Source organism: Pinus tabuliformis, chromosome J (assembly GCF_031772625.1).
Source record: "Pinus tabuliformis cultivar Carrire ecotype Pingquan chromosome J, CPIR1, whole genome shotgun sequence".
In the NCBI taxonomy this organism is placed as follows: domain Eukaryota; kingdom Viridiplantae; phylum Streptophyta; class Pinopsida; order Pinales; family Pinaceae; genus Pinus; species Pinus tabuliformis.
In genome coordinates, this window is record NC_142295.1 from 1415161747 (window position 1) to 1415233835 (window position 72089).

Consider the following 72089-nt stretch of genomic DNA (forward strand, 5'->3'; position numbering starts at 1 on the left):
TTTGTCATTTGAATCATCAAGGAATCATTCATTTGTGTAATGTAAAGGAGGTTGCTCCCTCAAAGAGGCTAAATTCTAAGGCATTGATCTATCTTTTCTATCTTTTTGTGAGCTGGTTTCATAACATGGTGAAAGTCTTGCGTGAAATGGTTGATCACAGGTGACGGAATTGAGCTCCAAAGTTTGCATAGGTACGTAGTTGAAAAGTTACCAAAGGTTAAAAATCAAAACACAATGTAAAAAATGATTTACCATGGGTCTTATATAGATATTTTTTGCAATTTTAGGGTTTTTTATACTATAGGACTTTGGTTTTGTAATGGCTTTTGATTTCTCCCTATGGTTTTAGGGTTTTGACCTAGTTTTTCAATATTATGATGTATATTTTTGTCGAATGGATCTTATGTTCGGCTTTCTGTGTAGGAAAAAAGGCGACAGATACATTTTCCGATCGATACGTGCTTGGTCCATACCGTGAAATTTTCCACAAGTCTTCTTTAAGCTCTTTCTAACTAATAAAAGATGAAAAGATTGCTGAGTTTTTCCTTTTTGACTCGTTAAATGGAATAAAATGGCGATCCTCTTTCAGCTCTTTTCCGACCATTTAAACACGAAAAGATGGTCGAGCTCTTATCGTTTCAAGCTCATTTTTGGTTATGGAACGTCGTGCCTCTGATCGCTTTTTTACTTTTTCGGATCGGGAACACTAGTTACGAAAGGTACTCCTTCATCGAAATGGTCAAGCGGTTCTCTCGAGTATTGTTTTCTACTTTTTTGAGCTGAAGGGACACAAACTTACGAAAAAGGACCCCCTGGAGTTTTCTTTTCCGTGTCTTTTTCAAACTCTTGAAACATGAAAAAGACTCCAAATTTTACCTATGTTGAACTCATTAAACCTTGATGACATTGGACTAGTCACCATGATAAGACCCGAGTTTCTCCTCCCTAGGGCTCGTTAAAATTTCACTACGTTGAATTCATCGGAAGGTCAAACTTGTATCGCAAGCATATGATATACCCTTCAGGCTTGTCTTTCAAAAATAATTGGGGTACTCACCAGCAATGGTGGGGGGAAAATTCGGAAATCTTCATTGGTTATCTATGGCAGCTAGTCACTCTTGAACATCGACAATTTTGCTTCTCGTCGGGTTTGGGATATCCTTACATCGTCATTGGCCTTCCGGGGTTTGGGTTGTTATTTTGCCTCATTCCATTTGATCCTTGTTGTCTCTGTCAAACCTCCGATCCCTTGGTACCAAAATGCTGCCACATTCTAGAGTCGTGTTGCCGATATGTTCAAGAGTATAATCCTTCTGCAGTTTGCGCCCTTACCTCCTCCTTTGATTCTCTATTTCACCATCTTCCTCTTGTTCCTTGTCTCGTGTCATTGATGACGGAAACATTATGGCCCTCCTGTGATGGATCACTTCCTATCGACACCACTTCATTATCCAGGAAGTCGATCTAGAGGTCCCTTTCGGTACCTTGGAGCTTGCATGCCTCAATGGCAAGTTCTTCGTGCTCGATGATAGACTTACATCATTGGTCTTCGATCGGGTGATTCCACAAGTGCTCGACTCCAGCTCATTCTTCACACTTAGTGGATTGTACTGGCAGTACCTTGAGAACCATTAAAATTACTGGTGGTCTCTTTCGCGCTTGTTAACAGTTTACATCATTGACAGTAATCAAGCGATTTTCTACCATGCTCAACTTCAGCACATCTGTTCGCATGTTAGAAATTGTACTATTATCAGTTGGGTTTCAAGACCCCAGACTCAGATTACATATGTTCGGGTTGCGTGGATTGGTTTGTGATTGCATACATGACTCTTTGATTGGATGGCTACGACCATACCTGAGTCTTTATGGATGGTTGCGACCATACCACTATCTTTATATATGGTCTTTTTGACTGGGTGGCTGCGTCCATACCATAGACCAAATTTCATATGTCTTTTGGATGGCTGTGCCCATGCCTAGACTACATGTATTTCACTATCAGAGATCTCATTTGTACTTGCGCCTGCAGGTATTTTTTGATGGTGTTCTGGTTCTATTATGATTTCATAAAGCATTTCACCCCTCCCACTCTCTTGGGCTTCATGCTTTAGGGGGCATCTGTTACACAGTAATTTGTCACTGATCTCATCTCAGTCATTAAGCGACATCTCCATTGTGTCATACATCAGATAAACATGTCCATATCTTCCCACTCCTTCAAGAATATTAAACAAGTTCTCTCTAATACTAAATATTGACCCTTTTATCTATGTTTCTACATTGTCGCAAGTGAACCCTTTTGATTCTGCGACGATTCTCTGTTCTGAGCTATATCATTGCGACGTCGTCGCAAGTGTACACGTGTTTCCTACGATGATCGAATTTTAGGGCTCGGCACAAGTCCTCAACATATTTCTTGCGACGATTGGTCTGAATGCATTACTTCCTTGTGACGTCATTGCAAAGCCCTAGTGTATTACTTGTGATGATCCAGATATGGCGAATTAGTTTAAATAGTTGGCCTTCTGGGTGATTCTAGAACTAGTTTTTCGGTGAAGTTGATTTGCCTTTCCTCCTCTGGGATGGTGGTTCAACCTTTTGAGAAACCTCCCTTGAGGATAAGCTCCCTCTCCCTCATTTTATGAAGGCTCTTCCTCTAATAAAAGCACTCCCCATTGCTATGATCAGCTAGTTCTTGGTTTTTGGATTGGAGCAAATTAGCTAGCTTTGGTGTGAGTTTGATAAGTTTGCAGTGTGAATTGCTGATAGTTTAGCAATTGGTTGTGGATTGCCTTAGCCTTGTATTAGAGCTTGTGAGTGAGAGAGAGAGTTATCATCCATTTGAGAGATCCATTCTTGAGAGTGAATGCTTGAATAAACATACCAGCTGGACCCTTCGAGAAAGCTTGCGACATCAAGGCTTGGTTGTAAGATTTGCTTTTGATTTATTTTAATACAATCAATAATGATTTCCTATGTCTTGTGTACAATATACTTGATATCTTATGGTTCCTTGACTCTATAAATAAATAGATCATTGTTGTTCTCGATTACGTGTTCTGTTGTTCTCTTATGTTGTTTCAGGTACATTTCTCATTGGGAAGAAGGAAATGATTGCTAGAGCAGCATAATGAAAGCTTCATCAAACACCAGTTTGATGTAGGCTTTCAATGATGACTGTTTAAGGAAATTGATTGTTGTTTTTCTTTTTCTATGACTAGACCCACTCTAGGGCTAGAGGGGTTGTCTCTCTTTGTAGAGGGAAGATTTCCTACTTCACAGTATCATCCATAATCATTTCATCCCCTTATCTCATGTCGATGATGTGGGATACATCATGGCCCTCCTTTGACAAGGTCGCTTCTTGTCAACTTCAGCTCATTATCCGGGAAGTTGGCTGAGAGACTCCCTTCCAGTACCTTAGAGCTTGCATGCCCTAACGAAAATTTCTTCGAACTCGATAATAGGTTCTCATCATTGGCTTTCAATCAAGTGACTTCATGAGTGTTAAACTTCAGTTCCTTATTCACACTCCGTGAATTGTGCTGTTGGTACCTTGAGAGCCATTATCATTATTGGTGGTTTCTCTCGCGCTTGTTAACGGTTCATATCATTGACCAGTAATCAAGTGACTTTCTAACATGTTCAACTTCGACACATCTATTCACATGTTATAATTTGTACTTTGATTAGGTCATGTTGGAAGCACAATATCCTAGGCTCATATTACAAAAGTCCAGGTTGCGAGGCGATGTGACATGATTGTGCTTATACACATGTCTCTTTCAGATGGATGGTTGCGACCATACCATGAGTCTGTTATATGTGATCCTCCTTATTATTGGATGGTTGTGACCATACCTTGGGTTACGTATGATCCTTATTACTGGATGGTTGCGCCCATACCTTGGATCCATTTACATGATTTATTTCTAGATGGCTGCATCCATACCACAATTCATGTATCTTTTATTAGAGATTTCAGTGATGTATATGTATCTATGTTTGCTTTCAGGTTTTCTAATGATAGTTTTTGGTTCCATGCTTCTACTCATAAAGCATTTCACCCCTCACTCTTGTTTGGCCTTCACACTTTAGGGGGAATTTGTTACAAAAAATTTTGTCACTGTCCATGTACTCCCCATTCCTCAATCTTGGAGGACCTCTATAGTGAACCTCATGTGTTTTCCTATCATTAAGAACATGTCTTTACATCACTCTTCATCTACAGAACATTTCCCCCTTACATAATTTCCAGAGAATATTCCTTGAAAATCAGTTTTAAAGGCTGGTGTTATCCTTCAGTTTCTTCCTCGCACCGATCTGCAGAGTTTAAAACTGAGCCTAGTGTCGATCAGAATTAGTTTCCATCCATTACCTGTGCCAATCCTCTTTTGGAAAGTTTTTAAAAATGGAGTTGAAGCTTCTAGGTCTAGAAACTTCGTGAACGAAAATCTGGTAAATGGTTAGTCGAGATAGAGTTGATAGAGACTGTTTTGGCTCCTTTACCCTATTAAAATGGAAAAAATCAAAAGGGATAAGGCCTATCCCATCATAAGAGGATCCATGTCCCCTCTATCAAGCTATATAAACTTCTCCTTTTCCAACCTTAGCTAGCTAATGGAAGGGCTGGAATAATCTGCAAAATCTTGATAGCCAAAACAACATTTGATGGCCTTAGCTTTCTAGTTTGTGCTTGTAAAGGAAGAATACGTTTGTAGTTTGTTTGGTTTGGAGCAAAGAGGAAGAAGCGTTAAACCTATATTTTTTTATGTGAACCATGAGATGATAACAATGGTGCTGGAACCTGGACATGTTGAAGAACAAATCTACTACTACTCAGCAGAGACTGGTCCAGCAAGCCAGATGGATATTTTGCTGCAGATGGGTCCCACATGTGGCTTATGTACAAGGTAAAATGAAACCAAATCCGGGTATTGTCCGAGAGGTATATGAAGCACAATGTTACCCCCCTTAACGATGAGAATGAACCATTGGCCTTCGTAGAACTCATGTTTGGAAACTCCCTCCTAGAAACAACATTGGGGTGTTATCCTGCACGGCCAGCTCCAACGCCACCTGACACACAGTTTGGAATCCTTCCTCACCCAAATGATGGTAATGAAACTTGTACATTGCATTGTACTAATAGTAGTAGTAGCAGTAGCAACAATAGTAGCAGTAGTACTAGCATGTTAAATGGTTAGTGTACAAACAAGTTGTGGGCCATGGATTTTGACGAATCAAAGAAACATGATGGGTTAAGGACTAGGTATATCTCTATCGCCAAAAACAACAGAAAATGCATGATTTCAAGCTACTTGAAGTTCGAGTGAAAAAACAACATTGTTGAGTACAAAACACTCATGTTGGGCTTACAAAGGACCATCAGCCTCAATGTGGTCGCACTCAAATTGATACTGCACCCTGCAAACAATGTTGATGCTCTCAAGGACATAACAACTAATGAAGGTGAGCATGAACAACCCCTGAAAATTGCAGCTGACAGATAGAAAGGAAACCCCATCCCCAAGGGTGTGGTGTATCCCAAAAAGCTCTATGATTTGCATAAATTATATCAAGGGCCAAGAAACAACAGAACCCACTGATCCACCAGTACGAACAAACAAAGCAACATGGGAACCAATCATGATCCGAAGATAGTTAGTCTTGGTACAAACTACACACTACAACAACGAAAAGTCTTTGACTGCTTGATCAAACAGTATCGAGATGTGTCCATATGGGAAAATCATGACCTAAGTACACACGATGCGCAAATAATCCAACACGGGGTTCTAGGTAAAGGAGGAACCAAGCTATTGCAGCAAAAGCCGAGTAAAATACATATGTTGTTTGAACTCCTTATATAGAAAAAATTGACTAAGATTTTGAATGCTTGGATTAGTTACAAAGTTTGTCATCATACATGGGTTTCTAATTTAAGTTCTGCACGTAATAAATCTAGGGAAATCTACTTATGCATTGATTTCAGAAACTTGAACCGCTTGATCTGTTTTTGCATGATTAGTTTTGTTGTGCTAATAAAAATTACAAATTTATAAAAATGTGCTTTCTTCTTGCTTTTTGACCTGAGGTTTCCTTAGTTGTTGGTGCTTACAAAAAAGTAAATTTCCTTAAGTTAAACAAGACATTCATGAGAAAAATAGCTTCAGAAACTAAAAATGAGTAGAAAACATGTACAGTACAAAAACCATCAAAGAGACACATTAACACAGTGTTTTGATGAAGGAGTTCACACCTCTTGGGCTACATCTCCTTGGTCTAGCTTCCATGTCTTGGGCCTCTATATTAGCTCAATGTGGCCCAAGCCATGGAGTAAGTTATGGCTCAAACAGAGTTCCCTAGAAAACCTCTGCTAAATATGGATGGACTCTAGTTAAGTCCACCAAGTTTGGTGGTGATTTTGGATTTGGTGGCTCCACCATAATTTCTGCTAACTTAATCAATGGATTAATTAAGGCTAATCCTAGATTAATGGCACACTAATCACGCTTATACTTGGCACTGGCCCTTGGTCACGTGTTTGAGGTCCCATGGAGAGGGGGCTGGCCCCACGAGACCGGCTCCCTCCTCTCCATTATCAGTCAATATTGATGGCTTAAATATAGTGTTGTGTGTCCTCATTACAACTGCGTTGTCCTTGGTTTAATGGTTATGCATAAGGAATAGGAGGGGGATGTCATGGGTTCAAACCTGGCCTCCTCCCATCATATTTTTTAATACCATTTAATATGCCATCGAAACCTAGGTTTAACACACTATTTGACATTTGACATGCCATCTGAAAGGGTTAATGTAATGTGGATTGAAATAATTATTATCTAATATTTAAATATATGTAATACCTATATATATATATATATATATATATATATATATATATATATATATATATATATATATATATATATATATATATATATAGCTAATAAAAACTATATAATATAAATAATACTATATATAATATATAATAATATTTAAATAAAAATAAATTTGAATTCCACCTTACAGGCCAATTAGGCAATTTCCCTTGCACACAACCACTGGCGAATTTGGAGGTGACACTTGTCACTACCCCATTTGGAAAAAACTGAAGAAGATTCCCCTTTCTGACTGGACTGCTGACTAGACTGCCATGTCATCATTCTGTTCCATTCTACAATTTTTTTAGTTGTTTAGGTAAATGAATAGTAGGCCTTTTCTCCTTCATCCAGACTTTGTTTTCAATGAAACGAATTGCGTTGCAATCATCTTGACAAGATGGATGCAACCTTACAGTTTTTGCGCCAATCTAAGAACTTCAAATTTTGAGCTAAATACTGAGCACCTAATCATTCCTCCCCACTAGAAGCCTTTTGGACCCCAAAAGATACTATCATATGACAAGTAGATGAGGGTACAACCCCCTCACCTTTTCAAGCTTGATCTAGTTGCCTTTTGATGAATTTGTTTCCTTGAGCTCCTTTCTAAGGAAATCAACATTCACTTGCCTTGAGGACCACATTCTATACCTATACTTGTCTTTGCCCTTTTCAATCTGATCTTGCACTGTTTGTTGCACCATTTCCAGTTGTTCATAGAAACTCATGGTTTTGTCCATGTTGCCATCAAAAGAAACATCCTTCTTACGAATATGACATAACAAAATGTAATTCACATGGATGACCAATTTCAGTACTTGGTTTACATGACTCAAGTCCGATTGTACATCTTGAAAGTATGAAATTTTCTGAACATAACTTTCATATAAAACATAATGATGCTTGAATATAGTAGCTACATAACCAATAGGCCTAAAAGGCATAATAATGAAAATTTTTCTTATACCTCTTTTGTACCTTCGAACCAAGTGAAATTGTTGACAAGTATCCATCCAGTGATAGTGCATTGATCACTGCAACTTAATCTTTACACCATGGAAATATTCTGAATGAAATGAGATGGTGAAGTTGCTTGCATAAACCTGAAACTCAAATGAACCTTTCAAGTCTGAAAGAGCATAAAAAATAATAGAATTGATATTTTGGTTTGAAGAAACACATGCCGCTTGTTGTTTGCCTCCCCACTGAAAGACTATTCACACACATGTCAATGCATGCCAAGGAGCTTCGAAAGAATAAATGTCAACAATAACTCTCCTCCAACATTGGGTTGCTCCCAAAAACCTCTTATCAAAATGATGATCTTGGGTGTTGACCAATCAACTATGGCATCCAACTTGGAAAGGCTTGCCTTCAACTTACCTGCTCCAACATCATGGCCCAAATGCATCAAAGAAGTGAAACCGAACTTGTATTTTGATATCTTCAAAACATCAAACAATTTTCCTTGATAGATGACATGTGCATAAGAAAACTTTCTAAACATGTGCATGTCACCCAAGTGGAAAATTTCCTTCAGGAAAGGACTCTTTTTTTCCATAATTCGAATACATGTATGTAATAGAAGTGCTACAAAGAACATACAAAATTAAAAGCCATACAAACCATTCTTGTTTGGTGTTACATATATTCTTGTATTGACCTCTTTTTACAACTTTGCTTTGGTGAAAACTACTCCGTTTGTCCTCTTTCTTGGAATACTTACCATTCCTCTTTGGCACCATAACCATTAGTGCACAACATGGCATAAGGGATGATTGAATGAGATCATTGTTCAACAAACTTTTGCATTGAATTGGTGTCTCTACAATTTGCAATTTTGTCAACCTTGACATGCTAACATCACAAAGAGAAACCTCTTGCTGCAAAGATATTTCATGTGAAGTTTCTTTCTCCTTGAAGGACTATTCTTTCACAACCTGAAATACTTCATCACTCCGATGAATTGAACTAGCCAAATCAGAATTAAAATTTGCATTACATGCAACAAAATTTTCATAAACAATATCATCATTTGGCTTGAACATAAGAAGTACTAAACTTTTACTTGAATTCACTAGTATTTTTTTCCTCCCCTGCATTAACCAAAGAAATGTTCAATTTTTTGCAATGGGATCTCACTATGTACTCCACACCATCCTTGAAGAAGTGATACTTGTTTTCATGGCATAAAATACTGCTTTCTGGTCATACAAATATGGACTACCCAACACCATGCCTAAAATATCAAGCGGTACCACATCTAACTCTACTTCGTCAACAAAATTTGCAGTGAATGCAAACTTAAACAAGCATTTTCTTGTAACCTGTAAACTTGTCTCCCTTGTTATCCATCCAAAAGGGTAGGTTTATGGTGAGGTACAATTTCAATATTCAATCTGTTGACTAAGTCTTCAGAGATTAGATTCGCTTGTGACCCACTATCGAAGAGTGTGTCAATATTGGTGGGTTTAGATATGACCCTAACATGAAATAACTTGTTAGAAAATTATATATTACGGAGCAATGGAACACATAAAAGATTGCATAAATATAAACACAGAAAACTCATAAAACAAGAAAGACAGATATATGTGGTTCACCCAGTTTGGGCTACGTCCACGGAGAAAAAATCAGTCCTTCCTTTTATATTATCTAACAAACTGAAGAGATACAACCTATAGCAAATCCGCTATAACACCCTCTTTGCTCTCTTTCTCACTCAGAATACAGATCTACGTAGACGCAATACAATTCCCTCATATATAGTGAGGGGTTGCCTTCTAGGGCAAAAAGCCCTAAATTAAACATAACTTCTATTGTCAGATATCCGCCTAATTAACGGCCCAGATTGACTAGAAATTACTATACTTTTATAAGGAAATTTTACATCTTTTCTTAGCTTCGGGGGCATTGCCCCCAAAACCCCCTGCCAAGGGGGGGCACCCCAAAGGTTGCAGCCGCCCCCCCGGACCCCCTTGCAGTGAATATTTTCTGGGCGGTGTTGCTGCCCCATTTCGAACTGGGGTCCAATGTGGCGATACCTTTGAATACAGAAGATAATCAGGCTCCACACCCAACAATCTCCCACTTGGAGACTGATTATAACACCCCACCACTGTTTCATTTGCTGGACAATGACTCCTCTTTGGACCTGGCTATTTCTCATCTTCTTCATCATACTTGAAGACCAATTGAAACTGAGCACATTCTCAGTTTCTCCCTAGTTACAACTTTTGTTAGCATATCTGTAAGATTTTGTCTAGCGTGTATCTTTTCCAGCTTCAACACTCCATCTTCCAACACTAATCATATGAAATGGTACTTGACCTGTATGTGTTTAGTCCTAGAATTAAATTCTGAGTTCTTTGCAAGATGAATGGCACTTTGGCTATCACTATATAACGTGCCCATATCATGCTCCTTACCCAATTCACTCATAAACCTTTGTAACCAAATCATTTCTTTACTAGCCCGTACAGCAGCAACATACTCTACTTCTGTTGTTGAAAGTGCAACAACACTTTGGATTTTGAAACCCAACTGACAGCTGTTCCACCTACAGTAAATATATAGCCTGTAGTGCTCCTCCTGTTATCTCTGTCACCTGCCATATCTACATCAACATATCCTTGTAGAGAAATGTTTGAACCACCAAAGGATAATGCTTGATTTGTGGTACCTTTCAAATATCTGAGAATCCATTTCATTGCCATCCAGTGTTCCTTTCTTGGATTGTTCATGTACTTGCTTACAACTCCCACTGCATGTGCAATATCAGGCCTTGTGTAGACCATTGCATACATTAAGCTTCCAACTGCTAATGCATATGGAACTTTAGACATATAATCCATGTCTTCTTGGGTCTTTGGGTATATTTCCTTACTAAGTTTAAAATGTCTAGCAAAAGGTGTACTAACTGGTTTTGCATTGTGCATATTAAATCTTTTCAACACCTTTTGTATGTACTTATTCTGAGACAATGTTAATTTGCGATTTTTCCTGTCTCTAGTTATTCTCATACCAAGGATTTGTTTTGCAGCTCCCAAATCCTTCATTGCAAATGAATTTGCCAGTTTTATTTTGAGCACATTTATTTCCTGCATGTTAGACCCTACAACAAGCATGTCATATACATACAATAACAACATAATATAGCTACCATCATTTTTCTTTTTCAGATAGACACAATGATCAGAGTGACATCTTGTATAACCTTGTTCAGACATAAACTTGTCAAATTTTAGATACCACTGACTTGGAGGCTTTTGTTGAGTCCCAAACCTGCACTTCCCTATATACCCTTTCAGCCTTCTTTTTCCATTTACTTCATCCACCAAGCTGTCAAATCGTTGCATAATAGTTTAAAAAGAGCTTATGGAATTGTTTCCTAAATATGTTTATGACTATTGTTTGATTTAGATTTTTGTTCAAGCAGCTGCGGAAACTTGTCACTTTCCGCAGCCAGCCCAAGTTTCCGCAACCATTTTGTTAAAGGATATGCTACAAGTGTCCAATGGAGAAACTAGCCACATGGGTAAGCTGCACGTGACGTGTACATGGGGTGTGTCCCCTCAGATCAGCCAAATCACTCATAAACAGTCGCGGTCAACGATGGTCAAAGGAAGGGCCAAATGAAGAATTTTGTGGTGGCACAGCTCTGTTTTGCCCACGTGAAGATTTGCCTGGCACGATCCTTAGTTTTCAGAGGTACTGGCACACCTGGAGAGCAGCCCATGAACTGAACCAAGCAGCCACCACTCCATGAATTCATGACCATCACGCTAGATCTCGGCTCAAGGAGATTTACGTGTCTCTTAGCAACATAAATCTAGGAATTAGTTGCAGCATCTTTTTCTTATAAATAACGCGTTGATATACGCTGAAGGGACTAGCTTTTGTATTGTAATTTCGACTGTTGTCACTCACTGTACTGCATTTCAGTTTGTTCTAAATACATGAGAAGGCAGTTTTTCTGAATCGGATTTGTGACTAAGTGATTGACTGGCCGAGGTTCCAGAGGGCCCCTGTACAGCAGAGCTTTGTATAGTTTCTTACTTGCTTTCATTTACTGTTTTTTAATTATTGCTTGTATATATAGTGTGATGTTCTGATGATCAATTGCTGTCTATATTTCCTTTATGTTTCTTTTCTAACTGTTAGCTGATCAGTGCTTCTTTTACAGGTTTTGTTGTAGGTAGCCCGGGTAGATTTACATATTTTTTTGATAACTACTGACATGAGATCATCTTGTCCTTCCTGCTGATTTTCATTTCTTGAAGTTTAATTCCAGCACTGTCGTTTTTCAAATTGTGTTTTGCTTATTTATTTTCTGCTACTTAGACATCATATTACTCATTTGTTTATGATTTCCTTTCTATAGTCAAGTGACTCTATTAGTAAGGAATCAGAATATTACTTATTGTAGTATGATTTAGTTTGTTTTCTTGCAATTTAGATATCATATTGTTCAGCTTGTTCATGATTGCTTCCCATAAGGCAGATTGAGTTGAAGGGTAAAGGATCAAAACAGGGGTTGAAGTAGTGTGATTAGTTTCCTTTCATGAAATTTAATTTCCTGCAATTTAGATATCATATTACTCAGCTTGTTTATGATTGCTTCCCATAAGGAAGATTGAGTTGAAGGGTAAAGGACCAGAACAGGGGTTGAAGTAGTGTGATTTAGTTGCTTTGCTTTTAGTCTTTGAGTTGCTTTAAGTTCAGTTTTTACTTTCTTTTTCATACAGCAGTAAGGATACTGGGCCATTGTCATTAGTTCACTGTTTGATACATTTACTTCCTCTTGAGAATTGATTTCATTACAGTTAGTTTAGAGCTTTCTTTTTGAACACTTTTAAGTTTGGAAAATCACTGTAGAAATCACCATTACCATCCATACTTAACTTTCAATTTCGCCATCACACACTAAGAAAATGGTTATCTTGTACATATAGTACACTTCACTTCATCAGTTTACGAATCCCAGATTGACATTTTAATCAGCAATTTAGAACATACTAAATTGACCAAACATTTTGGCGCCGTTGCCGGGGAAGTGAAACTAGGTAGCAAATTTCTTAAAAGAAAAAAAAATTCAAGGAAGGAAAATTGATAACCTCTCAAAGTATGCTCTCCTCTTGCACTTAGCGTGATCTGGAGGATCAGAAAAGAGAAAGTTATTGGTTTAATAGTTTCTTGAGTATGCTCTCTTCTTGCACCTAGAGTGACCTGGAAGATCAGAAAGAGAATTATTAGCCTGACTTGAAGAAAAAATAAAAATGATATGCATAGAGCAAGAGATTCTAGGGGAAGGTTTTTAGCTAGAGCCAAGTGTTTGATTTTCACAACTCCATCATCTCCAACCTACACTCCTAGCCCTAGGATTCCTGGAATTCAAGAGGCAGTAGTTGAGTTAGGAGACTCTTCCACACCATCCATCGAATCTGAATTAGGAAAAGATCCTTTCTTTCCTTCTACAGGGAGACACATTGTAATTGAAGAAGTAGAATCACCTGAGGAAGAAGAGGGAGAAATTCATCCTCGTTCGCCATTAGTAGAGGAACCAGAGGACTCTGAAAACTCTGAGAAAACTACCATGATAGAAGAGGGAGTTAACGGATTTGGTAGAGGTAGAGGTAGAGGAGGGGGAGGAGGAAATAATGGAGGAGGTAGAGGTAACAATGGGGGAAATAGGGATGGAGATAACTCATTTGGATTTCCTATAGTCGATGAGGATTCTCGAGCAACAATGAAAAATATTTCACCATCTGTCCTCCCAAACTTTCATGGGTTAAGAAATGAAGATCCCGAAACATTTCTATTTGAGTTTGAGGTCGTGTGTCGAACCTATGATTATCTAGAAGACTCTCAAAAACTCAAACTGTTTCCTTCAACATTGAAAGGAGCTTCTTTGAAATGGTTCATGGGATTACTCACTCAATCCATTAGGACTTGGAATGATATGAAACAAACATTTCTAGATAGATATATGGACTATTGTATGCCTACCAACGACAAGGATGAAGTATTTAAAATGGTACAAAGAGAAGATGAAAACTTGGAGGATTTACTTGAAAGATTCCAATACAATCTGAAAAGAGCAAAAATGAGTAACTTGGATGAGGAAACCTTGAAAACCCTTCTATTAAAAGCCATTAGAGATGAATGGATAGATATTTTGAACATGATGGGAAAAGGAGATATATCTCAACTTCCACTTCATGATATAGCAGAGCTGTGTGTCCATCTCTCAAGAGGAAAATCTAAAATTGGAAAAGGGCCTAGAGATCCTTCTCTCATTAGAGCAAACAAATTTGCAACTCGATCAGTAAGTAGGGCTGAGATTGGCAATATGCTTGACGAATTCAAAACTGATATCTTAGGGAGTCTTAGTGAGCAACTAGACACTCTTAAGATCCACAATAAGCAGAAAGCAGAAGCTGAAGCTTTAGCCATCTTTTGCCCAAAATGTAGAAAAAAACATGCTCTTAGGGAATGTCCCTTGGATACAAAAGTTATAGAAACATGTGCGATTTGTTCAGAGAATCATGAGACCAAGGATTGTCCATCAATTCCTGGGCTCAAAGCTGTCTTCCAAGAAGATCCAAATACAATTGAGTCTCTCTGTTTTGTTGCAAGGAGACCTTGGCAGGGGCAACAAAACCAAGGGTTTAATAACTCTATGAACTTTCAAACCCCACCAAATTGGAATCCTTGGCAACAACCTTGGTCCCAACCACAAAAACCTTTTCAATCATGGGTACAAGGAATGCAAAATCCTTATGGGAGATTTGCTCAATTTTATCAATATCCTCCACCTTTTCAAAACCAACAAGCTCCACAACTTCCAAATCAAAATCCACAACTATCATTGTCATTTCAACAACAACAACCATCTCAACAGAAGCAAAGTTCTCAACTCTTGCTTCCATTCCAACAGAAGTCAAATCAACTTCCTTCCCAGCCATTGCCAAACTCCAATAATAAAAACCCTCAAAATGCTTACATGGTAGAAGGTCAACAATTTCCTACCTATATGATTGTTCCTCTAAATGATGTACAACTCAGATCTGGTAGAGTTTTAGATAAACCTTATATAGATTCCCAAAAGCAAAGCATTTCTGAGGAAGATTCTCTTGAAGCCAATAAGGGTTCTGAAGCATCTCTTCAAAACCCAAGCACTTAGAAAGAAAAAGAAAAAGAGCTAACCCCCACAACTCCTATAGTTGAGCAACCTGCATTTTCATCCACAGCTCCTTTTCCTGAAAGATTACAAATTGACAAAGGGGTGGAAAAACAAATCTTGTTGCCTGACTATGATTTTCTAGATGAATTGAAGAATGTCTGTATCAAGATTCCCTTGTTACAAGCCATTACAGAAATTCCTATTCTAGAAAAAATAATAAAGGAGTTGAGTCTTAAAAGACCAGGAAGGAAACCTAGAGATACAAGAAGAATCCACCTGGTAGGGAAAATTGTAGACATCATGATGGGAAAAATTACTATGCAGAAGTATGTAGATCCCAGTAGTCCAATTGTCAAAACACATATCAATGGGGTAGAAATTCCAAATACTTTGATTGATTTAGGGGCTGCTATCAACATTATGAGTAGACAGACTATGGAACAACTGAAACTTCCTAATCTTCTTTTTACACCTACTTTACTGCAACTTGCAGATCGATCAATTATTAAACCAGATGGTGTATTAGAAAACATTTCAGTCTCCTTAGACTCTTGGGAATATCCAGTAGATTTCATGATTTTAACCCCCAACAGTAATTTAGGAGGACACCCTGTCATCTTAGGAAGACCTTGGCTAGCCACAGCCGATGCTTTCATCAGTTGTAGGTCTAGGGATATGTATATTTCTGATGGTAATTCGACAAAGAAATTCAATCTGTATCCTCCAGCAAAAGCAATTACAGAAATAGGAGATAATGAGTGGATTGATGACGAAGATGCTATACAACCTGTCTTTACCATTTCTGAAGTTAGTGAAGATAGTCAAATTCTGAACACATTAGAAAACTTTGAAACATCTTCAGAATATGACCACACACAATTTTAGTTAGATTCTGACATTGAGTATCTATCATCTAGACAAATGTCTCTTTTCTCTATGGAAGAGTTTGGTAGTTCCGCCATTGAGATCTTTCCAGGTAAAACATTGAATATCAACAAAAATTTGGAAAGATCACAACAGGAAGAACTAACCAAAATCTTGCAAAAACATTCTACTGCATTTGCATGGGAATATACTGATATGAAAGGTATTGACCCTAAGACTTGCATTCATCACATCTACATTGAGGAAAACAGTATACCGATCAAACAACCTCAAAGAAGGATGAATCCAAACCTTAGGGAGATAGTGAAAAAAGAGCTCTAAAAGCTACTTAATGTAAACTTCATTTATCCAATTTCAGATAGCCGATGGGTTTCTCCTTTGGTTATAGTACCTAAAAAGAATGGTAAATGGAGGGTATGCATTGATTACAGGGAATTGAACAAAGCAACTTTGAAGGATCACTTTCCTTTACCCTTATTGATAAGGTATTAGATACTTTAGCAGGCAAAAAGTATTTTTCATTTTTGGATGGTTTTAGTGGGTACAATTAGATTCAGGTAGCACCTGAAGATTAGGACAAGACCACATTTACCTGTCCATGGGGAACTTTTGCTTACCAAGTACTTCCTTTTGGATTATGTAATGCACCTGCAACATTTCAAAGGGCAGTACTAGGAATCTTTTCTGATCTAATCCATGATTGTGTAGAGGTTTATATGGATGATTTTATAGTTTACGGTAATTCGTTTGAAGAGGCATTAGAGAATTTGGAAAAAGTCCTTATAAGATGTAAAGAAACAAACCTATCATTAAGTCATGAAAAATGCTTTATGATGTTTACTGAAGGGATTGTTTTAGGACATCATATTTCAGGGGATGGGATTAAAGTTGATAGATCAAAAGTTGAAGTCATCTCCAAGTTGCCTATTCCAAATTGTCAAAAAGATGTTAGAAGTTTTCTTGGATTTACTTGATACTATAGAAGATTTAATGAAAACTTCACCAAAATAGCATCTCCACTCTTCAAATTACTTACAAAAGACTGTGAATTCAAATGGGATCCTGATTGTCAATCTGCATTTGAAACTTTGAAAACAAGAATATCTAAAGCACCCATTTTGAGAGGGCCAAATTGAAACTTCCTTTCCATATTTCCACAGATGCTTCAGATACAGCTCTAGGAGCTGTGTTGGGACAAAAGGATTTAGTTCCTTATGCCATTTACTACACCAGTAAAAATTTGACTCCCACTGAGTTAAACTATACTGTGATTGAGAAAGAGTTCTTAGATGTTGTTCATGCAATCAATAAGTTTAGACACTATATAACTGGCTATGAAACTTTTGTCCATACTGATCATTCTGCAATTAGATATCTCATGAATAAACCTGTTACTAATGGTAGAGTTACAAGATGACTCTTACTTTTACAAGAATTCAATATTACTGTGTTGGATAGACCAGGGAAACAAAATACAGTAGCTGATTTCTTGTCTAGAATCCAAAATACTAATGAAGATTCTCCTATAGAGGATAAGTTTCCAGATGAGTATTTATTTGCAATAACTACTAAGACTCCTTGGTATGCAGATATTGCTAACTATTTGGCTACAGGAAAGCTACCTCCACATCTATTTCCTGGTGAAAAAAGAAAAATTATTCAGGAGAGTTCAAGTTATTCATAGATCTCTAATGAATTGTTTAAAACAGGGCTAGATTGTGTGATCAGAAGATGTGTTCAGGAAGATGAAATGCCTGACATCCTCAAGGCATGTCATGATGAACCATGCGGTGGACACTTCGCTGAAAAAAGGACAACCTATAAAATCCTTTCTTTAGGATATTATTGGCCTTCCCTTTTCAAAGATGCAAAACAATATCTCAGAAGGTCTGACAGCTGCCAAAGAGTTGGGAGACTGACTCTTTCAAATGAAATGCCATTACAACCACAGGTACTCATCGAATCCTTTGAAAAATGGGCTTTAGATTTCATTGGACCTATTAATCCACCATCTAAACAGAAAAAGTATATATTGGTATGCACTGATTATGTCACTAAATGGGTAGAAGCTAAAGCATTGCCTTTTGCCACTGAAAATTCAGTTGTTCATTTTCTTTTTGAGGATATTTTTACTCGTTTTGGTGTCCCAAGAGAAATTGTGACAGATCAGGGAAGTCAATTTAAATCTAACTTGATGGAGAAGCTGATGGAAGAATACAAAATCAAGCAGAGAAAATCTACTCCTTATCATCCGCAAGCAAATGGCCAAGTGGAGTCTACAAACAAAGTTCTTGACAACATCATCACCAAAACTGTTCATCTACACAGAAAAGATTGGGCAGAAAGGCTTCCTGAAGCCTTATGGGCCTACAGAACTACATGGAGGAATACAACAGGACATTCTCCCTATGAACTTGTTTATGGGAAAGAAGTCCTGCTCCCCAATGAGTTTCAAGTCAAAACTTTCAAGATGGCAGTCCAGTTGGGGATGAATATATCAGAAGCCCAAAAGCACAGAATGGAGTAGCTGAATGAGCTAGATGAGATCAGACAAGAAGCAATTTTGAAGACTGATCTAGTTAAACATCAAAGAGCTAAATGGCATGACAGATACATCAAAGAGAGAAAGTTTCAAGAGGGAGATTGGGCATTACTGTTTGATTCCAAGTTCAAAGACTTTAAAGGTAAATTTCAGACCCATTGGCTTGGGCCATATGAAATTGACAAATTCTTTAATAATGGAACAGTAAGAGTCAAGACCATTGATGAATTTCAGATTTCTTTTCTTGTGAATGGCCACCGATTGAAAATTTATCATAAGCCACTCTCAAAAGAAGAATTTGTCAAGATGTTCCAAGAGAATTCTGCAATAAGGCTAGTGGAGAAGAATCCTTCTTCCCCACCAGCCTAGCCTTTGATTCTTTCAGTTAAAAAAAAAAAAAATGTATAAGCTTGAAAACCAATCATAGATTGGCAGTCTTATACAGAAAATATGGAGTGAAAATCAAGGACGCTTGACACTCTATATTTTCCAAAAAAAAAAAATCTACTCTCCTCCTCTTTCCATCTTCACTCCACCTCATTTTCCATTCCACTTCATCTCCATCTCATTCACATTTTCTCTTCACTTCACTCTGCTTCATTTTCATTCCATTCCACTCATTTCATTCTCATTTCATAAATAAAAGTTCCTTTCAGAACTATTTTCACTCAGTTAGTTCTTTTCTAACCACATTTGTTCAGCTAAGTGGGTGTTGTCCCAGTTTCCGCAGCTGGAAGCAGTTTCCGCAGCCAGAAACGATTTCCGCAGCCACCACCACTCTGTTTTTCAAATACATAGTCAAAATGTTAGTACAAAAATCATGAAAATGCAGGTGTAAGTGAGAAAATACCATGAAGACATGGAGCATCTCCAAGACATCAAGAAAGAACAGTTGGTTAAAAGTTATGGGCAAGAAATGACAAAGTTTCCAAAGGTATGAGCAAATTTTTTTATCAAATAGCAATTAAAGTCATGATTATGCATTTTATTTCTTCGCTAATTGGGGAATGTGTCCTTGATTTGCTCCACTGATTGAGGAATTAAGGATAAGTTCTATATTGAGAGGATCAGTTGACTTAGTTTAAATTAGTCAAGTTTAGTTAGATTAATTTAAGTTGTTAATTTAATGAGATACAGTTTATTAATGCTTGCATGCATGTGACAACTGTTATTTTCAGATAACTAAGTATTCTCTCATGGATAACTGATGCATGGCAATTCAGACAGAGACCCAGTTAAGATCAGAGAAGGGACAATGTACTATCAGTTGGATGAATATTTTTCCATGATGAGGATTTATCTCCTTCAGGTTTGTGCAGTTATTTCAAAGGTTAGTGTTTTGTGTGAGGTGAGAATCACACAGGTTGCAGCTGGAAGACCCAGGTAAAATATGCATAGAAATAGGAGGCTTGGAGGGTAGAGGAGAAGGTTTGTGAAAAGCCTTTGACTGTCTATGAGTAGCAGAGGGATTGTACTGAAAGCTGGATAGCTTCCGAGCTAAGGCTTTGTGTAATCCAGACTATATTTCCACTTGTATGATAATAAAGACATGGGGTTTTAGGCAGGTGATTTCCCTGGGTAAATGCTTCTGTGTTATGTGTGATTGATTCCTTCTTATTAGTTATATGTGTTCTTACTGATTTTTCTCATGGTTGATTAAGCTTCCACTAAATTGTTTGTAGAATTAGATCTAGTATTATTCTTTAGTACATTGCATATATCAGTTTGATCTAGAGGTGGTGAAATTTCTACATGGTATCAAAGCTAGTTGATTTGTAGAAAAATTCTACATGGTATCAGAGCTAGCTGATGTGTAGAAAAATTCTACAAAATTCTACAATTGGGAGGTATCTCAGTAATTTATATGGGGCCAAGTCATAGCCATAGATCCTAATTTCAGTGTGATTTTGGTACAAGTACCAATCTCCTACTTTGTGTTGTTTTGAAAGATTCAAGATCCTCCTGATATCTGAATTGATTCTTGGAGGACTTCCTAGTATCATTGTCCCTATAGGATGTACAAAAAGATATATGAAATCTGTGTATGGATATGGTGAGTCATGCTTATGGATCAAAGGAGTCTAGAAGATCACTGAACTAGGATGACCCTTGGTATCCAGCCTTTGGAGAGTGAAGGGGAACTTTTCAGCTTGGTAATATTGAAAAAGATGGTACAAAATTGAGGAATACTTGAATACTCTTTCATTACTCATTCTAAGAAATTGTTCATGCATCCTATCAGCTCTGAACTTGGCATAATCATACATGACAACAGGAGGTTGTCCTGGAGTGAAGATGGACATGAAGGCTAAGAGGATTTCATCTATATACTCACTAGTGGTGTATCCTAAGACACTAGAAATCATTGCTACAATGTCCTGACCAAATGGGGAAAATATGGTAGCCACATATGGAGGAGGATCTTTTGGGATATGCTTTTCCTCTCTGATGAAGGTTTGAAGCATCTCAACAATTTTTGCAGTGGTAATCTTGGGGAAACGGTCATATAGGTCTCCATTTGAAATAGGGGTTAAATTTTGTCCTGGTTGAAGTTGCAGCATTTCATTAATTGATTCAGCAGTGACAGTAAAAAGTATAGTCTCGTTTGGGGACATCACTGCTCTTTGGTTGGGGATGTACTTTGCATGGCAATAATGGACAATTTCTGGAAAGATATGTGCCTTAGGGAATTGATACTTGGGAAAATTAGACTCCCAAAGACCAATTTTGTTGGCGTGGTTGAGGTATTGATCTCTATATCGACAGTATATTTTGATAAGGATTCAAGGACATAGGTGTCCTTGATTTGGAAATCTTTATCAGCAAGGGAAAGTGGTCCAAGTCTAGGTGTGGAGTGGAAATTGGTTTTCCATCCATGGCAATTGGGCCAGCCATTCTTAGTTCTTGTGGATTTAAGAATGGGAAAGGTAAATTTCCAGTTGTATAGTGCAAGGTGGGTCAATTCTCGGTGGGTTTTAGTTACCAGAGTTTCCCTTTTATTTCAATTAAGAAAAATTAGTGACTGGTTTGGAAATTGACAGGGTTTTCAATGGATTCTAGCTTAAATACTTAGAATTTGAAGAAAATTAGGTTTGAACCAGGTGAATGGCAACTGTGAATGGTCAAAAAAGCTTCAAGCAGGCTCAAAGGAAATTTGGGAGCTTTGTAGCATCTTCAGAGTGAAATTGTACTTGGGTTGACAACTTGGACATTCATAGACGCATGCATGGAGGTTTCCAGTTGAAAAAAATGATAGAAACAATAATTTGGGGCTTTTTTGGATTATGCGTGAAAATTAAATTTGGTGGGTACAGGTGAACAATGATCGTTTGTCGTGTAGCAGGGTGAACAACGGTTGTTTTGGCGTGTAGCGGGCTGGCGATAAGTGGTTTGCTTTGCACAACCTTTGGGTGCATGGTGGTATTGGGGGGAGGCAACCCGATTCCATTCATCGAGCGCCACGTTGCCTGAGGGGCCTAGTGGAAAAGAACCCATTTCGGATGGGTATCGTTTGGATTTCGAGCCCTTCTGAATCAACACGGGCCATCAGATGGCGAGGGGAGAGATCGTGTGGTGGTCGGGTGATGGAGTTGCACGGAAGGTAATGGGGGGCCCGACGGGCATTTAAGCATGAAAGTTTTGGTTTAATGAGGGATTAAGGCAGGGATTAAGGTATCGAGCATGATTTAATTGGGTTTTTTAACTAACTTAATCGAGGATCGATTAGTTAGTGGGTTCAGGGTAGAAAACCTCAGTTTATATAATTAAACTAGGGAGGGATTAACTAATATTACGGGGGTTAATATAGATATGGGAAATTGGTTTTCGTTAAGGATTTAATAAATACGTTAATAATTTAGTCAAATGAGCAGAAGGGGCACCATACCCTAAGCATGTGATCTTCATGCTTTTAATGCTTTCCGATAAAACTTAGGATATAGTATTTTTTGTGGGTTTTTGATATGAAAAGGAGTTATGTGGGGGAACAAATACCTTTCCTAAGTAAAAGTGATTTAACCTTTAGGAAAGAATATTATTAGGAAAGAAGAATGCACTGAGAGGGGGAATGAATGTTTATGAGGAGATTTTAGTACTTATTTCCTATAAGTCATTGAGCTAAGGGTTCAGTCCCTCCAAAAGTCAGACAAATGCTCTGAGCCTCTTTGACTTAGGGTTTTTAAGCACTTTGATCTTTATTTTGGGAAATTATTTAAGTAAAAGGTGAAATGAATGAGGGAAATTAATTAATTGACTTTGATATCCATTTGCATGCTTGAGTGTCCATTCACATTTGGAACATTTATGATGAAAAAGATGATACACATGCTTTTATCTAATCAATCATCAAAATTCTGCAACCTTTCTAGTACTTACCCACCTACTCATCCTACCATTTTTACTTCTCTTTATTAGGGTGCATTTGAGCTAGCAAACCCTTATTGAACATTTTTTCTTTTTCTTTTACAATAGTAAACTAACTAAATCTAACCTTATTACATCCAAGGGCTTATATTAAATAGTTTAGCTCCTTTTATTTACTCTACCTATTTGTTACAGGGAAAAGTGTCTATTTAGAACTGCTCTATCCCACTAAGGTGTGACAGCTGCCTTAGAAACAAACAGAGAAAAACTACTTTTGTTTTTCCTAAATGAATTATAGATAGAGAGGAACAGAAATACCAACCTCTGTCTTGCGCTAATCCTTCGATTCGATCCCTCTCTTCTTTGATAGTCCTCAGCTACCTGCTCCCTTGCACGCCCAGCTTCACAAAGTACCTGTAAGATCACAGAAGCATAGCACTATACAAAGACATGGATCTATAATCATAAACAATCTAGGATCATATGTAAATTGACCATACAAATGTAACAAGCATCAATGATACAAAAGCATGGAGGAAAACTCAAATAGCTTTTATTGATAAACAAGAAAAGAGCCAGGAGGAGTTACAACCAGTTGTTCTAACCCAGCATCAACCTCCCAGCAAAGAAGCCCCTCTTCACCTCAAACAAAGCTTAGATCACCCAACAATCTGATGTTTGTCTCAAGAAACCAACAACAATTCCTTACAATATGCAAAATTCCAGCCTCTGGATCTCTGGGATGAGGGATCCATATATAGATATTTGTAAGGGGGATGAGTTAGCTTGTGATTTGATTAGTGTCTTCTCTCTGATAGTTCTTGCTTCCACTTGGAGACTAATGACCTCTTACTCATCCTTGGTTGAGTTCAGTGAGGCAAGTGTCACAGGAGAAGATTCTGGAAGCTTCCATTGCCTCTCCACCTCGCGGAATGACACTACCATTTGTCATTTCTCACCCATCGCACCCCACAGAAGGGAATTTTGAAATGCAACGCACCGCCATAGTGTATTTAGGCGAGATGCAATGCACTTAGCCAGTGGAGCAGCTGCAATGATCCTGTTTTGACCAATTCTGAGCAGTTTCTCATGGAGAACTTCTGGGAGAAGCTGTAATCTGTTGACCTTGTTCCTTTAGGGGTTAGAACAACACTTTTAGGGACTTAGGATCCCTTGGTTTATGGACATTTCATGCTTGGGGTTGTAGGGCCCAAAAATGTCTATAATAGTTGCCCCCTAAAGTATGAGGCCGTTAATCTTTTGGTGTCGGGTGAAATGCTTTATTATGAGGATCTGAAGTTCTTTCAATGCTGGGAGGAGACCTGTAATAAGATACAATACAATACATTATCTTCATACTATTTTCATGGTCTAGTTGAGGCGGGCATTCCCATGCTCAACTTTATAAATTCGTTCTCATGTACATAGGACAGACAATCGTCTGAGTGTAGACAGATGATTCTGATAGAGCCATCATTATTTTGAGTGGATGATTATCTGTGCAGCAATGATGTACATTTAATGTCTTTATTTCCCTGAATATATATATCGCAGCCCAGATGGATGAAACTAGATCTGGGGTCTTCAATCTCATCCGATCTTCATTCGAAGTACAAGTCAATCCATGTGAGAAATGTTCTGAAGTCGAACATGGAAAGACATCGCCTTGATTACCAATCAATGATGTAAACTGTTAACAAGCGCGAGAGGAATCACCGATAATGATAATGACCCTCAAGGTACTGCAGTACAATTCACGTGGTGTGAATAAAGGACTTGGAATCAAACACCACTCAAAATCTTTCGGTCGAAGGCCATTGATGTAAACCTGTCGCCGGAAGTGAGAAACTTGCCATTGAGGCATGCAAGCTTCAAAGTATTGAATGGGGTGTTCCTAGACCAACTTCTTGGATAATGAGCTGATGTCGACAAGAAGTGATCCATCACAGAAGGGCCTTAATGAATCCCACATCAATGACACGGAATGGAGCAAATGATTTTAATGGAGGTGAAAACGATCTGGTGATATAAGGTTCAGGGTGGCGGTCATGAAAGAATGGAGTATAATGTATGGTAGTGGGTGAGACACAGGTGAATTCTCTGAATGACTTGTCTTGAACATATCGGCGACACTGATGTGATGGATTGGTAGCATTAACCCCAAATGTGGATGGTATGGCGTGACCATGGTGATGTGACCGGTGAATGAAACAACCTAACCCAACTCGGACACGGAGCGGAAGTGTCATGTTCAAGAGCGACTTGCTACCAATAAAGTTTCTTTAAGTTTTCTTCCCAATTTTTCCCGAGTCATTGCTGACCATTAACCCCAAATGTGGATGGTATGGCGTGACCATGGTGATGTGACCGGTGAATGAAACAACCCAACCCGACTCGGACATGGAGCAGAAGTGTCATGTTCAAGAGCGACTTGCTACCAACAAAGTTTCTTTAAGTTTTCTTCCCAATTTTTCCCCAGTCATTGCTGACCAGTACCTCTTTATTTTTGTCAAGCTTGAGGAGGATAACATATGCTTGTTCTATAATTTTCCCTTCAGGCAAACCCATCGCTATGTTTTAACGAGCCTAGCGATAGTGAAACTCGTTCTCGTCTATAGACAAGTTTGTCGCTATTAATCTTTTTAACGAGTTTAACGACAAAGATGACTCGGTCCTTTTCAATTTTAGAGAGTCTGAAAAGGAACGTAAAGGTAACTCCAAAATTTCTTTTTAGTCATCTAATCACTTAAGTCCGAAAAAGTATAAAACAATACAGAAGGGATGAATTTTCGATACTTTTAACGAGCCGAACAAAACAAGCGCTCGATCGTTTTGTGTAATAATCCCTCAGGTCCAAAAAGATTAAAATCTAGAGGAGGGATAACACTTCTTGTCCCTTTAACGAGCTGTAGAGGCCAATGGCTCGGCAATCCTTTCATATTTTACGAGTCAGTTGAAAAGAGGTTAAAGGAGACTCGTCTTTTGAGGAACCTGTGATAAAACGGGTAGCAGCTGATTCCAGGTAAGGTTTGGAATTTTCCAATCATGGCAGTGTCACAAGGATGGCTAGTGAAATCACTCTTCGCAACTATTCCTTAAAATGGGTAAACAATCAAATGGAGGTGAATGATCGGCCAATGAAAAAGTGGAGGTGACGGTGCAAACACGACCAAGGCTTTAATGGCTGAAGTACTACATTCACGATGGTTATTTACCGGGGAATAGTTCATTTTTTAATGAGCTTAAACGCGGGTGGAAACATTTGCTCATGTCTTATGTTTATTTTTTAACGAGCTTGAACTATGTGCTAAAACTGCTCGATTGAATGGTCCCATTTTGATTTTACCATAAATAGCTTTGTTCTTTCAAAGATTGTACTGTATTTTCAACTGCTTCATCAAACTAGTCAGAAATGAACAATATATGCTTGAAAACGAGTTAGAACACTAATATTTTACTTTGAACTATGTAAAAAGTAATGAAAAAGTGTTTTTACCTCTCATTTTACCATTTCATTTGAACTTTGGTTTGTTGGAGCTTTGGAGGTGCTTTCCCCCCTTGATTTTCATCAGTTGATTTCGGGAGATTCTGTGGACGATTCTCGGCGCCGTCTGGACCAGGTAGGAGCTAAACCTGAGCTCTTTCATTTCATGGTTTCCATTTTGCATTTTGAGCTTGATTCCTAGTTTTTCGGAGCCCCTGGGGTTTGAAAAACTCATTTTTCCTTCAGTGCACCCTATGTGTATCGAAAGGTGCATTGAATGTTGGCCAATCTGAAGGGCATCTGACATGCAATGCACCCAGAGCACTGCTGTAGGTGCGATGGGCGCAGAGAAGGAATTCTGTGCACAATTTTTTATGGAAATTTTGCTTGTTTCTTACCAAAATCAGGATCTAACTTTTCTCTTGTTTGTTTTTCAGAGATCTTTGGAGTAAGATGACCATTACATGGCGAGAATGTGAGCATGAAGAAGAGGACATGCTTTCCCCACATGATCCAGTTACAGTAAACGCACTGCGGAACTGTGGCTTGCTGAAGTTTTTCCGCATTTCTAGCATGAGACAACAGATCAACTTACTGCAGTATTTGCTCGATGCTTGGGATCCTACCTGTTATAGAATTTTTTGTACCTTACAGCTCTAAGCATGAAATGTCCATAAACCAAAGGCTCCTAAGTCCCTAAAAGTGTTGTTCTAACTCCTAAAGGAACAAGGTCAACAAATTACAGCTTCTCCTAGAAGTTCTCCACCAGAAACTGCTCAGAATAAGTCAAAACAGGATCATTTCAGCTGCTCCACTAGCCAAGTGCATTGCATAGCACCTAAGTCCACTGGCTAGGTGCGTTGCAACGCACCTAAATTCACTACCAGGGTGCGTTGAGCGGGAAATGACAAGTGGCAGTGTCATTCCACGAGGTGGAGAGACAATGGAAGCTTCCAGAATCTTCTCCAATGACACTTGCCTCACTGAATTCGACCAAGGATGAGTAAGAGGCTTTCAGTCTCCAAGTGGAAGCAAGAACTAACAGAGAGAAGCCACTAATCAAATCATGAGCTGACTCATCCTCTTTGCATACATCTATATATGGATCCCTCATCCTAGAGATCCAGAGGCTGGAATTTTGCACATTGTAAGGAATTGCTGTTGGTTTTGAGATACATATCAGAGAATTTGGTGATCTATGCTTTGTTGGGGGTGAAGAAGGGACTTCTTTGCTGGGAGGTTGATGCTGGGTCAGGAATCATCGGTTGTAACTCCTCCTAGATCTTCTTGTATATCAATAAAACTATTTGAGTTTCTTCTCCATGCTTGTGTTTCATTGATGCTTGTTACATTTGTATGGTTAACTTAAATCTAATCCTAAGTTATTTATGAATATAAACCCATGTCTTTGTATAGTTTCCTTCTTCTATGATCTTATAGGTACTTGGTGAAGCTGGGCAAGTGAGGGAGCAGGTAGCTGGAAGCTGTCAAAGAGAAGAGAGATTGGATCGAAGGACTAGCGCAAGACATAGGTTGGTTCATCCTATTCCTCTTTGTTTATAGTTCACAAAGAAGAATACAAAAGTAGTTTTCTCTATTTGTTTCTAAGGTAGCTGTCACACCTTAGTGGGATAGAGTAGTTCTAAATAGACACTTTTCCCGATAACAAAATGGCGACTCCGCTGGGGATCGTGTCTAGTTAGTTTGTTTGTGTTTCTCTTGTTGTTTGTTTCATAAATTTAGAAGTAGCAATCGAACTGCATTTGCCATTAACAAATGCAAAGTAGACATCTACTGCTTCAATCCATTCACTGGATGTGTTTATGATTTGAACAGCTGATTCATAAACTAACTGATTGCCCTTGTGATAGCTCTTAGATCCCCCCTTAGATCTACCTCTGATTGTGCATTACTGATTTCTTTTACTCGGCCAAAAACAAAAGATTAAACTTCAAACTGTGACCCAGAACCCAGATAGAATTCTCATTTCTGCCCTAGCGCAGGCTCTATGAAGAGGTTCTTCATTTCAACGCACTTCCCGAGAGGGTACCTGCGCTGCAATACAGTTTCTCTGTGTAGCAGGTGCATTGATCAGCCTAGCCTTGTGGAGCTGAGGTTCTTTGCTTCATTCTTTCCAGTTTTGTCTCTGATCTTTGCAGCCTGTGATCAGTATTTGACTGTTTCAAACCCCTTTCCCTTACTGATATTCCACCTCAGTTGTACAAAAGAACTATAGATGTTTTTATGTGTTTGTTGAGTCGTTTACAGTTTTCCATTGCAAAAGTAGAATAGTCGTACTGTCGTCCTTTGATTTAGATCTGTCGCAAGTGTCGACTTTGATCATAGGAGAAAGTTTATTTGCTGTTGATAGTCGATTATGATTTTACTTTTGCCTTTGGTTTGAATTTGTGACTTTCTAGTGTCGAAACGAGTATTTATTTGAAAATCGTAAAGTGTCGTAATCATCTCTACCTTTTGATTTCGAAAGGAATCTTGTTTAAGTTTGTCGCTTGAAAGCAAATTCAGATTTGTACATCAACTTTCTTTTTAGGCATCAATATTAAGAAAGTGAAAAACAAATACATGCATGTGCATTTGCATATTGACAGTCTGTTTGTCTTGATTTAGGAAAAGTGCATTTACAATGTGCTCTTTGCTCTTTGCGAAAAGATTGTGTCTTTCTTTTCCCCTAGTAGCTAGGATTTTCTTTGCTGAAAAGAGATAAAAGTTTGTTTATCATCTTTAGATTGCATTTTAGGAATTACATCTACATCTCGTGGTGAAACCAAAAGGAAAACTTCATAAGAAAGATCAACTTAAAATAAATTCAATGAACCTAACAACGCTTTGGAACTTAACACACAACATTTAGAGGTCTAGGCTAGAGACGTATTCCGACGTCGTAAATCCTGGTAACTGTTGTCCTCACTGATGGTTGGGTGATTCCTCCACTGTGAGACGATAAGTGCCAGTACGGACTTGTGCTCCCACGTACCGTCGAGTATATAATGGGAGACCCCTATAGGCTTAAATCCTTTATCCATAGGAAGCCATGTTTGCCGCCCTACTGATCGCAATGCACCGAACACAGCATTCGCGAAGCTTGACTGTCGTACCGTAAAAAGTATTCTGTAGTTTTGTGATTGGTTTGGTACTCCCTCTACCTATACCTCCAGAGTAGTCCCTTTCGTTCATTTTCAGACTCCTTAACGGAAAAGGTCCATCTGAGCACTTGTCACTTCAGGCTCATTAAAAATCGAAGGAGACTAGAGTCATCTTTTATTTTTTCTCGACTCTTAAAAACTGAAAAAACAAGTTGTGTCAAAGCGTGTTAAAATTTATTTTAAACGGAATATTCATACCCTTTTCCTACGTTGATCTTGGGTTGAGAAAATGGAGCCTACCAACCAAGGAATTCCCCTTGGTGGAAATCCTAGTCCCTTCTCCTCTTGGGGAGATGTTGGTGCGCCCCATATGGCCACATTGTCACTTCCAGGACTGACAATTGGCTTGCTAGTATGCCTCTTCTCAACCAATGTCGTTCAGAACACCACCATTCCTGAACAATCGAATCAGCAATTAGACGAGTCCAGAGTTGCCCACCAACCTTCTACTTCCTCTAATTCTTCCTCTCCTCCTTCCTCTTCGCTTGATGGAACTGGTAAAGCTAAAAGCCATGTTCCTAAGGAGAAGAAGGAAAAGAAGAAGAAAGAGAAGAAGAAGAAGGAGCCAAAGGCAAATGGGGGAAAACGAGTGTCGTCTAACGAAAATCCACACACTACACCGACCAGGCCTAAATCGCCATGTGTCATTTGCAAAGGAGACCACTTTCACAGAGATTGTCCTTGCATCCCCCAGATACTAAGGGACTGGTCTCCTCGTTTGCAGAACCCGGTGTCGTCAACCTCTGGTGATCATGTTGAAAGCACACCGTCAACTAGTGAAAGTGAAGCCCCAGGACAAAAAAGGAAAGCTAGATTTCCTTGTAAACTGTGCGAAGGCAATCACGCCGTCCACCGTTGTCCCTTCTTAGATGAAGCTAAAAGAGTTTTGGATGATCGTCCGGTTTCACCGTTACGACTTCCTCCTGGATATAAACAACTCTTGCCGAGTCTGTCACTAGTTGAGAATCCAGCTGGCCCGCTTAGGTGGTCGGCGGAAGCGCCTATCATTGAAGATAAACCATCTGGATCCATACCAGACGAAAGTCAAAGGGTCGAGGCGGCAGTTGACCTAGTCTTGCCTTCAGAGGTTTCGTCTTCAGATGATACAGTCACTGAAGAGAACAAGGATGAGACCGTCCAAATTCTGTTCATAAACACAAACTCCAACGAACATGGGGGCAATCTACCCGTTCCTTTACCGCAAGAATGAAGTTCGTCAGAGCCATACCTGGCCGTCTATTCGGTCCCACCTCCAAGCAACCTAGTTGTCTCCTTCGACTGGAATCAACTAGGCAGACCCCGTTTACCAGCGAGTGTACCATTCCGAATTATCGTTCAAATATATAGAATGGTCATGGCTGGTGCCATCATAGATGAGGGGGCTTCTGTGAGTATCCTTTCCTCTACTGCTTGGAAAGCGCTTGGTTCACCATCGCTTTTTTCTGAGATGAGAAATCTGATAGGCTTTGATAAAGAAACCAGTCGACCTTTAGGGATCCTTCCCGATGTGCCCATAACATTGAGAAGAAAGACAGTTCGCATGAACGTAATGGTAGTTCAAGGACCCTTGGATTATAACCTACTCCTTGGACGAGACTATATTTATTGCATGGGAGCGATTGTCTCCTCACTCTTTAGAGTAATGTGTTTTTCGCACGAAGGAAGAGTGGTCAAGCTCGTGGACCAGCTTTCATTTCTCGGATCACGCATAGAAAATAGTCATATACTATCCCTAAATGGTCTTTTCACGCAAGAAATGTCTCAATCCCCAATCCGTCCTCCCGATGAGTGCGAGTAATTTGGAGGGATATGACTGAAACCCAGGGGGCATGCGTCCTGGTCTGCTTCGGCAGGAAAACTTCGGGTATAGGGTAGGTTTCTGCGGGAGAATATGACTAGTCTGTACCCCGTCCGTGATTGGAAGAGGGGTTATTCTAGAATAAGATTCTCTTGTCAAAGTTATGTGAGTTGGCGGGCATCGTCGCTCACCTTTGTTTATCTCGGTAGACATTGCCGAAGAAGTGTTTTGTTTGCTGTGTGAATAGAACAATCTTTGGGTAACCTGTAAGAGGTAGGCCTCTCTCGGTAAAACAAATGTTTTGGCGGAAATGAAGTAGAGGTAACTTTGAAGCTCTGTTTTATACCTGGGGGCATGCAAACCTTTTGGAGTGCAAGCGATGGGCGGCTATTTATTTTTTAAATTTTTAGGACCTCTAACCCTTTAAACTCGTAGGATTAGTCGTCACCTAACTTGCATAAAGAAAGGATGTGGGGCAAAAATCTAAAAATTGCCATTTTTATATGAGACATTCTTATCATGTGACTGGATTAATCGAGCAGTGTTTACCACGAGGTTCAAGCTCGTTAAAAAATATTCCCGGACCGAGCAAACGTTTCCACCCGCGTTTAAGCTCGTTAAAAAATGAACTATCCCCTGGTAAATAACCACCGTGAATGTAGCATTTCAGCCATTAAAGCCTTGGTCGTGTTTGCACTGTCACCTCCACTTTTCATTGGCCGATCATTCACCTCCATTTGTTTGTTTACCCATTTTGAGGAACAACTGTGAAGAGTGATTTCACTAGCCATCCTTGTGACACTACCGTGATTGGAAAATTCCAAACCTTACCTGGAATCAGCTGCTACCCATTTTATCACTCGTTCGTCAAAAGACGAGTCTTCTTTAAGCTCTTTTCAACTGACTCGTAAAATATGAAAAGATTGCCGAGCCCTTGGCCTTCCAGCTCGTTAAAGGGACAGGAAGTGCTATCCCTCCTCTAGATTTTAATCTTTTTGGACCTGAGGGATTATTGCACAAAAAGATCGAGCGCTTGTTTTGTTCGGCTCGTTAAAATAATCGAAAATTCATCCCTTCTGTATTGTTTTATACTTTTTCGGACTTAAGGGATTAGATGACGAAAAAGGAATTTTGGAGTTACCTTTACGTACCTTTTCAGACTCTCTAAAAATGAAAAGGACCGAGTTATCTTTGTCGTTGGACTCGTTAAAAAGATTAATAGCGACAAACTTGTCTTTAGACGAGAACGAGTTTCACTATCGCTAGGCTCGTTAAAACATAGCGATGGGTTTGCCCGAAGGGCAAATTATAGAACAAGCATATGTTATCCTCCTCAAGCTTGACAAAAATAAAGAGGTACTGGTCAGCAATGACTGGGGAAAATTGGGAAGAAAACTCAAAGAATCTTTCTTGGTAGCAAGTCGCTCTCGAACATGACACTTCCACTCCGTGCCCGAGTCGGTTTGGGTTGTTTCATTCACCGGTCACATCGCCATGGTCTCGCCATACCATCCACATTTGGGTTTAATGCTACCAATCCATCACATAAGTGTCGCCGACATGTTCAAGAGAAGTCATCCAGAAAGGCCACCTGTGTCCCGCCCACTACCATACATTATACTCCATTCTTTCATGACCGCCACCCTGAACCATATATCATCAGATCGTTTTCACCTCCACCAAAATCATTTGCTCCGTTCCGTGTCATTGATGTGGGATTCATTAAGGCCCTCCTATGATGGATCACTTCTTGTCGACATCAACTCATTATCCAAGAAGTTGATCTAGGAACACCCCATTCAGTACTTTGAAGCTTGCATGCCTCAATGGCAAGTTTCTCACTTCTGGCGACAGGTTTACATCAATGACCTTCGACCAAAAAATTTTGCATGGTGTTCGACGCCAAGTCCTTTATTCACACCACGTGAATTGTACTGCAGTACCTTGAGGGTCATTATCATTATCGGTGATTCCTCTCGCGCTTGTTAACAGTTTACATCATTGACTGGTAATCAAGCGATGTCTTTCCATGTTCGACTTCAAAACATTTCTCACATGGATCGACTTGTACTTCGAGTGAAGATCGGACGATATTGAAGACCCCGGATCTAGTTTCATCCATCCGGGCTGCGATATATATTCAGGAAAATAAAGACATTGAAATGTACAACATTGTAGCACAGATAATCATCCTACCAAAAGGATGATGGCTCTATCAGAATCATCAGTCTACCATCAGACAATTGTCTGTCCTATGTACATGAAAATGAATTTATAAAGCTAAGCATGGGAATGCCCGCCTCAGCTAGATCATCAAAACAGTATGAAGATAATGTATTGTATTGTATCTTATTACAGGTCTGCTCCCAGCATTGGAAGAACTTCGGATCCTCCTAATAAAGCATTTCACCCGATAAACGACCTCATACTTTAGGGGGCAACTGTTATAGACATTTTTGTGCCTTACAGCTCTAAGCATGAAATGTCCATAAACCAAGGGCTCCTAAGTCCCTAAAAGTGTTGTTCTAACTCCTAAAGGAACAAGGTCAACAAATTACAACTTCTCCCAGAAGTTCTCCACCAGAAACTGCTCAGAATAAGTCAAAACAGGATCATTTCAGCTGCTCCACTAGCCAAGTGCATTGCATAGCACCTAAGTCCACTAGCTAGGTGCGTTGCAACGCACCTAAATGCACTACCAGGGTGCGTTGAGCGGGAAATGACAAGTGGCAGTGTCATTCCACGAGGTGGAGAGACAATGGAAGCTTCCAGAATCTTCTCCAATGACACTTGCCTCACTGAATTCGACCAAGGATGAGTAAGAGGCTTTCAGTCTCCAAGTGGAAGCAAGAACTGATAGAGAGAAGCCACTAATCAAATCATGAGCTGACTCATCCTCCTTGCATACATCTATATATGGATCCCTCATCCCAGAGATCCAGAGGCTGGAATTTTGCACATTGTAAGGAATTGTTGTTGGTTTTGAGATACATATCAGAGAATTGGGTGATCTATGCTTTGTTGGGGGTGAAGAAGGGACTTCTTTGCTGGGAGGTTGATGCGGGGTCAGGAATCATCAGTTGTAACTCCTCCTGGATCTTGTTGTATATCAATAAAACTATTTGAGTTTCTTCTCCATGCTTGTGTTTCATTGATGCTTGTTACATTTGTATGGTTAACTTAAATCTGATCCTAAGTTATTGATGAATATAAACCCATGTCTTTGTATAGTTTCCTTCTTCTATGATCTTACAGGTACTTGGTGAAGCTGGGCAAGTGAGGGAGCAGGTAGCTGGAATCTGTCAAAGAGAAGAGAGATTGGATCGAAGGACTAGCGCAAGACACAGGTTGGTTCATCCTATTCGTCTTTGTTTATAGTTCATAAAGAAGAATACAAAAGTAGTTTTCTCTGTTTGTTTCTAAGGTAGCTGTCACACCTTAATGGGATAGAGTAGTTCTATTTAGACACTTTTCCCGATAACACTACCAACTAGGTTTTCCATATCAGGGGCAAATCTATCCCCTTGACTGTAGTAGACATCTATTTCTTGACTGGCTTGTCGAGGCGAGGTGCCCCCATCTCTTTATCAGGTTCGGCCCGAGGAGGCGACTCTGTGAGAGATTATGTTCGCCGGTACTGTAGAGAAGGATCTCAGCCGAGTAAAGACGGCAATATCATCATCCATGATGTCACTGATAGGTCCCTTAGGACTATTCTGTTTACTTTTGGTAGGATGGCCGGTGGTGCGGCTCTTCATGTAGCCAACCGATCTTATATGCAGTATGCCTTGGAATGCCTCCAACCGAAGTTGTTCAACTGGTGCGACGCAGTACTTCTTGTGATGAAAGAACAATTGACCAAGATAAAGAGCGGGAGGTTGAAGAAATTTGGGTATGGTTCTATTTTGACCGCCTTTGCCTTGGAGACGATACCACTGATGCAGCCGCAGTATATTGCACTCGATTTACCTTCACCTACTGAACCACGTATGCAGAGATGGGTTGACCATATGTCTAGGCATGCTGGTCAGTCTCAGATTTCATTTTCTAATACCTTCTTTAGGTGGTTTGATCGTCAAGAGATGGTTTATTCCGAGTATCCATATGCTGGCATGGACTTCCGGGGTGATCCAGATTTAGTACTGCCGGATGGCGAACAGTGGGGCGCCATTGGTAAAATCTTTGACCATATTCCTGTATATCGTTTTTTCATTCATAATGTTCTTGTGCTTTATTTTATCAAGGCTTTAATCAAACTCATGTGTACATGCAGATGTTGGTCCTGTTCATCCATTAGTTCGCCTGAGAGTTCCAGCTGCCGCCCCAGCAGGAGAGGCTGTCGGAAGGGCTATCCTTCATGACCTTGATGTGGTCGAGACTCTCATAGCGTTATAGGAGCAGGTTGATGGCCTCACTCTTGGTATTCCAGATGTGAGGACCGACGAGCTACCTTTGAGGCTACAACGGCATACTACTGGTGTGTCAAGACGATGGACTCGTCTCTTATGCATGATCGCACAGGCTGTGACTTACTATCACGAGCATCATTAGACTAGGGTGCCCCCTAGCATTTTGAGTTTTTGGGTCACTTAACCGATTTTGTCTTGGTTACAGAACATTATGTGTAAACCATAAACAGTTATATATATTTTTGATTTTCGGAGTTTTATTTTGGTTAAGTTACATAATCCAAATGCAAACATTGATGATATGTTTCTTTTTATAAATGTTGCAAATGTCTATCTAACACATAATTTGCTAATGAGTCAGCTAATGTGTTTAAGTTTCTGGAAATGTGTGGATATTGAATAAAATCAAATTGTCTTTCCAAAATCTTAACCCTTAGGAACATGCGATAAATAGCTGGGTTTCGGACTGAATATATACCATTGAGTTGTAGTATTACGAGCTGTGAGTCTAGCGTGACAATTAGTCAGCGTATACCATGTGTGATGGCATCAGAGAGAAGTTCTATCAACACGCTATATTCAGCGATGTTATTTGTTGATCGACCAATACATACCCCTTTGAAACTTACTAACTCGCCGGTTGGATCAAAAATAGCCCAGGCTGCGGAAGATAGGTTCCGTGAACTACGACTCGCTCCGTCGGCATATCCAACACATGACTCCAATAGGTTTGACATTTGCAACAAATGTAAAAAGTGGATTACTTGACCAAAATAAACACTTTAGGGAAAACAAAAACATAACAAAAGCATACAGGTTACCATTACGCACAGTAACGCTTGAGGTACAACCCATTACAAGGTTGTGCCAGTGGAATTCCATCATAATCCATTAACTTGTAGGCTCCTTTTGCTAACACTTGTTTAACAATATAGGGGACCATCCATAAAGACTTAAATTTACCTGCTCCCAATTTATCGGATTCTTGGTCGTAAAGCAAGACCAAGTCACCTTCTGAGAAGACACGGGGTTTGACATTTTTGTCGAACTGCGCCTTGACTCGTTTCTTATGGGCTTCGTTAGCCAAAGTGGCATCATGACGAGTTTCATCCAATTGGATTAATTCCAAGAAACGAGCTTCTTCTTCTGAAGTTCCGGGGAGGAGATCAATTGCGAGTTTGAGAGATGATATTTCACACTGGATTGGTAAGACTGCTTCCAAGCCATATACCAGTTGGAAAGGTGTAAACCCGGTTGCATTCCTTACGGATGTTCGGTAGGCCCACAAATCTGAGTATAGGATTAGGTGCCACCCTCTTTTGTGAACTCCAATCATCCTTTGCAACATGCACTTTAGGACCTTGTTGATTGCTTCAACTTGTCCATTGGCTTGCGGATAATATGGAGTAGAGCTGTCGTGAGACAACCCTAGTTTGGCAGCTAATTCGACCATCATGTGATTGCAAAAATGCGATCCATGATCTGTGACTATAGCCTGTGGTACGCCGAATCTGGCGACTACATGATTGAAAAAGAAGAGGGCAGTTATTTCACCAGTATTATCTAATGTAGGCATCGCCTCGGCCCATTTGGTAAAATAGTCAACTGCGACTATGATATACCCATGCCCCCCAGTCGAGGTGGGGTTACATGTCATGAAATCGATGCCCCATTTCACGAATGGCCCAACAGCCACTATTGGCTGCAGAGGTGCGGGTGGTCTTCTAGTTTTGCTATCGAAAATTTGACAAGCATGGCAACTTCTGACTGCGGTTATGCAATCTTTGAACATTGTTGGCCAGAAGTATCCTGCTCGTAAGATTTTTTGCGCTGTAGCATATCCAGACTGATGCCCCCCACACACGCTTCAATGACTATCATTCAGGACTTTTTCGGCCTCCTCATGGGTGAGGCACCTTCTCAGAACTGTATCGATACCACGACGGTAAAGTGTATTACCGACGATCATGTAGTCTTTTGCTTGGTATGGAATACGTTTTTGTTCGGAGTGGGAGGTGTTTGGCCTGCATTTTTGGGTTTGGAGATAAATTATTATATCCCCATACCACTCATTGCTTGAAGATATCAGAAACAAATTTTCGTCCACAATTGTTTCTTCGGATGTTTCATCGTTGGACGACGATGGGAGATCGCATAATAATTCTGCGAAAACTAGAGCTTTCTTCGACTTGGATTTTACAAATTCCAGATCAAACTCTTGTAGGATTGCTATCCATTTTGAATATTTGCCCCCCAGCAACTGTCGCGATAATATATAAATCATGGGGTTGCAATCTGACAGAATGGTAGTTTTCCGAAAGAGGACATAGTGTCGAAATCTCTGTATTGCTTGAACAGCTCCAAGTGCTAGCTTTTCAACGTAAGAATATTTTCTTTCTTTATCATTTAAGTTTTTACTTAAATAATATATAGGATGTTCAATTCCATCGACTTCTTGAACTAAAACCATTGCAATGGTTGTATCCACTACAGCCAGATACAGGTTAAAATCTTTTTGATATTCAGGAGCGTACATTAATGATGCTTTCATTAGTGATTCTTTTAAAGCGTCAAAGGAAGCTTGCGCAACCTGATCCCAGACAAAGGGCACTTCCTTTTTCAAAAGACGTGTATAACCTTTAGCAAGTTCGTCGTACTTTGGAATGAACCTCCTCAGAAAGTTCGCTTTCCCTTGGAGTTTCTGAATCTGAAGCAAATTCGAAGGTGGAGGCAAATTTATGATTTCTTGGACCTTACATGGGTCAAGACGAATCCCGTCCTTCGAGACTACAAAGCCAAGCAAACGACCAGAACTGACGCAAAATACACATTTGTGTGGATTGAGTTGTATCTTGTAGTGTCGGCAACGTAGAAATATCGCTCTTAAATGCTGCGGGTGATCAGTCTGCTTTCGCGAATGAGCCGGAAGGTTGTTGAGGTATGGTTGAATGATGTTTTTGATGTCATGGAAGGCATAATTCATTGCCCTCTGAAACATCGCCCATGCGTTCTTCAATCCAAAGGGTAATTTTCGATATGCAAACGTGCCCCACGGACAAATAAATGCAGTCTTTGACTGGTCCTGTGGGCGGATATTTATTTGATTATACCCGGAGAATCCATCCATGAATGAAAAGATTTCACATCCGGCGCATTCATCAATTATCTGGTCAATGAAGGGTGTAGGGTAGTTGTCTTTTGGACAAGCTTGATTTACATCCCTATAATCAACGCACACTCTAATTGTTCCTTGTTTTTTCATAACAGGGACAATATTCGATACCCAATCGGTTAGAGGAACCAGGTAGATGAAACCAGCATGGAGAAGTTTTTCAACTTCTACTTTAATGGCAACGGCTTTCTTGGGGTGCACCTGCCTTAGCCTTTGTCATACTGGTTTGACATCTGAATACATCTTAATTTCGTGTTCAACGATACTCGAGTCAATGCCTGGCATTTCACTGTATGAACAAGCAAAGACATCTCTGAATTCGCGAAAAAGGAGCGTTATATATTTCCAGTTCTGAAGGAGAACAACATTTGCCAACATAAATATTCTCTACAATATCTGTTTTGTTTGAGATATTTATGGTGATAGTCTCTTCAATATTTGACAATTTCCGCTCGGAATCCACCGTGTTTACAGTATTTGATAGGAAATCAAATACTGAAGGATGATAAAGGTCATCTTGAGTATCTTCTCCACAATCTGGAAGAAGGGAACGATGGTGGGAATCATTCCATGGTGCTCCTTCAATTACCATTGATTGTACAATTCCTTCGTCAGTGACATGCACTTGCGACCAAGGATCTGAAGGGGTACCATATTCTTTAGACCTATCTATCCAAACGCTTGATGAGCATTGATTTGGGTTTGCCTCCCACGCTAGGAATATTGATTGCTACAATATTTCCGTTGGGCTTAGGGGTAAAACCATTGCATGATCCATGTTTATATCGTTTTCTGAGATCTTTTTAGAAGATATCATATTGCAGGTTCCTATTGACACTACTTCCGCCAGGTTGATTGGAGGTGGAAGGGCAAAAATTCCCATTAGTATAGGATCTTTTAGTAGGCCTACTCCGATATTTTGAAGCGAATGGGGGCTTCCATGGATCATGGGAATGCTTCCTGTAACTTGAGAACCATTGGGGAGGAAGTTTTGTTGATCGACGATTGTAATCCCTCCTTGAAAGGGAAATGCAATCTTCCTAAAATAGGTCAACACAACAGTAGCCATAGCATATATCCATGGTCTTCCTAGTAGGATGTTGTAATCAAGATTTCCATCGATGATTTCAACATCTATTTCTACTGTTTTACCTCCTGGTTCAACTTTCAAGTTACTTAGAATACCATATGGGGTATATGTCCTTCCGTCGAATGCTTTTAATGTCATCGAAGATCGCGACAAGGTTGGAGATCCTAAAGTTTTCCAGCAACTCATTGACATAATGCATGTAGATGCCCCCTCGTTAATAATTGTTCGATGAACAGTTTTGTTGAGGGCTTTCACTTGAATAAGGAAAGTTAGTTGAGCTGGTAATTGAGGATCGTATCCTTTATGATCAAAGGATACAAGATTGGAATCCTTTGGGTCAATCCCACCAATGGCTGATAATAAAGCCTGCCTTTGGGATGGGCAATTCTGCAGTACTTCAAGAGTCGACATAGCGGATGGCGATTGGGCCAAATCCTCCACTATATTATAATGTTGTGCCTCTCTAGCGTGGGGATTAAACGTCGACTTGTGTAATACTCCCTTTGGTAGTTTTATTGTCAATTCAGGAATGATGGGTGGCGCAACTTCTGTCGAAGTTGGTGTCGAACTACTAGGTTGATCTTTATCCTTGTTGTTCGAAAACTGTGGATTCCCATAATCTTTGTTCCTTGTCGATATCAAATAATCATTTTGCTATTTTGAAACCGACAACATTAACACTTGAGACAGGGAAGCATTTCCACTTTCAACCAGATTTGTTCCTAGATTTGGAAACAGATCAGTTAGCACTGCGGAGGTTTTCGAATTCTTGAAGAATTTTTTAACCTCAGCTCTGTGTGGACAACTTGTGGTCCAATGATATTCATCGCATATGAGGCATGGATTTTTTGGTTTCCTATCTCCAGGAGGGTTTGAAGAAGATTTTTCAGGTGATGATTCCTCCTGTTTCTTCTTCTTCCCTTTGCCTTTTTTCTTGCTCCCTGGTTGTTTGGTTTCTTTGCCTTTATCTGTTGATACGACATTTACTTCCGAAGCAAGAAGTTCATCTTTTACATTTTGACTTGAAATATTACGGGCCTTTTTGGATGTAGCCTTTGTCGATTTCGTGTCTTTTGCGCCAATCACGCCATCGCCGGCATGAGAGTCATTGTTCGATTTAAGAGGAGGAATTGAGAATTCCGGTTTAGGGGCATCAGGTATTTTATCGTAGAGCGTGCCGGACTGAGCGTAAATCAAGTCCAGATATTGCGCACGAGCGATAACTTGCTCTTCTGTTACGACTCCCCCCTTCGCCACATCTTCCATGATGGAAGGTAGTAATGACTTGATAAACCATTCAGCTAAGAGCTGATCGGGGACATATGTTTTTACCATTCTACGACGACGTCGCCACTAATGTATATGATCAGATATGTGAGTGGCCATTATCTGTTTGAAATTGGTAAGAAGTTCTATTCCCGTTTCATACCTTATTGGTAACTGAAAATGGGTTAAAAAGGTTGTGGCTAAGGTACTGAAGTTGTCGAACGAAGCTCTAGGCAATTCGATGTACCATTTTGTCGCTGGACCCATTAACGTCCTCTGAAAGAGGCGAAGTCTTATCGAATCATCATTTAGGGTGTTTGATGAACACCATAGATGAAAGGTCATCATGTGATTCGATGGATCTTCACTCGGATTTCCATTAAATTTAGGAATATCTGATGGAAGTTTATGCGGAATCGCCGGCCACCAAGGGGCGTAAGCGATTGGATCGTTTGTTAACCTATTTAAATCAGGTAACTCTAAAGTTGCCACAAAGGGTAACTGCTGATTCAGGTTAGGTGAAGCATACCCAGGATAAGATGGGATTGCCTGAGCAGTTGGTCTTTGCATACCGGCATAATGCATTTGATGCTGGTATGTTTGGTAAGGTTGGTGGGCATGACCATTGTAAAATGGTTGATTTTGACCATTTTGAATGTACGGCTGTCCACTATTAGCAAAGATTTGTTGCTCAGAACCTTGGTATACTTGTTGGAATTGCGGTTGTTGGTATTGCACCAGCCATGGTTGTGAAGCCATGTGTTGTTGCCCGATACTAACAGTTTGACCAAGATGAGGGGTAATTGTACCCGTCTGAACCTGTGTCGTTCCACCGGTCGGCGATTGTGGTTGAGTTGTAGGGTCAAGGGGCTGTTGCATTACAACCTAAGAAACCTGAGGTTGGCATACAACAGGCAGCGCTTGAACTTGCGACACCATCACAATAGCTGGCATAGTTGGGATATTTGACATAGGTAAGCATTGTTGCATCGAATATACAACTCTTGGTTGTTGAGGTAGTATTGGTACCCAACCGCTTGAGGTAATTCCAGTATAACCTGAATGTTGTTGTGAACTCCCGTATGGATATCCTCCTGGAGGGGATAATGAAAGGGTATACTGCCCCCCATACGGTGGTAATCCAGAACTCAAGGGAATTGTTTGGCCTTGGGGGCCGGACTGCGCAAATTGACCTCCAAATGGATCAATTTATTGAGACTCAACATAAGAGTTTCCGGATATTATTCTGGATGAACAAACAGGAACAGACCATACTGTCGAAATAGCCCCTGAGTGGGCCCCTTCTAGCGGTTGAGAGCTAGTCAGGACAGATGGTATACCGGCAAACATTGTCGGAGTGATAGCAGGGAGTTCTGTCGTCGCTGTGTCAGACAACACAGTCCTAGATGTTGACAGTTGTTTAGACATTTGTAGTCTATCCAAAAGGTTACCTAGAGATTCTACAAGAGCTTTCACTGGTGGTAGACTAACTTCTGATGAAGAAGGATATAGAGTGATCCCGACTCCAAATTGCAATGGAGTACTTGTTAGAGGATCTTCTACAATTTCTTCTATGGAAATAAGACCAGGTGGAAGGGGAAGACTGTCAGGTCCGTAGAATATTTCTGGTGCCGAAGAAGGTATGGAATCGGCAACGACAGATGTTTGAAAAGCAAGACTCTCCAAACCGGTTGTAGATGGAACTGGTTCGGTAACACAAGTGTTTACTCTCAGACTAGGATCAGTATCACTGTCCTTCTGTGGCTGCTGAACTTCTTCTGTAGAGGCAGGGATTCCAGAAATGTTTGGAGTAACCGGAATCTCTGTTGTCGTTGGAACACTTGTTCTAACTTTAATAGGATATTTGGAACCGGTTAAACGAGTTCGATTTGTCCGTACTGGCTTCGATTCCGGAGACAAAGACGGTTGACTCGTAAGCCTCCGTGAACGACGGGGTTTCAATTGACTTTCTTCCATGATTGCGGATTACTCGATCAACTAAAATAGAGGGGAAGTATGTTTCCGAATTAAATGAATTTTAGACGCTTTGACACAACTTGTTTTTTCAATTTTTAAGAGTCGAGAAAAAACAAAAGATGACTCTAGTCTCCTTCGATTTTTAATGAGCCTGAAGTGAGAAGTGCTTAGATGGAACTTTTCCGTTAAGGAGTCTGAAAAGGAATGAAAGGGACTGCTCTGGAAATCTAGGTAGAGGGAGTACCAAACCAATCGCAAAATTGCAGAATACTTTTTACGGTACGACAGTCAATCTTCCCAAATGATGTGTTTAGTGCATTGCGATCGATAGGGCGGCAGACACGGCTTCCTATGGATAAAGGATTAAGCCTATTGGGGTCTCCCAAAATATACTCGACGGTACGTGGGAGCACAAGTCCGTACTGGCACTTATCGTCTCAAAGTGGAGGAATCACCCAACCATCAGTGAGAACAACAATTACGTCTCTAGCCTAGACTTCTAAATGTTGTGCGTTAAGTTCCAAAGCGTTGTTAGATTCATTGAATTTATTTTAAGTTGATCTTGTTTATGAAGTTTTCCTTTCGGGTTCACCACGAGATGTAGATGTAATTCCTAAAATGCAATCTAAGATGATAAGCAAACTTTTTATCTCCTTTATGCAATGAAAATCCTAGCTACTAGGGAAAAGAAAGACAGAATCTTTTCACAAAGAGCAAAGAGCACACTCTAAATACACTTTCCTAAATCAAGCCAATCAGACTGTCTATATGCAAATGCACATGCATGTATTTGTTTTTCGACTTTCTTAGTTTATGAATGCTAAAAATAAAGTTGATGCACAAATCTGAATTTCTTTTCAAGCGAAAAATATAAACAAGTTTCTTTTCAAAATCAAAAAATGGAGACGATTACAACACCTTACGATTTTGAAATGAATACTTGTTTTTGACACTAGAAAATTACAAATTTAGGCCAAAAGCAATAGTAACAGGATAATCGACCATCAACAGCAATCAAACTCTTTCCTAGGATTGAAATCGACACTTGCAACAGTTTCAAATCAAAGGGCGACAGTACGATTATGCTACTTTTGCAAAGGAGAACTGTAAATGACTCAACAAACACACAAAAACATCTACAGTTCTTTTGTACAAAGGAGGCGGAATAACAGTAAGGAAAAGGGATTTCAAGCAGACATATACTGATCACAGGCAGCAAAATTCAAGAATAGAACTGGAAAGAATGAACCACAGGAGCCACAACTGCACAGAGCTAGTCTGATCAGCGCACCTGTAACACAGAGAACTTGAAATGCAGCGTAGGTTGTCCACTCGGGAAGTGTGCTGAAATTCAAAATCTCTGAAAAGTACCTGCGTTGGGCCAGAAACGAGAATTTTTTCGTGTTCCAGGTCACAGTTTGTAGTTCAGTTCTTGGGTTTTGGCCGAGCAAAAAGCAATTAGTAATGCAACAATCAGGGGTAGATATAAGGAGGATCTAAGAGCTATCACGAGGGCAATCAGATAGTTTGTGAATCAGTTGTTTAAATCATAAACAGATCCAGTAGATGGATTGAAGTAGCAGTAGTCTACTTTGCATTTGTTATCGCAAATGCAGTTCAAATGCTACTTGTAAGTTTATGAAATAGACAACAAAGAATGATAAACAAACAAACTAATTAGCTCCCCAATGGAGTCGCCATTTTGTTATAAGGAAAAGTTTCTATTTAGAACTGCTTTATCCCACTAAGGTGTGACAGTTGCCTTAGAAACAAACAGAGAAAAACTACTTTTGTTTTTCCTTTATGAATTATAGATAGAGAGGAACAGAAAGACCAACCTCTGTCTTGCGCTAATCCTTCGATTCGATCCCTCTCTTCTTTGATAGTCCTCAGCTACCTGCTCCCTTGCACGCCCTGCTTCACAAGGTACCTGTAAGATCACAGAAGCATAGCACTATACAAAGACATGGATCTATAATCATAAAAAATCTAGGATCAGATGTAAATTGTCCATACAAATGTAACAAGCATCAATGATAAAAAAAGCATGGAGGAAAACTCAAATAGCTTTTATTGATAAACAAGAAAAGAGCCAGGAGGAGTTACAACCAGTTGTTCCGACCCAGCATCAACCTCCCAGCAAAGAAGCCCCTCTTCACCTCAAACAAAGCTTAGATCACCCAACAATCTGATGTTTGTCTCAAGAAACCAACAACAATTCCTTACAATATGCAAAATTCCAGCCTCTGGATCTCTGGGATGAGGGATCCATATATAGATATCTGTAAGGGGGATGAGTCAGCTTGTGATTTGATTAGTGTCTTCTCTCTGATAGTTCTTGCTTCCACTTGGAGACTGATGGCCTCTTACTCATCCTTGGTCGAATTCAGTGAGGCAAGTGTCACAGGAGAAGATTCTGGAAGCTTCCATTGCCTCTCCACCTCGCGGAATGACACTACCATTTGTCATTTCTCGCCCATCGCACCCCACAGAAGGGACTTTTGAAATGCAACGCACCCTCACAGTGTATTTAGGTGAGATGCAACACACTTAGCCAGTGGAGCAGCTGCAATGATCCTGTTTCGACCAATTCTGAGCAGTTTCTCATGGAGAACTTCTGGGAGAAGCTGTAATCTGTTGACCTTGTTCCTTTAGGGGTTAGACCAACACTTTTAGGGACTTAGGATCCCTTGGTTTATGGACATTTCATGCTTGGGGTTGTAGGGCCCAAAAAAGTCTATAACACTATCTATTTATCTGCCAAGATTAAATAGTTTTGTCAGATTTTATTCTCTGTCTACATAAATGAAATTTAAACATGAAATAGCCAAGTTTAAGCATTTTGACTATCATTAATTGTGGCAAGGATTAAAAACTATACACAACCATTTATTTTGCACAAAAAGTAAATCATAGTGGCATTTTGACTTGCACACTTTCATGGTCTTTTCTTTTCTTGGGGTTCATATTTTTCACTTTTTTGGACCTTTTCTTATTCTTTTTGTCCTTTGATTTTTATTTTAGGACACACCCTCTTTACATTTTTAAATTTTTTGAATATGGAAAGCATTTGCAAAAAGCAAAGGTATGTACATATTATATTTTTAATCTCAGTCATTCAAAAATTATGACTCCTATTGGTATAGGAACCTAACAGTGGCTCCAGTTGGGGATGGCATTTCTTGGTGAAATGTCAAGAACTTGTAGATCAATGGCCTTCTGGATTGTTGTGATGTCACTTTGCAACTTCTTCACTTTCACTTTTCTGCCTTATTGCTATTTATGACAATAAAACCTTTGAAGCTTAGGGCCTTCTCTTCGGGTTTCAACTTCAAAATTACTATCCAATCAACTCTAGACTTTTGAAAAATAGAATATGTACAAATCATTAGTGAAATTAGTAACTAGGTTCAATGTAGTGTTTAAGAATTCGACCATTAACTAGTCCTCCTTCTTTTGTGCCATCCATTTCTCTGAGGAAGAAATAATTATTACCTCTGAAAGCATAGATGATATATGGGCCTTTCCATAGGAAATCAAATTTCCCATGTTTACCTTTATCCTCTTGTCTTGAATCCCATTTCAAAACTTTGTCCCCTAGGTAAAAATCTTCTACCTTAGTATTTTTATCAAAAACCTTCTTTATCCTTTCCTACACAACTTGAGATCTGACGTACACTTTTTCCCTGGTCTACTGTAAGTGAATTGTTTTGTTTATTCTCCTTTTGATGTCATTTGGTTCAACCTGCAACTCCTGGAGCAGCTTCATCATTGGTGTTCTCAAGGAAGATGGGAAAACAGCTTCCATTCCATTCACTAATTGATAAGGACTAGTACCAATGGATTTCTTTGTGGTTAACCTATCTTCCCATAAGGCATTCACTAGCTTCTTGTTCCATGTTTTCTTGTTGTCTTCTAACAATTTTTTGATGATATTTACCAGAATTTTGTTTGAGGACTCTGCTAGTCCATTTCCTTGGGGGTAATAAGTTGTGGAATGGCCCAAAGTTATATGGTACTTATTATAGATATGAATCATTCTGTTAGATTTGAAGGTTGTTGCATTATCAGTGAAGATCTTGGTTGGGCACCCAAATTTAGATAGGATGTTGGATTCAAGGAAGATTATTATAACAATGTTAGTGGCTTTCCTTGATGGTATGTCTTCTATCCATTTGTTAAAATAATCTCTAGCAGTGAGAATCCATTTGTGTTGGGTAGAGGAAGGTGGGTGGATTTCACCAATGAAGTCAAGAACCCATTGTTGAAAAGGTGCTTCAGCAGATATTGGTTTTAGGGGCAGGGGTAAAAGCTTTTTCTTTCCTTCAAAAATTTGGCATTTATGACAGGAGGTTACAAATTTCTTTACATCAGAAAACAAAGTCGGCCAATAGAAACCAACTCTAATAATCTTGTCAGTAGTGGTTTCCCAGTAAAGATGTCCTCCACAGTCACCTGCATGAAACTCTTGTAACACCTTGTCAGATTCTTCTTTCAATAAATAGTTAAGAAGGATATCTTCATGATTCCTCCAAAACAAAGCATTGTCAATTATGCGAAATTTTAAAGATTTCATTTTTAAAAACCTGCTTTTGGTCTTGGATAATTCAGGAGGAGCTTGTAGATTTATAAAACATATATGATACCAGCATACCATTTCAATAAAAGCCTGGCTGATTGGTGGAGTCACCATCTCCTCTCCATTATCCATTTCTGTAATAAAATTTATGTCTAAGACCTGACAGTTCGATTCACCCATGAGCTTGGCTAAACCTTGGCCTTTGATTAACTTTGTTGGCTTGATTTCTAGGTCATATTCTAATATAGTAGCAATCCATTCCCCCCTCTTTCCATCTGGACCATCCTAAGTTAGGATATCCTTGACTACTGCATTGGGGACATAGGCTATTATATGAGAATATAAAATGCAAACTCTAAAATCTTTGATAGCTTTGACCAAAGCAAAAGCCTGCTTTTCCATTACATTATATTTTAAAGGGGCACCCCTCAGGGCTTTTTTAAAAAAGGCAATAGGTTGTTCATAACCCTCATCATTCTTCTGCAGTAAGACTACAGTAATTGTGTGTTCTGAGGCAAAAGAAAATATAATGAAATCCCTATCAAACTTTGGACTGATCAAAACTGGTGTTTTCGTTAAGGCTAGCTTAATATCTTCAAAGGACTTCTTAGCCTCAACTATCCATTTTATGGTCGAATCTTTCTTCAACATGTTATTCAATGATCTAATTAATTCTACTAAGTTAGAAATAAATCTCCTAAGAAAGTTTATTTTCCCTAAAAAGGCTTGTAATTCCCTAATGCTCCTAGGATGTTGTATTTGTAAGATGGCTTCAATTCTTGCAGGATATATTCGGATAACATCTTTAGAGATTATATGGCCTAACAATTTTCCCTCTTCTAACCCAAAAAAATATTTTTTAGGATTCATTGAAATTCCATACTTCCTACATTTGATGAAGACCTGCCTTAGATGATCTAAGTGTTTGCCATATTTTGAAAATACAGTGATATCATCTAAGTATATTACTAGGAATTCATGAATTTCCTTAGCAAAAGTTATGTCCATAGCCCTTTGAAAGGTGGCCCCTGCATTCTTTAATCCAAAAGGCATCTTCAGATACATGAATGTGCCCCAAGGAGTAGTGAATGTAGTTTTAGCCTGGTCATATGTGTGAACTAAAATCTTATTGTAACAAGAGAACCCATCCAATAATGAGATTCTAGTTGACCCTACTATCCTTTGTAATATATGATCCATTTTAGGGAGAAGTTAATTATCTTTAAGTGAGACTTTATTGAGATTCATGACATCAACACACAGTCTAACCTCACCAATCTTCTTCCTTGTTGGGACCAAATTTGAAACCCAATCAGAGAACCTAATTGGTGCTATTACCTTGGCTTCATACATCCTTTTGATTTCCTTTTCAATAGAAGGTAATAGAATGGGATTTATCCTTTTGAGCTTCTGTCTAAAAGGTTTCTGGTTTTTTTTTATGGGGATGGTGTGTTGTATTATGCTAGTGTCATAGGACTTGAGGTCCTCATAACTCCAAGCAAAGACATCTTGGAATTCCTTTAATAGTTCAGTGTATTTCAATTTTTCAGTGGGAGGTAAGGACTTCAAAAGTTTTATTAATTTTGGATTTTCCTCAGTACCTATATTACACTCCTATATATCAGATTTTAAGGGTTCCATCTTTGGTTTTCTAGGGACATCATTTTAATCGAACAAGTCTTCCAAAGGAGTTAATCCTTTGGGAAAAAAGTTGTCTTTGAGATTAATGATTTCAGAATCTTTGTTAATTATCTCTTCAATCTCAACTTGCTTTAGGTTTTGTACATCTGATTTTGTAAATTTAGTGGGATGGAACCTATTTATCTCTTCATCTTCTAATTTGTTAATTTCTATTTTATATTTAAAATTAGGATCTAATGTTGTGTCAGTATCTCTTTTACTATTTACAAATTCCTCTTCTAAAGTTAAGAAATTGTTTATTTGTTGGTCATTAGCAAATACTTGCCAGTTTTTCAAGTTATCTGGGACAGCAGGTCTATGCCTAACCTCAGTAGTGTACTGATGGTTAGGTTGAAATGGTAACTTAGAAGTGTTGGCAAACATTGCTAAACTATGAGCTTGCATATTATGTTTCCTTGGGATGATTGCAAACTTAGTCTCTAGAAAAATGTTCAATATTTCTACAACTGTTCCTCTATAAAAACTTAATCTAGGGTCTTTCGTCATATATACAGCATTAATTTGTTTTATAACCAACTCAGAATCTCCCATAATAGAAACTCTTATAGCTCCTAACTTTCTAACCAATTTGAGACCTAAAATAAGTGCTTCATACTCAACCATGTTGTTAGTGCATTTGAAATTCAGTCTGTAAGCATGGCCCTCTGAGTGATCATTCTCTAAATTTTAAATCCACACTCCTGTTCCTGCTCCTAATTTATTCATTGATCCATCAAATTCAAGATGCCATAATATTTCATGTTCATAATTCTTATTGTCTGGGGGGGACAAAATTTTCATTGATTAAGGTATCTTGATCATATTTTTTATCTGAAAGCTCTTGAGTTTGGACAGTTTCATTTTGAGTTGGAATTGCAATTTCTTTTGGTTCTGAAATAATGTTGTTTGAAGTAATTTCTTGTGTTTGTTCATAATTGTACAGAATAAAACAATCGATGTCAGAATGCATGGAATAGATAGGAAAGTTTTGAGGCCTAGCCTGGCTACTCACTACATATTTCATTAGGGTCGCTCTGTGTAGTTTTTTAGGATGTCCAAAGACTGAAATTGTGGCATATGACATGTCAAGTTGCAAAGATCCTTGGAGTTCAGCCCCCCATGATCTAGACAATAGCATGTCATATTTAGGTGGTATATTAGCAACAACTATGTCCATGAGAATGGTCTTAGTTGTATATTGTACTAAGGAAAAACATAGATTTTTAATTAGCCCTAGGCACTTTACTTGACTTGAATCAAATGAAAACAGGTCCTTGTAAGGCCTAGTGATGTCCAAGTTTATTTTTTCCATAACAGATTTAGGCATTAAAGTGTGTGAAGCCCTTGAATCTAACATTGCATTGTGTAAGATCTTATCATGAATGTTAAGGCTAATATAAAAGGGTGGTATCCCCCCTTCTAATGGTTTTCCATTAACATCAGGACCGAATATAAGCTCAAGCTAATCATCAAACAAGTTAACGGAGTCTTTATTCTCAACGAAGTTTAAGGATTTAATTATTTGAGACTTGCAAGTTTCATTTTTAATCAGCTCTGTTAAGGGAACTAAGGTTTTTAGTTTAGCCACCTATGCTCCCAAATTGAAAGGCAAAGGGGCTTTTTCTGTTTGAGTGTTTGGAATTTTAATAGCAGGATTTGGAGTAGGTTGCTCTTATTTTTCTGCATTTGAAGTCTTTTTCTGTGGATTTTATAATATGATGTTTGGAGATTCCTCCATTGTCTCCTTCGAGGGGATTGAAGTGGATGTTTTATCGTTAGGAAGTTGGTCATGGGTTATATCTACAATGGTGGGACCAGAAGGGTTCTAATTTGGTCAAGAGAGGATTTGGCGAGTTTTAGTAATTGGAACTATTTTAATTTTCTTAGGTTGATTTGGTATTGCTGTCTTGTTTTCGTCAGGAGTATCAGTGTTCTTTTTACTCCTCAAGTTGTACTGTTTGTGCACTTCAAAGATAGAAGAATCATACCCTTTCTTATAATCAAATGATTCACCGAATTGGGTCTGCAATTGCTGAAGCATATGTAATTCCTGATCATCTTGGGTCAAAAATATAGTTTCCTCATCATCTAATCCCATTAGGTTAATTTGTGTGTCTTGTTTAGGGTCTCGTGAATGGGATGTTTCAGCATAGTTTTCTTGAAAAGGGGGCCTAATATTATGATTAGGTCCATTTTTTCTAGTATTTTGATTTTTATTCTTTCTAAAGTTTAGATTTCTCAGCGGAGGTGCCTGTTGATTATCCCAGTGAGACTTACTTTCAATGTTCTCTATCCTATCCATCAATTTTTCCAATCCTTTGGCTAGGACATCTATTTTAAGGTCAGAGGGTGAGGCTTCATCTTTCAAGGGTCCTCTCCTTTCATTCCTAACCCTATCTCTTTTTTCTAGCAAATTAGCTTCTACACTAACTGCTACACTCTGCATGTCTTCTAAAGTTGGAGGATTTCTCTCTAAGTTGGAATTCCATATCAATATCAAACCCATCAGAAAACTTTATCAGAGCTAAGATAAGTGGGGGTCTAAGATTGATTAGTATTGCATTGTATATATTGTTAAATCTAGCACAGTAATCCTGGACTGTTTCATTTAGTCCTCTCCTGATGTTTTCATATTCTGAAAGGATCTGCAGAGGGTTCTTTTTCTTTTCCCATCTATTTAAAAATTGCTGATAAAATACTTCTAAAGTGTCTATGCTATTAGCAGGTAAAGCTCTAAACCATGTTCTTACATCACCAGCTAGAGTCTGAGCAAAAAGTCTCATTTGAACATCTCCAATATCAATTTCATGTAATTCAAAGAAATCAATCATTTTGTTTGTATGATGTTGTGTTGTGCTGTGTAAGTTCCTATGCCCTCGAATTGGACAATTTTGTTCTGGTAATCTTGTGGCATGGCACCACGTGGAGCAGGTAACACAAGAGGAGCACATCTATTTGCCATGGCTCTAAGTTGGGTAGGATTGAGAAGTGGGGTTGGGGTACCAGGAGATGATACAGTGGTATGAAGAATTGGGAGTAGTGGGTGACTGATATGTAATGATAGGTTGGTGTGGAAGTGAAGGTATAAATGGAGGTGAGGAATGAACTTCAGAGGTGTAAGGGAATACTGGTGAACTAAAGGGAGTTGAAAATGTTTAAGAAAGCTAAGGGATCTTAACAATAGTAATGGATTACTGAGGGGAATTTAGAATATACTGATCAATGGACAAGTTTGCCTTTTGGACTTCAAGATCTGCAATAAAATCTAGATCTAGAACTATGTCATCAAGTGCACTTTTAGACATGGTTCTAAACAGGGAAAGGTCAAATGACTCACCAAAGGGGAGGTCTTCTAAAAAAAACCACTCATCAAGGCATGAATCTGCTTTGATTGAAGTTATTGGACTGACCAAAATTTCTGGTCTTCTGTATCTTCTCAAAATTAGGTTGGGATTATCCACTATTGGAGGAGGATTTGGATCTGGGTTGCCCTAGTATAGTGAGTTCTCCTTGAAGCCAAAATTTCGAAATTTTCTAAATACTTTCTTTTTATGAGATTTTTGTAGATAACTTCTAATAAACCATTCAAGAGGCTTGAAATAAAGATTTGAAATTTCTTAAAGGTTTATTAAGACTCAGGATTTGAATCCCCAGTATGGTTGCCACTATGTTATCACTTAGAAGTTTTCCCTAGAATTTATCAAAAGAAAGAATAATCTGAGGCAACCACAAACCAATATTTTAGACTCGAGTTCTAGCCAAGCTAAGTCTAGAGAGGGCTCTCTCTTTATTATTTAACTTTTTTTTTATTAGATTCTAGGCTAGTTCTTAGTGTTCATGAGGATTTTGATTTTATATTGAAAGTTGGGTGGTGGAATTCTTGGAACAGATGGATGGAGCTAGGTCTTCAAGCCATTGGGCTATGGAGTCAATGAAAGGATAGCATAACTAGACCAAATCATTAAAGGGAATGTTCACAGGGCAGGCTAGCAAAGAAAAAGGCAAATCTTCAGGTTTAATGGATGAGATGGTTCTAACCAGGGTGAAAGGGCAATGAAGAATCCTTAGACTGGGATTAGAATGAAAGAAAGCAGGTGATCATGAGAAAAGGGAAATTAAGAATCCTTTGTTATAGACCAAGGGGGAGAAACTACAGAAGTAAGGGAGCATTTAAGAATTCCCTAACTAAGATAGTTTAGCAGAAAACATTAAGAATGTAAATAGTCAAGATAGAGTGCAGTTAAGCAATTTTTGAAATATAATTCATAGTTTAACATTCATATTTCATAGAAACACATATGATTAATAAGAAACATAAGAGAAAACAATAATACACATGAGAGAATACTTATTTGATTTTCGCTTTACACAAGAATCTTGAAAAATATCTGAGCTTTATTCCATGATCCAGCCAGCCAATCTAGTTTTGATACAATAGCACTTTGATTTGAGATAAAAGTCTATAGAAATATCTTTGAATCCACACTAAATACTTTGAAATGTGAAGTATTTATACAAAAAATATTGACAAAATATCTCATAACAATATGAGATTTAATCTAGGGAATCAAAATATCTTCAAGCATGAAGGTAGGGATAGATGGAAAAATGCATCATGTTGTCCCTCTTATTGTGGTAGTGTTGGCTGTTGCAGTTGAATTTGAGCCCTTTTAAACTGGCTAATATTTTTACGCGAGAATCATATTTATCTTTAATCTTTCACTGATACTCTTTAACATGCTACTCTTTGACCCTGTTGATCTGTCTTTTACTTATTTCATCTGGTTGCCATTCAAATTTACTGCGGTAACTTATAGTAAATCTGTCATCTTTTCCCACCATTCATACTCAAGTAACTTTACTTTTATCATTCTTCTGTATATTTCGTCTGCCTCTGTGTATTTGGATAAATTAGGCTTGGTGACAAACAAATGTTTCACCTCATGCTCTTGAAAAAATAGATTCTCCAAAGTATCATATAATACTTTTCCAGTTGGCAAGGCTTTGATACGTGAAGTGTTTGCTTGTTCCTTGGCCAAGTTCCTTAGTCTATTAGTGTAGTCCAATTGGTCATAAGTTTATCATGGATGACCACAGGATTGGGAAGGCCTTTGTCCCTCAAAATTTGAAATTTGGCCATGAATCTATCAATGGCCACCTGCATGTTATGGTATTTTTCTTCCAAGTTGACCATAAGGTTTCTTTTGGAAAGAACCTTTTTGACTTCTATTATGGCTTCAATCCTCTCCTCTACACCCAGGTCATTGAGCTCATGTCTGTTCTTACTGTTCAGGAAGTGGATGAGTCAATTAGCATCCTCAGGGTGGTGTCCTAAATCTTCCCTTACTTTCTGAATCGCTTTAGTGGCCACTTTCACCAATTTAGTCTGCTCAAATATAACTTGAAATGATGGCCAAATATCATTGACAGAGACAATGGTATTAGCCCAGAGCATCTCTTTGGTCTTTCCTAGTGGCTTCTGCAGTGTTAAATATTTTTCTAGGACCTTGATCTTTTCACCCATTCTTACGGATTTCTATGTTTCTTCTCTCTGCTAAATTTGGGCAAGCTCATAGTCAGTTTCTAAGTTTGCCACTCTCTCCTTTATCCTTTTAAGCTCTGTTTCCTGGATTGATATATCCTCCATGGCTTTTACCAGCTCTGTTGTTTTCTCTATTGAAGTACCTTCTGTTGTAGAGTCAGTGGTGATTGGCAGTGCTATGGCAGGTGGAGCTGTGGGTGCCAATGATGCTGCCAATGTTGAAGAAATTGCCATAGAAACAGTGGGAATGGCAGTCCTAGAAGTGGTGGCTAAGTCACTTTGTTTGAACTGAATTAATGTATCTAACTCCTTCTTTGTTTCTTTTAGTTGGTCATTTAGCTTTAGGACCAAGTCCATAAGCTCTTCTTGTCCTTTTTGTGTCTCCAGGACTTCTGTTTTTTGTGGGTGATGTAATGGTGGAATATTGAGTTACTTCTTCAAAGCGGCTATGTCATCATTCTTCTTCTTTATCAATTGTTCGGTGGCCTTTACATCATTTGGATCGTGTCCAGACCAAATGATTAAGTCATATAAGGACTTGATTCTAGTGTCTTTGGCCTATGAAGTGGTCTTCTCTAATTGGAACTGAGCTAATATGTTATTCAGGGAGTTTTGAAATTTTTGGGCTGCGATGGCTTTCCCTGTCAAGGTGGAGTAAATCATCTCCCCTGTCTGCTTGTGTAGCTCAATCTGGTCAATAAGATGAATGTCCTTTTCCAGTACTTTGAAATCTATCTTTTTGAAGTCTGCTGCTATTCTTGGTTGCTGAGTGGTAGGCTTCATGAATGTCATCTGCATTTTTCCTTCTTTCACATCATAGGCTGACATAAGCCTTGTCTGATTGGTAGGTGCCATATTTAGGTATTATGCATAAGTTTGGGCTTTTAGCCTCTCATTCCTGGCTTTTATGTCCTTGTATCTTTCCCTGATGTCTTAGTCTTTGTCAGCTGGCATCCCAAATGAGGACACTTCAACACTTTGCTGCCTTTCCAACATCTGAGTGTGTGATGTGGAAGTTTCTAGTGTGCCCCCAAAGGGAGTGGTATGCCTACTTTCTTCTCTTTTTGTCCTGGTGGCTCCAAGTGTTTCTTCTGTGAATTCCTATTCACAGACAAGATTTATCCTTTGCCTTTTGACCAGGCTGGTCTTTGCATATGCGTGTGTGGTTGCCTTGCCTGAAGTCGTAGCCTCTTCCCTATTTCTTTTGATTCTTTTCTCCTCATTTAGAGGAGTTTGTAGGATTTGTGGAGTGCTCATGATGGGCTCTGGTATACTTGTTTGAGTTAACTCCTCTGATAGGGCTGGTTGTTATGATTCTTCTTGCACTTGGGATTCTTCTTCTACATGTGATTCACTTTGTGCCTGTGATTCTTGGTCTTGAGATTCTTCTTATGCTTGTGATTCTTCTTGGACTTGAGATCCTCCTGGCACCTATAGGAAAGAACCCTCATCAAGCCATTTCTCTAGATCAATTAGAACATTTTCAACAGCAACTTCAATTTTATCCCTTTCTACTAAAGTATTCTCCACCCATTCCAAATGATTTGCATATTTTTCTATTTCAGGGATCCGGTGGTGAATATAGGGAGCCATCTTGTGTTTCTATTTTCTGTTGCAAATGAAGTCCAAGGGATCATATCTCCACATGAAGCTCTATTTTAGTTTAAGTCTCTGAAGGATTTGATCTACTTCGTTTCCTGCTTCTCAGCTACTACACACAAAGGAGACTAGTTGATCTTTGATTCTGAGCTGAACCTTCTTTTTGGCTTTAACAAAATGCACCTCATTTGAATTGATTATCTGCCTGTAGTAATCCAAAGCAAATAACCTCATTGGGAGGTATATGGGAAGTTTATATGGGGCCAACTCACAACCATAGATCCTAATTTCAATGTGATTTTGGTACAAATACCAATCTCCCACTTTGTGTTGTTTTGAAAGCTGCAGGATCCTCCTGATATTTGAATTGATCCTTGGAGGAGGAATTCCTAGTAGGATTGTCACTATAGGATGTACAAAAACATCTATGAAGTCTGTGTATGGATATGGTGAGTCATTCTTATGGATCAGAGGAGTCTAGAAGATCATTGACCTAGGATGACCTTTGGTATCAAGCTTTTGTAGAGTGAAGGGGAACTTGTCAGCTTGGTAATATACAAAAAGATGGTACAAAACTGAGGAATACTTGAATACTCTTTCATTAATCACTCTAAGAAATTTTTCATGCATCCTATTAGCTACGAACTTGGGATAATCATACATGACAGTAGGAGGCTGTCCTGGAGTGAAGATGGACATGAAGGCTAAGATGATTTCATCTATATACTCACTGGTGGTGTATCTTAAGACACTAGAAATGATTTCTACAATGTCCTGACGAAATGGGGAAAATATGGTAGCCACATATGGAGGAGGATCCTTTCGGATATGCTTTTCCTCTCTGATGAAGGTTTGAAACATCTTAGCAAGTTTTGTAGTGGTAAGCTTGGGGAAACGATATAATAGGTCTCCAATTAAAATAGGGGTTAAATGTTTTCCTGGTTGAAGTTGTAGCATTTCATTAATTAATTTAGTAGTGATGGTAAAAAGTACAGTCTATTTTGGGGACATCACTGCTCTTTAGCTGGGGATGTACTTTGCATGGCAATAATGGACAATTTCTGGAAAAAATATGTACCTCACGGAATTGATATTTGGGCAAATTAGACTCACAAAGACCAATTTTGTCAGTGTGGTCGAGGTATTGATCTTTATATCAATAATATAGTTTGATAGGGGATTCAAGGACAAAGGTTTCCTTGATTTGGAAATCTTTATCAGCAAGGGGAAGGTGGTCCAAGTCTAGGTGTGGAGTGGAAATTGGTCTAACATCCATGGCAATTGGGGCAGCCATTCTTAGTTCTTATGGATTTAAGAATTGGGAAGGTAAATTTCTAGTTTTTTAGGGCAAGGTGGGTCAATTCTAGGTGGGTTTCAATTACCACAGTTTCCCTTTAATTTCAATTAAGAAAATTTAGTGACTGGTTCAGAAATTGACAGGGGTTTCAATGGATTCTAGCTTAAATACCTAGAATTTGAGGAAAACTTGGTCTAAACTAGGTGAATGGCAACTGTGAATGGTCGACAAAACTTCAAGCAAGCTGGAAGGCAATCTGGGAGCTTTGTAGCATCTTCAGGGTGTAATTGTACGTGGGTTGACAGCTTGGACGTTCACAGATTCATGCATGGAAGTTTTTAGTTGAAGAAAATGATAAAAACAATAATTTTGGGAGTTTTTGGATTTATGCGTGAAAAGTCAATTTGGCAAGTACGGGTGAACAGTGACCATTTGTCACGTAGCAGGGTGAACAGTGGCTATTTTGGTGTGTAGCGGGCTAGCTGTAAGTGGTTTGCTTCACACAGCTTTTGGGCGCTTGGCGGTATTGGGGGGAGGCTACCCAATTCCATTCATTGAGTGCCATGTCGCCTTGGGGGCCTAGTGGAAAACAACCCATTTTGGGTCGGTATCATTTAGATTTTGGGCCCTTTCGAAATCAACATAGGCCATGAGATGGGGAGGGGAGAGATCGTGTGGTGGTTGGGCGATGGAGTTGCACAGAAGGTAATGGGGGGGCCCAACGGGCATTTAAGCGCGAAAATTTTGGTTTAATGAGGGATTAAGGTAGGGATTAAGGTATCGGATAGGATTTAATTGGGTTTTTAAACTAACTTAATCGAGGATCGATTAGTTAGTGGGTTCAGGGTAGAAAACCTTAGTTTATATAATTAAACTAGGGAGGGATTAATTAATATTGCAGGGGTTAATATATATATATGGGAAATGGGTTTTCATTAAGGATTTAATAAATAAGTTAATAATTTAGTCAAATGAGCGGAAGGGGCACCATACCCTAAGCATACGATTTTCATGTTTTTAATGCTTTCCGATAAAACATAGGATATAGTGTTTTTTGTGGGCTTTTGATATGAAAAAGAGTTATGTGGGGGAACAAATACTTTTCCTAGTTAAAAGTGATTTAACCTTTAGGAAAGAAGAATGAACTAAGGGGGGAATGAATGCTTATGAGGAGATTTTAGTACTTATTGCCTATAAGTCATTGAGCCGATTAGAATGAAAGGGAAAGGGAAATGAAGAATACTTAGACCAGGATTAGAATGAAAGAAAGTAGGTGATCATGAGAAAAGGGCAATTAAGAATCCTTTTCTATAGACAAGGGGGAGAAACTACGGAAGTAAGGGAGAAGTTAAGAATTCCCTAACTAAGATAGTTTAGCATAAAACATTGAGAATGTAAACAATCACGACAGAGTGTAGTTAAGCAATTTCTGAAATATCATTCTAGTTTAACATTCAGATTTCATAGAAACACATATGATTATTAAGAAACATAAGTAAAAACAATAATACACATGAGAGAATACTTATTTGATTTTCACTTTACACAAGAATCTTGAAAAATATCTAAGCTTTATTCCATGATCTTGCCAGCCAATCTAGTTTTGATACAACAACACTTTTATTTGAGATAAAAATCTACAGAAATGTCTTTGAATCCACACTAAATACTTCAAAATGTGAAGTATTTATACAAAAAATATTTACAAAATATATCATAACAATATGAGATTTAATCTAGAGAATCAAAATATCTTCAAGCATGAAGGTAGGGACAGATGGAAAACAACATCATGTTGTCCCTCTTATTGTGGTAGTGCTGGCTATTACAGTTGAATTTCAGCCCTTTTAAGCTGGCTAATATTTGTACGTTGGAATCATATTTATCCTTAATCTTTCACTAATACTCTTTAACCTGCTACTCTTTAACCCTGTTGATCTATATTTTACCTGTTTCATCTGGTTTCCATTCAAATTTATTGTGGTCACTTATAGTAAATTTGTCATATTTTCGCACCATTCATCCTCAAGTAACTTTACTTTCAACATTCTTCTATAGATTTTGTCCGCCTCTGTGTATTTGGCAAAATTCGACTTGGTGACAAATAAATGTTTCACCTCATGCTCTAGAAAAAACAGATTCTCCAAAGTATCATACAATACTTTTCCAGTTAGCTAGACTTTGATACCTGAAGTGCTTGCTTGTTCCTTGCCCAAGTTCCTTAGTCTGTCAGTGTAGTCCAATTGGGTCATAAGTTTATCATGGATGACCATAGGACTGGAAAGGCCTCTGTCCCCAAAAATTTGAAATTTTTCCATGAATATGACAATGGCCACCTGCATGTTATGGCATTTTTCTTCCAAGTTGACCATAAGGTTTCCTTTGGAAAGAACCTTTTTGACTTCTATTATGGCTTCAGTCCTATCCTCTACACCCAGCTCATTGAGCTCATGTCTGTTCTTACTGTTGAGGAAGTGGATTAGTTGATTAGCATCCTCAGGCTGGCCTCCTAAATCTTCCCTTACTTTCCGAATTTCTTCAGTGGCCACTTTCACCAATTCAGTCTACTCAAATATAACTTGAACTGATGGCCAAATATCATTGACAGAGTCAATGGTATTGGCCCAGATCATCTCTTTGGTTTGTCCTAGTGGTTTCTACAGTGTTAAATATTTTTCTAGGACCTTGATCTTTTCACCCATTCTGAGTGCTTTCTATGTTTCTTCTCTCTGATGAATTTGGGAAAGCTTATAGTCAGTTTCTAAGCTTTCCACTTTTTCCTTTAGCCTTTTAAGCTCTATTTCTTGGATTGACATATCCTCCATGGCTTTTACCAGCTATGTTGTTTTCTCCGTTGAAGTACTTGCTATTTTATATTCAGTGGTGATTGGTAGTGCTATGGCAGGTGGAGCTGTGGGTGCCAATGATGCTGCCAATGTTGAAAGAACTGCAGTAGAAACAGTGAGAATGGCAGTCCTAGAAGTGGTTTCCAAGTCACTTTGTTTGGACGGAAACAATGTATCTAACTCTTTCTTTGTTTCTTTCAGTTGGTCATTTAGCTTTAGGACCAAGTCCATAAGCTCTTCTTGTCCTTTTTGTGTCTCTAGGACTTTTGCTATTTGTGGGTGATGTAATGGTGGAATCTTGAGTTGCTTCTTCAAAGTAGCTATATCATCATTCTTCTTCTTTATCAATTTTTCGATGGCCTTTACATCTTTGGGACTATGTTCCAACTCAATGATTAAGTCCTATAAGGACTTGATTATGGTGTCTTTGGCCTGTGAAGAGGCATTCTCTGATTGGAACTGAGTTGATATGTTATTCAGGGAGGTTTTTAATTGGTGGGTTGCGATGGCTTTCCTTGTCAAGGTGGAGTAACTCATCTCCCCTGTTTGCTTGTGCAGCTCAATCTGGCCAATAGGATGAATGTCCTTTTCCAGTACTTTGAAATCTATATTTTTGAAGTTTGTTGTTGTTCTTGGTTGTTGAGTGATAGGCTTCATGAATGTCATTTGTATTTTTCCTTCTTTCACATTATAGGCTGACATAAGCCATGTTTGATTGGTAGGTGCCATATTTAGGTATTGTGCATAAGTTTTGGCTTTTAGCCTCTCATTCCTGGCTTTTATGTCCTTGTATCTTTCCCTGATGTCTTGGTCTCTGTGAACTGGCATCCTAAATGAGGACATTTCAACACTTTGTTGCCTTTCCAACATCTAAGTGTGTGATGTGGAAGGTTCTAGTGTGCCCACAGACAGAGTAACATGCCTGCTTTCTTCTCTTTCTGTGTTGGTGGCCCCAACTATTTCTTCTATGAATTCTTGTTCAGAGATAGGATTTATCCTTTTTCTTTTGACCAGGCTGGTCTCTACATATGCCTGTGTGGTTGCCTTGCTTGAAGTAGTAGCCTCTTCCCTATTTCTTTTGAGGCTTTTCTCCTCATTTAGAGGAGTTTGTAAGGATTGGTGGAGTACTCATGATGGGATCTAGTATACCTGTTTGAGTTAACTCCTCTGATAGGTCTAGTTGTTCTGACTCTTCTTGCACCTAGGATTCTTCTTCTACATGTGAGTCACTTTGTGCCTGTGATTCTTCTTGGACTTGAGATTCTTCTTGTGCTTGTGATTCTTCTTAGACTTGAGATCCTTCTGGCACCTGTAGGAAAGAACCCTCATCAAGTCGTTTTCCTAGATCAATTAGAGCATTTTCATCAGTAACTTCAATTCTATCCTTGTCCACTAAAGTATTCTCTACCCATTCCAATTGATTTGCATATTTTTCTATTTCAGGGATTCAGTAGTGAATTTAGGGAGCCATCTTGTTTTTTTGTCTTCTGTTGCAGATGAAGTCCAAGGGATCATATCTCCACATGAAGCTCTGTTTCAGTTTAAGTCTTTAAAGGATTTGCTCTACTTCCTTTCCTGCTTCTCGAATATTACACACTAAGGAGTCTAGTTGATCTTTGATTCTAAGCTGAGCCTTCTTTTTGGCTTTAACAAAATGCACTTCATCTGAATTGATTATCTGCCTGTAGTACTTCAAAGCAAATAACCTCATTGGTGTTGAAAAATGTGCAACAAGAAATGCTAAATTTATGAAGTGCTAAAAATAGATCTGCTAAAAATAGAATGTCGAAAATATCAGTTTGGCCAATGAGCATTTTGGCCACCTTGAGTGAGAGGTGAAACTGCTAAAAATAGAAACTTCTAAAAGTAGCATTTCTAGGTCCGTTCCTATTTTTAGTAGTCCCTTGTCTAACTATAGGAAGTAAAAACGAATTTGGTCTTACTAACAGTTTAAAATATTAATTAATTAATTCTCCATGAGTTAATTAGTTAAGAAAAATCAAACTTGAAGTCTTTGTGAGAACATGCAATAATTTCTCCACTGATTAGGGAATGTGTCTTTGATTTGCTTCACTGATTGATGAATTAAGGATGAGTTCTATATTGAGAGGATCAATTGACTTAGTTTAACTTAGTCAAGTTTAGTTAGATTAATTTGACAAGTTGTTAATTTAATGAGATACAGTTTATTAATGCTTGCATGCATGTGACAACTGCTATTTTCAAATAACTAATTATTCTCTCATGGATAACTGATGCATGGCAATTCAGACAGAGACCTAGTTGAGATCAGAGAAGGGACAGTGTACTATCAGTTGGATGAATATTTTTCCTATAAAGGAAGCTCATCCATGATGAGGATTTATCTCCTTCAGGTTTGTGCAATTATTTCAAAGGTCAGTGTTGTGTGTGAGGTGAGAATCACACAGGTTGTAGCTAGAAGACCTAGGAAAACTGTGCATAGAAATAGGAGGCTTGGAGGGTAGAGGAGAAGTTTTTTGAAAGGCCTTTGACTGTCTATGAGTAGCAGAGGGATTTTACTGAAAGCTGGATAGCTTTCGAGCTAAGGCTTTGTGTAATCCAGACTATATTTCCACTTGTATGATAATATAGACATGGGGTTTTAAGCAGATGCTTTGCCTGGGTAAATTCTTCTATGTTATGTGTGATTGATTCCTTCTTATTAGTTATATGTGTTCTTACTGATGTTTCTCATGGTTGATTAAGCTTCCGCTAAATTGTTTGTAGAAGTAGATATAGTATTATGCTTTAGTACATTGCATATATCAGTTTGATCTACATGTGGTGAAATTTATACATGGTATCAAAGCTAGTTGATTTGTAGAAAAATTCTACATGGTATCAGAGCTAGCTGATGTGTAGAAAAATTCTACAAAATTATACAATTGGGAGGTATCTCAGTAGTTTATATGGGGCCAACCCATAGCCATAGATCCTAATTCAGTGTCATTTTGGTACAAGTACCAATCTCCTACTTTGTGTTGTTTTGAAAGATGTAAGATCCTCTTGATATCTGAACTGATTCTTGTAGGAGGAATTCCTAGTAGCATTGTCACTATAGGATGTACAAAAAGATCTATGAAGTCTGTGTATGGATATGGTGAGTCATGCTTATGGATCAAAGGAGTCCAGAAGATCACTGACCTAGGATGACCTTTGGTATCTAGCCTTTGGAGAGTGAAGGGGAACTTGTCAGCTCAGTAATATTGAAAAATATGGTACAAAATTGAGGAATACTTGAATACTCTTTCATTACTCATTCTAAGAAATTGTTCATGCATCCTATCAGCTATGAACTTGGCATAATCATACATGACAATAGGAGGTTGTCCTGGAGGGAAGATGGACATGAAAGCTAAGATGATTTTATCTATATACTCACTGGTGGTGTATCCTAAGACACTAGAAATCATTGCTACAATGTCCTGACCAAATGGGGAAAATATGGTAGCCACATATGGAGGAGGATCTTTTGGGATATGCTTTTCCTCTCTGATGAAGGTTTGAAGCATCTCAACAAGTTTTGTAGTGGTAATCTTGGGGAAATGGTCTAATAGGTCTCCAATTGAAATAGGGGTTAAATTTTGTCCTGGTTGAAGTTGCAGCATTTCATTAATTGATTCAGCAGTGATGGTAAAAAGTATAGTCTCGTTTGGGGACATCACTGCTCTTTGGTTGGGGATGTACTTTGCATGACAATAATGGACAATTTCTGGAAAGATATGTGCCTTAGGGAATTGATACTTGGGAAAATTAGACTCCCAAAGACCAATTTTGCTGGCGTGGTTGAGGTATTGATCTCTATATCGGCAATATATTTTGATAGTGATTCAAGGACATAGGTGTCCTTGATTTGGAAATATTTATCAGCAAGGGAAAGGTGGTCCAAATCTAGGTGTGGAGTGGAAATTGGTTTGCGATCGATGGCAGTTGGGACAACCATTCTTAGTTCTCGTGGATTTAAGAATGGGAAAGGTAAATTTCCAGTCTTTTAGCACAAGGTGGGTTAGTTTTAGGTGGGTTTCAGTTACCAGAGTTTCCCTTTTATTTCAATTAAGAAAAATTAGTGACTGGTTTTTAAAATGATAGGGTTTTCAATGGATTCTAGCTTAAATACTTAGAATTTGAAGAAAATTAGGTTTGAACCAGTTGAATGGCAACTCTGAATGGTCAAAAAAGCTTCAAGCAAGCTCAAAGGGCAATTTGGGACCTTTGTAGCATCTTCAGAGTGAAATTGTACTTGGGTTGACAACTTGGACATTCATAGACGCATGCACGGAAGTTTTCAGTTGAAAAAAACGATAAAAACAATAATTTGGGGCTTTTTTGGATTTATGCGTGAAAAATCAATTTGGCGGGTGTTAACACCCAGGTTGTTCCCTTTGACTCCTGAGGGAATACGGCCGGGGTAACCACTAACCAAGCTTTGGATCACAAGTTCTAGCCAACCTGTAATCAGAGAGGGCTCTCTCTTTGACTGTTTAACTTTTTTATTAAGAATCTTAGGCTAGATATGAGGTGAGGGTTTGGTTTGAAAATTTTGGTTGAATGATGTCTTTCAGTACTTAAGGTGATATCTTCAAACAGTTTTAGACCATTGGGCAATGGAGTCTATGGTTACAGGTTGTTTGAAGTGTTGAGTGGGATTGTTGAAACAGCAGGGCCATTTAAATATTTCGTGGGACAAACTCGAAATTGTCATGATGAAGTATGTTTAACCAGTGGAAGGCAATTAAGAAATTTCCACTAAGTTGGTGATGTGAGAAAGAGATGTATTGACCAGGAGCAGGTTCGAATTCCTGAACAATAATCACTGTGAAAGGTATAGTTTGGAAGTGCAGCAATTAAGAATCACACTCTTATAACTATAACTGAGGAAAACATACATAATAGCATAGATTGAGTTCAGGGTATTCTATGAATAAATCCTGAGACTATTCTTTTTCTTTGCCATTAAACTGTGAAACACAGAACATGAATGGATTATGAAGGAAATAAAAAACATAACGAACAGGTTAAAGAAACTTATTGTTCCATGAAATACGCAGGAATCCTGTAGCATTCAGAAAGCACACCAAAACGCATCAGACAACACAGAACTTTGGAACTTCCATCAGCTTTGTTGTATTAAAACTCTGAACATTTACATCATAGTATCTCCTGAAGAGAAAATCAACAACCCCTGCAAGCTTATGCGAGGGGGAATATATACAATCGGTTATACAAAAATATCTGAACCGCTGAGTCAGTTGATAAATAAATACGCTCACCAACTTTACAGAATAGCAGATAAGGAAGTTATTGCTGCTCTAAATACAAAATGAATACTCTTTAATTCTATCAGAGGTATTTTTGACCTTTGGAGGCCACTGAGTCGATTGAGCATTCTGCATTAATGCTGAATGATGTGTCTTTATGGCGTTGTCATGCTGTAGCTTTCTCGGCCCTGTCATCTGTAGCTGTCAGTGTTGCTTTAGTGGCCAAATTGGTTTGCTGAGCTGGCTCAGTCCATTCTTCTCCAGACATACTGAATGCATCAAATTTTTCTGAACATGATGACTTATATTTTTTGATGAAAAAACTTGATGAAAGCCTCTTGTTTACAGTAACAACTGTATCATTCTGGTCCACCATTCCTGTGTAGGCAATTGATGTCTCAAAATTGAATCTCATTCATAATAAAAAATAAGTTCTCTACTCTGTCATAGAGACTTTGCCCAGATGCTGGCCCTGTTTCCTCTGAGGTACTTGATCCTGCAGTGATCTGATTGGTGGAAAATGTATTGACCCTTTTTGCATAGTTCTCATGTGATAGTAGCCTCCCTGCACTGTTCAGTAAGCCAGGAAGGCCTCTGCTTTGTAATGCTACAAACTTATCCATGAATTTGTTTACTTCTGTTTGCATGTCCTGGCTTCTTCTATCCAATGTTTATACTAGGCTTCTCAATGTGAGGACCCTATTTATCAGCAGGATGGTTTCAGTTCTATTGGGGATCCCTATTGCTGCCAGCTGAGGACCTGTGCGGTTATTGAGAACGTTGATCATTCTATTGGCTATCTCAGGCATATTGCCTAGAGATGCCCTTGCTCTTTGGACTTCCTTGTGTGCTTTGCCTATGAGCTCCATTTGCTCATGAATAGTCTCTATATACTGCCATTGATCTGTTATTGATTGGCCAATGTTGGCCCATAAAACTGTCTTGACCTCAGCCACCACTTTGTCAAGGGTGAGCTCTTTCTCTAGCTCCTTTATCTTCTCCTTGAGAGCCTTCACTTCTCTTCCTTTTTCAGCTATATTTTGCTTAGACTTGTCATATTTTTCATTCAGCTTAGCTAAATTCTCCTTGGCTTCATTTAGCTCTGTCATCTGGGCTTCCAGGGCTTGAATCTCATTCATCAGCTTCTGCATGTCAAGGCTTGGAGCCTGCTCTGATGTTGGTGCTGGTGCTGATGTTGATGGAGCTGTCTCAACTGTTTGCACTGTAGGAGGAGTGACAATTTGAGGGGGTTCCTCAAGGTTGATTACTTGTGGAGGGGGCTGAAATGTTTGGCCTCCTTCTTTCTGTTGTAGGGCTGCCTGCAATGCAGCCTCTGTTTCTACCAATTTTCCCTCTGTCTGGACAAGTTGTTTATGCAGTGTTACCAGTAATGTTGATACATCCTGGTCCTTTCTTTGCTGGGCAACCTCCTCTGTTTGAGGGTGAAGAGTTGCTGGGATCTTTATCATCTTTCTTAGAGCTGCAATGTCTGAATCTCTTATCTTTAACAGCTCCTTTATGGCTTTAGGGTCCTTTGGGTCATGCCCAAGCTCTATGATTATATCCTCCAAAGACCTTATCCTGTTGTCTTTGGCCTGAGAGGATGTATTCTCCAACTCAAGTTGGGCGGTTGTATTGTTCAGGCTATTTTCCAACCTATGTGGCAAGAAGGTCTTATCTGCAAGTGTCGAATATACCATCTAACCCGTTTGCTTGTGAAGTTATATTTGATCCATAGGGTGGATGTCTTTTGCAAGAACCTCAAGGTTGGTCCTTATATAGTCTACAGCTGACTGTGGCTGCAGCATGGTTGGCATGAAATGACTCATGGTCATTTCCCCTCATTTATGTCATAAGCTGACATAAGCCTTTGCTGATTTGTAGGGGCCATTTTAAGCAATTGATTATAGATCTGGAGCCTGAGTGGCTCATTTCTCTTTTTTATGTCAATGAATTGTTGCTTGATGCCTGTTTCGGCTCTCCTTTGCTGACTTGAGGAGCTGACCTCTCCTCCGATTATTCTTTCTTGTTCCTGCTGAAAGGAACTGGCAGATGCCTCCATGCTTGGTGGGCCCATGCCCAATGATTGTCTGATGGGCATCTCTTCTTCAGAAAGGGGATTTATCCTTTGCCTTTTCTCCCCTTGAGTTGCAGATGTGGTGAGGGGAGTCTCCTACTCTCTATCCCTCTTTCGGTTTCTGTCTTCATTCTGAGGCATTTGGAGCACCGAGGCGTCCACTGCCGTTTCCTACCTGGGAGGTGTGATGAAAAACTGAAGTCCAAAACACTACAGACCTTAGGTTTCCCTGGGCATCAAGTTTCTTGAGAGGAATAAGGAAACTGTCAGGTTGATAAAATAAGAGAAAATGATAGATGTATGAGGTGTATCTAAACACCTTCTCCCTCTCTAGATTCATCAGGTGCTCATGAATCTTATTGGCAATGTATGTAGCATAATCATAGTGCACAACAGGAGGCTTTCCAGGGGAAAATATGGACATCATGGCCATAATAGTGTCATCAACATCCTCAACTCCCCTGTACCCCAGGATATAACTGATCAAGTCCACAAGCATTTTGCCCAAGTCATTGAGATATGGATTTCCAATAGGAGGTGTTCTCACAGCTTCAGAGCTTGGCTGAATGAATAACTGATTAATCTTGATGACCTGGGCACTGGACAGCTTGCCCCCCTTCTTTAACAAATCCATCATGGAAAGAGGAGTTAGTGGCTTTGCAGTGTGAAAGCGCAGCATCTCATTTATGGCCTCAGGGGTGATATGGAACAAAATTGAACCTGTGGGACTAAGAACAACTCTTTGACATGGATCATAGTTTTCACAGCATCTATGGATCAAGTCTGGAAGGACATTGACTTGAGGAAGGTTAAAAATGGGCAAATTGGAGTCCCAAATCCCTAAAATATCAGCTCCACTGAGGTGTTGAGCCTTTAACTCATTTAGCATATGAATGTTAAATTTAGAAATCATTGAGAATGTCTCTGTCATCTGATAATCTTTATCACCCAAGGCCTTCCACTCTAACTCTCTGTGTGGGGCATTCAGAGGTGGGACATTTAATGCTACTGGTGTTTCCATGGCTAATTAGGACTCTGAATTGTATAAGGATTTGCTCTACTGGACAAAGCAACACAGAGGGGTATTTTGCAAGAGTGAGGCAATTTGCAAGGAAAGAACTGGGTAAATTGTGGCGAGAACAATCGAAATGCTCCAAAGAGAGACAAATGAGCAACTGCTGGGACTAGTACCACTGTTTTCCCGGTGAATTAGTGCAGCTCAGGTTTCAAGTCCACGAATGCGCGGACTGACTGTAAGTTTATGACAACTTGGCTAAATGTGGACTGTGCAGGTGAATTTCGACCTTACAACTGAAATGAATGCTGGTCGCCGGGTATTTGCTGGCAAACACACTGTTTTTCACTCTTTCTAAGGTAGCTTTGGTGAATTATTCACGAAACCAGGTGCAGAGGGGAAACTGGGATAAATACCTGGTAAAGCTTTGGCAATGGTGATCAATGCAGGTGAATTTGCAGGTGCCCATGGTCTCCAAGTCGAATTTTGCAGGCTGGCAGCGAAATGGTCATAATATGCATGCAGAACGGAGCAATAGTTCTTTTGCCAAAAGTGACAAAAACTGCGATTTTTGGCGAAAATATGGACTTTTTGGGTTATTGGCGCTTTTTTGGATGACGTCAGCATGACGTCATCGGGGTGCGGTCGGGTACGGAAGGGTGACGCGGCGGTCTGTGAGTGGTCCACGGGGACTGGTGAGGTGGCGGACAGGTCGGAGCAGTGGCGGGCCGGGCGCTGATGCGGCGCTGAGTGGCATGACGTGGGCAGACCGTAACGGTGACGAGGACGTGACGGGATAAGTGGTAAACAATAACTGGTAAGTGGTTTGCTTGGACTGCTCTGGATACGGTCGCGGTATTGTCAGAGGGTGGCTCGATGAGATTTGGGAGCGACGTGTGGCAAAGGCCTGACGTCACCCTCTGACAATTTCTCGGGAGGTAACGTTCGGTCATCGGGGCCGACCCGATATGGATGGGGGCCGTCGGATGGGAAAGCCCAGATCCGACGGTCGACGGGTCAATAAGGTGGCAGGACAATACGGCAGCGGGCGGGGCATATTTTATTGTTTTTCTGGAAATGTGCACCCAGACGGAACCTTTAGACTTTGGCGGATTTTATGGGTTTTTCAATGCTTTTTTGTAAAAGTGCGCATTTGCAAATAAACTTTGGATAAAACGGAAAAATGGGTTTATTTGGTGTTTTTTGTGTTGAAATATGCATTACAACAAACTTAGGATAAGGGGCAAAGGTGGGTTTTTACAAGGCCTTTTTGCAAGTAGAGTGGGTAAATGATTTCAAAGGGTTGTAAAGGGAAAAGGGGTATAGCTTAGGTTATCAAACTGACCAGAGGTCAATTTAATCCCTGACTTCATACAACCACATGCAAGCAGACTTTATTCCTGCATGATTTTCCAATATTCAAGCATATGGCTATAATGCCAAGGGGGAGGGAATATGTACATATTTGGGATTTGTTCTATAGGATTATCCTAATAATAGGGGAAAGGGAGTATAGGGAGTTAAATAAATAGGAAATTAGGAGTTAATATGAGTGGAAGAGGTGGATGAAGGGGGAAAAACACCAAGTTTTATATGGAATCAACTTAGTTTATGAAGTAGATCAAAATGAAAAGAATTTTACACAAGAAATGTGGCTTTTAAAGAAACAAGAATCAACAAAAGAGTTTGACTTCTTTCATGAACATAGGTAGTATTGGGATGTTAGCAATGAATGTGATGGGGGATAATCTGGAAGTTAGACATGCTTCATTGAGTTGCTGCAAAAACTGCTGAATAAGAGACCTGCACTGGCACCATGTTTTTCCTTTGGTTGGGCCAGTGACATAAAGGAAATCATGCTTCTGCAACCCCATCTACCTACCCACTCTATTGCCTAGCATTTTTTGTTACTCCAAAGAGGGTGCACTTAGACTTGCAAACCCTTATGTGCCTTTTCTTTTCCTTTGGCTTTTTCTTTTGATTTTCTATCTAAAGCTAGCCTTATTGCTTCCAAGGCCCCAGATTAAACAGTTGGGAACCTTCATTCTCTACCTAACTACTTTATCTGCCAAGATTGAACTGTTTGGACAGATTTCTTTCTCTAATCTACAACAAAAAATTGAAACATGGCATGACCCAGCTTAGACTGTTGGATCACCCATTCAGAAGTAGGACCACATCAACCAACTGTAGATATGTGTCTTTCACCCAAAATATGAGATCTTTGCATCCTCAAAGTAGATCATATTGGCACTTCCCCTGCCAATCATGAGAAATGAAACCTATTGGTATAGGTAGCTAACAGTGGCTCCACTTGGGGATGGTTTTTCTTCTTGAAAGACCAAGAACAGCAGGTCAGACTGCCTTGGCTTGTGACTTTTTCTCAAAACTTGAAAACTCTCTCTTTGTACTTCAAAACTGGAGGCTGTCACCTCTGTGGAACTTTTGGAATATAAAGCCTTTTCCTGCTTATTTACAGCAACTTCTTAAACTGAACTATTTGTATGCTGAAAGAAACTATATACAACTGATTATGTACAGAAGGAGAAACCCTGCTATATACATGGAAAGTAGTCAAAGTAGTGCTTCAACATCCGGCCATTCACAGGGCCCTCTTCAACTTCAATGCCGTCCAAATTCTTCAAGAAGTAAGTATTATTTCCTTGTACTGCTTGAATTACAAAAGGCCCCCTCCAAAGGGAGTCAAATTTGCCATGCTTTCCCTTGTCTTCTCTTCTTGAATCCCATTTAAGCACTTTGTCACCAATAAAGAAGTCTTCAGCTTTGGTTCTTCTATCAAAAGCTTTCTTTAACTTTTCTTGTAAAACTTGAACTCTACTATAAACTTGGTCTCTAGTTTGCTGCAAACATATTATTTGATTGATCCTTCTTTGCATGTCATTGGGCTCAGCTTGACTTTCTTGAAGAAGTTTCATGACAGGGATCCCTAAGGA